At 45.1% G+C, this 72,089-nt stretch overlaps 2 protein-coding genes across 2 annotated transcripts; one reads left to right on the top strand and one right to left on the bottom strand.

Annotated features, from left to right (window-relative positions):
* The first annotated feature begins 40,322 nt into the window (after positions 1-40,322).
* On the top strand, positions 40,323-42,455 carry LOC122020685 (cytochrome P450 72A397-like). Its single transcript, XM_042578697.1, has 5 exons — positions 40,323-40,587; positions 40,677-40,804; positions 40,894-41,114; positions 41,192-41,809; positions 41,896-42,455. The coding sequence occupies exons 1-5, from the start codon at positions 40,448-40,450 to the stop codon at positions 42,322-42,324; spliced, it is 1,536 nt and encodes a 511-aa protein (XP_042434631.1). The 5' UTR covers positions 40,323-40,447; the 3' UTR covers positions 42,325-42,455.
* A 15,593-nt stretch (positions 42,456-58,048) lies between these two features.
* Positions 58,049-60,102, bottom strand: LOC122020527 (cytochrome P450 72A397-like). The gene is made up of 5 exons (XM_042578491.1): positions 59,905-60,102; positions 59,707-59,834; positions 59,389-59,609; positions 58,691-59,311; positions 58,049-58,604 (listed from the first exon to the last, which is right to left on the bottom strand). The coding sequence occupies exons 1-5, from the start codon at positions 60,045-60,047 to the stop codon at positions 58,176-58,178; spliced, it is 1,542 nt and encodes a 513-aa protein (XP_042434425.1). The 5' UTR covers positions 60,048-60,102; the 3' UTR covers positions 58,049-58,175.
* Between the last annotated feature and the right edge of the window lie 11,987 nt (positions 60,103-72,089).

Below are 72,089 nucleotides of genomic sequence, written 5' to 3'. Positions count from 1 at the left end.
ATTAATGAATTAAAATTAATTCAATCTAATTAATCTAATTCAACTCTACCTTAACTAATCAAATTCATTTAGTTAAACTAACTTAATCAAATTAAGACAAATTTAATCAATTAACTCTAAACTGATTAATTAAACTAATCAACTTATTTTCAAACTTATTTAAAGCTTTTAATTCTTAACAAATTAATTAATCTAATAAAAACCGTTAATCAAACTTTAACTTAATTCTTAACTGTAGGATTAAGAAACAACGTTAGAGGGGGTGAATAATACTCGTGACTTTTCAAGATTTTAAAAGATACATAGCGGAATTAAAGATAGAAAATAAATCAGTGCTAATAGTTTTCCTTTTTTTATTTGGTTCGAAGCCTGTGACGACTCCTACTCTAAGACTAGCCATCATTGATCATTTTCGTTGGACAATTCACTATCAATTTGATAAGTACAAAAAATTTTGATTACAAAAAATTGAAGGTCCCAATGCAACCAACAAAAAGGGGTGAATTTCCTTGAGATTTAAACTTTCTTTTACTTCTCGATGTTAGTAAAGACAACACAAGTCAGTTGAACAAAAATTAATTAACATAAAAGAAATGAAAAGGCAGGATTTAATTGGTTTGCAACTACGGATGTTGCTACTCTAAAGCAGTGAAAGGTCCACTCAACATATCTCCATTTAATGATTGCGGAGTAGCTTCTTATAAAGTTGACAGCACAGAACCAAAAAGACAGAATTACAATTGAAAGCACAGAGTTCATAAAGTTAGTGTTCTACTGAACTCTTAAGACCAAGACTCTATTTATAGTCCACTGGTCAAAATAGTCATTTTGATAATGTGGCATTTTTGGATGTCTGGACCCGATTTAGGTGCCCCAGTGGTGCAAGTATATCAGATTTGCAATGGCTTGGAGATTAAACTTTATCCTTGCCAGGGCGCTTGGACTAGTCTAGATGCCTGGAGTGTTGCTAACATGGACCCAAGACCTATCCACGTTGTAACAGCTTAAAAAGGCGCCCTGCCCTAACCCAGGGTAGTCCAGACACTTGGAATCCGAGCACCTGGACCAAGTCCAGGCACTTGGACAAGTCAACTTCATGTTGACTTGTCCGACTATTGCTTCAGTCATTTGGGTGATTCTCCAGCCATCTAAAGTTGAGTTTCCTCAAATCTAACTCCGGCCTTCTCCTCAAGCAGTCTTCTGCTTCAATTTCTCATCCCTCGGAAGCAACGCACTCGTTCTTCTTGTTCGCCGATGTATCCTTCCGCGACACCTCGTCCCTTGGATGCATCGAGCTCGTCGACTCGCTTCTCATGACATCCTTCTTGCTGGCTACGTCTTTCGCTTAATTTCTTATATTCTAAGTTCCTGCACACTTACACACAAGGATTAAATACAGTAGGGTGTAACTTAACATAGTTGATCACATCAAAACTCACCCGTGGTACTTACAATCTCTTCTTTTTTTTCCTTTTTGATATGCATCAACCTAGTTACAGTTAGGGTAAACCAAAACATAAAATATTATTAGAAATTAAGTACTAGTAAAATATTACAATTAAGTACAAGTAAAATATTACAATTAATTCTCTCTTTGAACGCATAAAAAAAAGGGAGTAAATAGAGAAAAAATCTTTAAAAAAATTCTAAGGGTGATTGAAACAGTGGGCAGGGTAAAAAAAAATTACAAGAATTAGTTTTAAAAAATTTAAATTTCTAAAATTTAAAAACATGATTTGTCAAAAATAATAAAAAAATATGTTTGATCTTCGAAAAATTTTGGAATTTTTTTTATCAATGCTAACTAGAAACATTTAGATTAGAATAAAAATTTTAACAAAAAACATAAATTTATTTTAATAAAAATAATTTATTTTATATAGAAACATATATTTTTCTAGAATAAATGTTAAAATAGATTTTGATCTCAAAAAATCTTGCTAAATGTATATCTAAAGAAAAATTAAAAATTTTAAAATTCAATTTTCAAGAATTTTTAAAATTAATTTTCATTAAAAAAAATTCATTAACACTCAAAAAATTTTATTCTAACAAAATACCTATTGTCTGATCATAATAAAAATTTTGAATAGAAAACTCTAACAGTAAGTTTGCATGAAAAAAATACTTTTTAAAGTAAAAAAATTCTAACCTAGTAAATCAATTAAATTAGAGAAAATTTAATTTAGACAATTTTGAAACCCAATATAGGTTCCTACCTACTAGATTAACAAAATATTTTTTGGAAATATATTTTTGTGACACTTTTGTAATTTAACCTTTGTGATATCTAAAATACCAATTATGCTTTTGAAAATTTTTAAAATTTTGAACATCAATGATTCTTTTTCAATTTTTCTATTTAATTCTTCAACTTTTCATTTTCAACCTTCAATTTATCAAAATCTTCTAATATGTATGATTTTGCTAAGGTAACTCTAAATTCTAAAATTCTCCTTTCTTGTTTCTAGTTTATATGAACTTCTAGAAAGTATTTTGATAAATTTATACAATTTATCAAAAGGTAGAGAACATACCTCACTTACTAAGTTGGTCTCATTATTTGATGCTCCCCATTCATCGTTGTTTTCTTCTAAAGTGTTTCCTCCTTCGTCGATGCTTATCTCTGAGGTACTTTCATCATCTTTCTGGTGATCTAATATTAGTTCTAGTTTAACATACACTTTCTATCACGCCCTGAGGGTATACCTGTCTGCCAAATTGAATGGTATCCCCTAGTGACAATATATGAAATATGATATTGAACCAATTCAAGCCAACATAACACACCAATATATTATAATAACACCAAGTCACAAATAGTAATGCGTGTATGTATGCATGAACACGTGATCATATTAAACTAACCAAAATAGTTATACCATTTTAATAAAACTCCATCTATTCTACAAAGTAGAAAAACATAAATAGTGGTAGCGGAATAGATGAATAAAACAATTCAAATAACTAAAACAGAAATCCAACTCGAGTAGGGCTGGCGGCCAAAACCTCTAAGCGACACAACACCTCCCCTATCTACTAATCTAAAAGTCAAAGGAAAAGCAAGAGGGTAGTGAGTATAACAACTCAGTGAATAGAAGAAAATAACGTATGAATAATATACTATTAGGAGATCAAAGGATGCAGTCTTAAGTAAAATACTTACTAACCAACGTAAGTGTCTCAACATAATCACTAGCTAATCAAAAGTATAACCAATAACATAACACTTCACTAACCCTCTCAACCAAATATAACCAACAAATCGGGAGTACCTACAGTACATCCAAATCTGTACAAACAAATACATAATCGACGTATAACAAGTATATAACAAGCACTAACTGTAGGAGAAAGCTCTACCATGGATGATCCCGTAGGCAGTCAAGGTAAACAAATAGGCTTCCCCCACGACAACTCTTCCACATGATGGCTTCATTGAATATGGTATTCTCGAGCTATCTCCTCCACCTCCGCCTCCCCCTCCTACGACTGTTCCTTCACCTCCAGAGATTACGGGCAATCCTATTCGTCGGTTTACATATTCTCGTAAGTCTACTAAACTACCTGATTTTGCTTATTCTTGTTATTCTACTTCCTTTGCCTATTTTGGTGCCTCTATTCATCATCTTTCTGGGCATTTGTCCTATAGAGAAGATGTTGGTAATCCTCTTTGGCAGATTGCTATGGACAAGGAATTAACTGCTCTGCATTGTACTCATACTTGGGATTTGGTACCTCTGCCACTAGGAAAACGTGCCATTAGTCCTCGTTGGGTCTGTAAGATCAAAACTAAATCTGATGGTTCTATCGAACGGTACAAAGCTCATCTTGTTGCTAAAGGTTACTCTCAGGAGTATAACATGGATTATGAGGAAACTTTTGCCCCTGTTGCTAAAATGACCAGTGTTCGTATGTTAATTGTTGTTGCCTCTATTTGTCAATGGAAGATATCTCAGATGGATGTCAAAAATGCTTTCTTGAATGACGATCTTCAAGAAGAAGTGTATATGGTGCCTCCTCCTGGAGTTGCTCACCGATCTGGTGAGGTTTACAAGATTTGCAAAGCTCTCTATGGACTCAAACAAGCACCATGTGCTTGGTTTGACAGGTTCTCCACGGTGGTTATCTCGCTTGGTTTTCATCCTAGTAATCATGATTCAGCTTTATTTATCAAGTGCACACGTGCAGGTGTATGCTTTTATCTTTATATGTGGATGATATGATAATTACTGGTGATGATTTTGATGGAATTGAATCTTTGAAGTTTGAATTAGCTCATTATTTCGCTATGAAAGACTTGGGTTTACTGCGTTATTTTTTGGGGATTGAGTTCGTCTCTACACATAAAGGTTATCTCTTGTCTCAGTTAAAGTACATAGCTGATCTATTTGAGCGTGCACATCTCACTGACAACAGGGTAGTTGATACTCCGCTTGAGACTAATGCTAGGTACTCTCTATCAGATGGTTCTCCTTTGCCAGATCCTAACCTCTACCGTACAGTTGTGGGAAGCTTGGTTTATCTTACTGTGACTCGTCCTGATTTTGCGTATGCTATACATGTGGTTAGTCAGTTTGTCACTGCACCCACCACAGTTCATTGGGATGATGTTCTTCGCATTCTTCGGTATCTTCGAGGAACTCAGTTTCAGAGTTTCTTATTCCTTTCTACTTCCTCATTAGAACTCTATGCATACTCTGATGCTGATTGGGCGGGTGATCTTACAGATCATAAGTCGACCACTGGCTTCTGTATTTTTCTTGGAGATTCTCTAATCTCTTGGAAAAGTAAGAAGCAAGATGTTATTTCGAGATTTTCCACAGAAGCTGAGTATCGTGCCATGGCGACCATTACTTGTGAGATTGTTTGGCTATGTTGGTTGCTTGCAGATATGAGAATTTTTCTTCAGAAATCTACTGCTCTTCATTGTGATAATTAGAGTGCCATTCAGATTGTGCGTAATACAGTTTTTCATGAGAGAACGAAGCATATTGAGATAGATTGTCATTTCACTCATCATCATCTATAGATTGGCACTATCATATTGCTTTTGGTTCCTTCCTCACTGTAGATAGCTGATATGTTTACTAAGGTTCATTCCGTTTCGTGCTTCCGATTTTTATCTAACAAACTCTCAATACTTCTGGCTATAGCATCGTGAGTTTGAGGGGGGATGTTAGATTATATAATTAGAATTATTTGTTTATAGCCTTGAGGGCAATTTAGTCTTTTACCTTTTAATTTAGGGTTTAGGTTTTCTGATAATTCTCTATATAAGACTTTGTACTCTTTATTTTCTATCAACCATTTTTTCGGATTCATCAATAAAGACGGCTACTTTTCTTTGGCATCAATTTCTACAAACATGTGCATACCATTCAAATAAATCTAAAGGTATATTTGCACAGATCTCTTGGCTTATCATTTTAGGCATTTCAATATAACAGATCTACGTGTATACTGCCTACATGCACAGATCTATATTTGTGATCTTGGCTTATCATGATAACAAATCATGCAAGCAAAAAGATCTATCATGCATTCTTAGAACTAAGGCAACGCTTTGATACCATTGTTGATAGTATATATATATATATATTGATCCTGTCCGAATGTTGAACCAACGGATGCTGGGCACGTGACGCTCCTCAGTTGCTGGTGTGGATCTTCGACTGGTTGCACGAAGCTCCGGCGAACCTGCACAGAAGTCGGGCCGAGAAGAGGTTCCCGGCGGCGACCCTCCGACGCTCAAGTCAGGCAAGCAAGCAGTGGCAAGTGGCTCTCGAAAAATCAGAATGCGTACCTCCGGTGAAGGATGGGGGCCTTTATATAGGGCAGCGGAGAAGCAAGTGCACACACACCGAGGTGTACACGTGTCCGTAGCCCATATCCCAGTAAGGGCTTGTCAATGAGCTTACCTGACCCATACTGCTACAGTCCCATCATGTCCTCGATGAGACAGCGGAACCCCCTGTCGCGTGATTTGGAGTATAACCATATCACGAAGCATGCCAGTTGTCAGAAGATGTCCTTTGTCTGTTTCCCCAAACTCCTGCCGGGAACCCGACCGGCCCACGTCCGACTTCCGTCCGACCGGCCAAATATGATGGTCCACTTGGGAAGTTTTTGGTAATGTGTTTTGTGGCGACCGTTAGCAGTATGTTTCATGCCTTCGACCGAGCGTGCCGTCCGCTCGACCTACGATCTTGTTCAATGAGCGCCGGAACCCCGACTTCCATAGGGGTGCCTTTTGCCCTCGGCTAAACACCGGGCGGCCGCCCGGTCGGTCAGCCCCCTTTCTCCGGTCGGCCTAGCTGGTCCGACCTTCTCCGATGGGTCGTCCGACTCTTTGACTTCCACGTGGCGTTGACCCCTTACAACGAGGGTCCCCTGTTCTTATCGCCGGATCACTTGCCTCCCCTTTAAGTCTAGTCGAAGGAGGCGAAAGTCCGACTGACTGGACTGCGAGTCTGGCCGGGCGGCTCCTTCGTGCTAGTATCCTCCGATCGGCCTACCGCAGAGAGGGCCTTGAGTGAATCAACAGTGGCCTTCATCGGATCTCCTCGTAATCTGCGCCAATCTTCGACATTAAGGCTGAGCATGCGTTCATTAAATGCTTCGAATGGTCGAACGCCACATGGCGCAATGCCATCATCATACGGCGGCGGTGGCATGGTGTTTTGATGTGATCGAAGAGATTTGAAATGGACGGCCCGATGCACGCTTTGATTCCCGTGACCTAGATCCGACGGTGGAGACCGCCCGGCCTCCACCCTATAAATCCTTCGTTTCCTTCTCTCTCGCATCTTCCTTTGCGATTTCGACCCTTGCCCCCAGCGCTTTGGAGCTCCGGCGATTCCGCTTCTGCTTTCCGACGACCTCCGGCGCCTTCTTTCCGCTCCTTCTCATCGTAAGGCTATCTTTCCTTGTTTCCGGTGCTTTCCTTACATTCCTTGTCCATATTTTCATCCTCGGGATATCTTTTCGTTCGCTGTCTTCCTCCTTTTGCCTTTTTTCCTTTTCGATTCCTTCCGATCGGACCATGGCTAGTTCTTCTCATCCGGAAGACCAGTCCCTTGGGCCATGGTACACCACCATGCAGTCACGCTTCGACCGGCGTGACTTCGATATCCTGACTGATAATTTTGATATTCCCGACGATTTTGAACTTCTTTTAGCCGGTCCTTCCGCTCGGCCGCACAAGCCGCCGCGCGGAGCCTTCTGTGTCTTCCGCGACCAATTTACCGCCGGTCTGCGGTTCCCTGTACATCCCTTCATCGTAGATGTTTGTAATTTTTTCGGTGTGCCGCTCGGCAGTCTAGTACCCAACACCTTTCGTCTCCTCTGCGGTGTTGTTGTTTTGTTCAAGATTCACAACATCCCCCTCCGACCGGAGGTCTTCTTTTATTTCTACTACCCTAAGCAAGCCGAGTCGGGCACCTTCATGTTCCAAGCTCGACCCGGCTTAGTCTTCTTCAACAAGCTACCTACTTCCAATAAACATTGGAAGGATTATTTTTTCTACATCCGTATGCCCGATCGGGCCAACTTCCCGACCCAGTGGCAGGTCAGCCTACCCCCTACTCCCGAGTTGAAAAAGTTCAAGACCCGACCGGACTATCTCCACGCTGCAAATATACTAGCCGGTCTGCGACTTGACATCAACAAGCTTCTGCACGAAGGAGTGATGTACATCTTCGGCCTGAGTCCCATACGGACTCCTCTTCCGACCGGCTTCGGTAAGAACTTTGCTTGGGCATTTGCTTTAATTGCTAACTAATTTCTTTTCTTTCCCTTGCAGCGGATATCGTCATGGATTCGGTGATGGCCGGCGTTTTGAAGAGAAAGGCGGTAGCTCTGGAAGCCGCGGCGGCCAGAGAAATGGAAGCGTTGGGTATCCAGCCGGTCGGATCCCACGAAGGAGAGAGCGGTGTTGGAGCAATCTAGTGACCCTAGGTTTTGATGTTTGGGCAAAGGTTTAAGTTAGTTTTATTGTTGTATTTGATATGCATTGTGAGTGTGCAGGATACAGGTACAACAAGGAAGTCCAAGTGTGATCTTGGCAAAGGAGGAAAGTCCAAGGATGAGTCTTGGCAACGTAAGTCCAAGTGTAACTTGGCAATGGATGAAGTCCCGGAGGCGCGACCTCTTGGCAAAGGAAGACCCGACAACAATGACAAGGCCGATGGAAGCTCCAGAAGGCAAGACGTGAAGGATGGGGAGGCATCCGAGGGACGCAAGGCTGATGGAGGAGGCTAGAAGGCTAGGTCTAGGTTGGTCGGGCAAGGACGAGTGTTGAGAGATTGTACTCGGAGTAAAATATAAGAATTAGGGTTTACTGTAGCAGTACTGTAACGTACTGTAGCAGTACTGTAGAGTTACTGTAGCAGCACTGTAGCGCTACTGTAGCAGTACTGTAGCAGTCGATCGGCGAACAGAATGTGTGAAATCGAGCCGTTGGGGTGTAACGGTCGAATTTCCACAGAGGGCAGTCGACTGCATGTTTTAGCAGTCGACTGGTAGGCGGGGTTTTCAACCCGCGAGCTATAAAACCAAAGCTTGGGAGCTTGGTTTGAGTTGACGAAATTAGACTTGGTTAAGGTCTAATTAGTAGTCTACAAGTGCTCAAGAGTTTTCCTTGTGTCCAAGAGGTCTTGGTGAGTTTGTGGTGAGGTTTCTCCACCCACAAGGAGTTTGAGCTAGCCGGAGGTCTTCCGGGGAGTAATCCACCGACGGATAGGGATCGTCCACCTTACGGACACGCCGTGGAGTAGGAGCTTTATCTCCGAACCACGTAAATGATCGTGTAGCTTGGTTTGCATTCTTTCTTGTCTTATATTTTGTTTAGCTTGTTTATTTTTATATTATTCCGCTGCGCAAGCTAACAACGTAGGAAGCGAACGATTTGGGTGAGCCGCTATTCACCCCCCTCTAGCGGACGTCAAGGTCCCAACAATTGGTATCTGATCCGGCGGTAAGAATGGGGGGCCCACCTTCTGAAGGGTCCCAGCCTAAGGACGGATGGAGGGCTGGCCCAGCGGATAATGGTCCGAGCGGAGCTATAGATAACCCATCCATGGGCTTGGGTTTCTGACGCCAAGGCAGGAGGATCTAAGGGCCGAGCAGGAGTCCGCTCGACTGCGACCTGAGGGCCGAGCGGGTGGTCCACTCGGCCAAGATAAGGGCGAGGGTACAAAGGTAGCCGAGCAGCCTATGTCATAGAGGGCATGTCTGATGATAAGGCCGTACACAAGATTGCACGATGGAAGATCCCGCCGTCACATCAGGGAGAGGTGGATACAGAGCAGTATGGCCTCATATATGCTCTTCCGACAGGCCCATACTTGGGTATGGCCTAAAGCAGATGATCGCTTCGATCGACGTGCCCGGGCTCTTTCGATAGTTCTATATAAGGCCTCCATTTCTTCACCGGAGGTACGCGCGTCTGGATCTCCGAAGCCACTTCTTTGCTATTTCCTCGCTGACTTGAGCGTCGGAGGGCCGTCGCCGGGACCCCCGGCTCGGTTTTGTTGCAAGTTCGCCGGAGCACTCAAGGATCCAGCAGGAGGCGCCACGTCCCCGTCAGGTTGACTCCTAGTTCGAGACAGGGATCAAATTGGCGCCGTCGTGGAACGCACTTGCATCGGCAGACAATGGACGAGGTGGAAGGATACACAATGTGGCACTCTCACAAGAAGAGTTGGACGCCTGGTCGAGATGAGGGCCGCCAAACTTGTGGAGAAGAAACAGAAGAGCGGGCGGAGCAACAAGCAACATCTGCGTCGGGTGGCCGAGCGGAAGCACCTCAAGCCACCGTGGCGTTCCATCAGGCCTTATTCCGCACCCCCACCAGCTCGGAAGATAGAGGATCTTCTTCCGACGAAATGCCCAGGCGAGGAAAAGGGAAAGCTCCCGAGCGGATTCATCTCCCGAGCGGATCAATCGCCAATTCTCGGAGGCCATTCTACGAGACCCTTTGCCCAAGCATTACGTGCCTCCGACGATCGGAGAGTACAACGGAACAACGGACCCGGATGATCATCCGGGTAAGTTTGATAATACAGACACACTCCATCGATATACAGATGGAGTAAAGTGCCGCGTCTTCCTTACAACTCTCTCGGGATCGGCTCAGCGGTGGTTTCGGAGGCTCGGACGGATCTATCACTAGCTTCAAGGACTTCGAACGGCCTTCCTCCACCACTTCGCTAGCAATGGCGTTATCGAGAAGACAAGTGTCACTTGTTCGCCATCAAGAAGAGCCGAGAGAATCGCCGTGCTTATATCCAGTGATTCAACCAAGTGGCGATGGATATTCCAACCACATCGAGACCATGATGAATGCCTTCACACAAGGCCTAGTGGATGGCGACTTCTTCCGATCGCTCATCCGCAAGCCGCCCCGAGATTATGATCACATGCTACATCGGGCCAACGAGTACATTAACGTGGAAGAAGCGCAAGCCGCCCGGAAAAAGGAAACTCCGACAGAGCGGGCACCTGTTCATGCCGAGCGGAAACAGCACGCCGCTCAGCAGCCACCTAGAGGACCGAGGGCAGAAGCAATCCGATCCCCTCGTGTAAGGTCCCAGGTACAAGAAGTAGCTGCCGCTCGAAGCAAGCCAAAGAAGAAATGGACCCCGATGTTCTGCTCCTTCCACCAGACGGATACGCACAACACCAGGGATTGTCGAAGTCTTCCCTTCGTGGCTCATCCTGTGCCGCGGAATGCCGGACGGCGATCTCCCTCAGCCGATCGGCGACAAAGAATTCGGGAAGCCGATCGGACTCGAGTTGATAGGCCACGGCAACAGACTCCCGATCGGCATCGCTCACCCAGGCAAGAGAATCGCCGAGCGTCCAGAGAACGATCCCGACCATCCGCTCGCGAAGAAGAAAATAAAAGCAACACTTCCCGAGGCGAGATCAATGTCATCGCTGGCGGGCCGACCGGAGGAGACTCCAACCGAGCCAGAAAGGCGGGTGTCCGGCAGCTGCAGATCCACGCGGTCGGCTGCAGCCAAGAGCGGGCAAGTGGACCGGAAATCACTTTCGGACCCAGGGACTTAGAAGGAGTAGAAGTGCCCCATGACGACGCACTGCTCATTAAAGCGGTAATAGCAAATTACACCATTCACCGCATATTTGTTGACACAGGGAGCTCGGTCAACATCATATTCAAGAAGGCGTTCGATCAACTGCAAATTGATCGAGCCGAGCTGCTGCCCATGACGACCCCGCTCTACGGGTTTACGGGCAACGAAGTTCAGCCGGTCGGACAAATCCGGCTGGCTACCTCGCTGGGAGAAGAGCCGCTCAGGAGGACCAGGACAATAAACTTCGTGGTGGTCGACTCTCCCTCATCCTACAACGTCATTTTGGGACGACCGGCGCTCGGCGAATTCCGAGCGGTTGTCTCAACCTTCCACCAGAAGATAAAGTTCCCCGTGGAGGACAAAGTAGGAGAAGTGCGGGGAGATCAGCTAGCAGCTCGGCGGTGCTATATAGAGATGATCCGAGCAGAAGCTTGTTCCGCTCGGAAGGCGCCCCGAATTGAGGTACACGCCATAACCGAGAAACCTCCTGCTTTAATTTATGATGAAAAGGAGGAAGTCCAGATCCATCCGACCCGATCGGAGGCCACGACTTTTATCGCCTCTGATCTGGGGGAAGAACAGAAGGAGAAGCTGATTCAATGCCTCCAACGAAATCATGATGTCTTCGTCTGGTCGACACATGAGTTACCTGGAATTTCGCCAAGCCTAGCGCGGCATGAGTTGCATGTCCGACCGGACGCGCTCGATGAAGCAGGAGAAAGGGACTTTGGCACGAGCGTAATGCCACTATCCCAAGGAGGTGGAAAACTTCAAGGCTGCCACATACGCGGTGCGGTTCCCAGGGGTCGCAACGTAGTCTTGGTCTCCAAGCCGGGCGGCAAGTGGAGGGTCCGCATCGACTTTCGAGATTTAAACAAGGCATGCCCCAAGGATTTTTATCCTCCGCCTTGGATAGATCACCGTGGACTCTACGACACGGTGCAATTAATTGCATGCTTGACGCCTACCAAGGATATCATCAAGTGCCAGCCGCCCGGGAAGATCAAGAAAAGGTAAGCTAACGGCCGACGGCACATATTGTTACAATGTGATGCCGTTCGGTTGAAGAATGCTGGTGCCACCTATCAACGCTTGATGAACAAGGTGTTCAAGGAGCGATCGGGCGGAATCTGGAAGTTTATGGGGCGACATTCTTATCAAATCCGTCAGCGGCCGATCTTTTCAAGGATATGGAAGAAACCTTCCGAACGCTGCGCCAATATGGAGTCAAGCTAAATCCCCAAAAGTGCCTGTTCGGAGCCAAAGGAGGGCGTTTCTTGGGGTACATAGTGACCGAGCGGGGAATCGAAGCAAATCCCAGCAAGGTTAAAGCATGCCCCCAAGAAATACAAGAGAAGTGCAAAGGTTGACCGGTCGGATAACTGCTTTATCCAGATTCATCTCCAGAACCGCCGACCGGAGCCTGCCATTCTTCAAGATCTTGCGCAAGGCCACTAAGTTCCAGTGGGATGAAGAATGTGACCGAGCATTTGAGGAGTTGAAGACATATCTGAATTCTCTGCCAGTGTTAGCCAAGCCGGTCGGGGGTGAGTCACTTTATATGTATCTGTCGACAACTGAGCATGCTGTAGGCTCAGCACTTGTGAGGGCGAGCGGCGAAGAACAGCCGGTGTATTTTCTAAGCCACATTTTAAAAGATGCTGAATCTCGTTACACTGGGCTCGAGAAGTTGGCCTTTGCTTTGGTTCTAGCCGCTCGGCGCCTTCGACCATTATTGTCCGGACGAACAGTCCACTCGGAAGAGTGCTGTTGAATCCAGAAGCGTCCGGACGGCTCATCAAGTGGACGACAGAATTAAGTGAATTTGACATCCAATATCAGCCCCGCTCGGCGATTAAAGCCCAATCCTTGGCTGATTTTGTGACCGAAGTGCAAAGGCCAGAGCCGGAAGCTATGTGGAGAATATATGTGGATGGATCCTCCACTCGGCTCGGAAGTGGGATCGGAATATTACTACTCTCACCTCAGGAAGAAAAGATGCACCTATCCGTCCGGCTAGATTACAAAGCTACTAACAATGAAGCAGAGTATGAGGCCCTCATAGCCGGACTGCAGGCAGCACGGCATGTGGGAGCGGGCCGGGTGACACTCTATTCTGATTCACAGTTGGCCGCTCAGCAACTTTCCGGCACCTTTGAAATCAACTGTGTTCGGCTCAAACTCTACGCTGAGGCCTTTGAAAAACTCCAAGCTACTTTCCGAGAGGTGCTTATTCAGAAGATCCCACGAACGGAGAACCAGGCGGCCGACGAGTTAGCCAAACTCGCGAGCTCAATAATGCCGGTCGCCATTCAGCAACCAATTGAAAAAATGCTGCTGGTGGCGCATGTCGACCGGATGCAAGGCCTCGCGTTTCCAAGTGATTGGAGGATGCCTATTATAGAATTCCTCCGTTCGGGTACCACACCATCCGATGAATATGCAGCCCGGCTCCTCAGAAGAAGAGCCGGTCGGTTTACACTCATCGGAGATCAGCTTTACAAGAAAGCTTTCTCGCGCCCTTTGCTGAAATGTGTAAGCTCGGAGGACTCAGCTTACATCCTCCAGGAAGTACATCGAGGATCATGCGGGGGTCATCCGGGCGGACGCTCATTGACCAAGAAGATCCTCTTGGCCGGATACTTTTGGCCAACTTTACAAACAGATGCTGCTCGGACAGTATCTACATGCCTTTCATGCCAGAAGTATCACAACTTCTCCCACCGACCGGCAGAGGAGATGAAGGCATCAACCATCTCATGTCTGTTCGATCAATGGGGAATGGATATTGTGGGTCCATTTCCGATGGCGGCGCAGAGGAAATTTTACTAGTGGCGGTAGACTATTTCTCCAAGTGGGTGGAGGCCTGGCAAAGATCACCGAACAAATGGTTAAAAATTCATCGGCAACACATCATTTGTCGGTTCGCATCCCTCGCCGACTAGTGTCCGACAACAGGCGGCAGTTCCACGGGGAAGATGTTAGAGGATTGGTGCAAAAGCTACGCATTGAGCAACATTTCACGTCCGTGGCCTATCCTCGAGCAACGGTCAAGTCGCCAACCGAAAATTCTTCAGATTCTCGGCTACCGACCATTTGGGAGGAGTTGGCGGATGAAGTGTCGAGCGTCTTGTGGGCCATCCGAACGACGCCAAAAGAAGGGACAGAGTCACACCGTTCCATTTGGTATATGGCGGTGAGGCTGTCATACCGGTTGAGTCAGCCGGATCCAGAGCTATGATGATGACAACGCCGAACGAAGAAACATGGAGCTGGACTTGGTAGAAGAGGAGAGGGCAAAGGCGTCCGTTCGGCATACCGTCAGTGGATGAAGCAAAACTACAACCGGCAGGTAATTCCCAGATCGTTCCAAGTCGGCGATCTTGTCTCGAAGAAAGTCAGCGGTCGGAGATGTCGGCAAGCTTGAAGCTCCATGGGCGGGCCCTTTCAAAATCATCGAAAAGCTCGGCTCGGGCGCGTATTATTTGGAGGACGAGGACGGACGGCAGGCTAGATAGGCGTGGGCGCGAACCACCTCCACCTTTACAAGGCGGGGTGAAAGGTGTATCATCAGAATCACCGTATTTCATTTTCACCAAATACTTGAAATGCAGAGATGAAAAGTCAAAAGAGCGAATATAAGGCATTATCATCGAATTGAAGACCCGGTCAGTTGCGGTAGGCGTATAGAATATAGCGGTTCGTTATTACCGAGCGAAGGCCCCGAGCCGGCCGCCAGTACATTTTAGCCGAGGCTACCTCGGGAGGATTATTCGAGCGCTCGATGTGGAGGCCCGAGGCCGGTCGGTAGGGTATATGGTTTTCGAGCCAAGCGCGACAACGGCCCGAGCCGCCTCGGTGGTATACGGATCAAATTGGCGACAAGCGCTCTAAAAACGGAGGCCCCGTACCATTCGGAAGGGGGTATATTATCCGAGCCAAGATACTTGACGAAGTGGACCCTGAGCCGTTCGGCCAGGGGGTAATTATCCAAGCTAGACTTGAAATGAAGGCCAAGGTCGCTTGACCTGGTAAGGAGTTAGCCTTGAAGACCGACGAGCACCGTCGTTAAAAATCGAGAGCCGCGCCGACCGGCTATAAATATCCGCGCCGTCGAGCACCGACGTTAAAAATCGAGAGACGAGCCGGCGTCTATAAATCCCCGAGCGGAAGACCGACGAGCACCGTCGTTAAAAATCGAGAGCCGCGCCGACCGGTTATAAATATCCGCACCACGAGCACCGACGTTAAAATCGAGACGAGCCGGCGTCTATAAATCCTCGAGCGGAAGACCGACGAGCACCGTCGTTAAACATCGAGAGCCGCGCCGACCGGCTATAAATATCCGCGCCGTCGAGCACCGACGTTAAAAATCGAGACGAGCCGGCGTCTATAAATCCCCGAGCGGAAGACCGACGAGCACCGCCGTTAAACATCGAGAGCCGCGCCGACCGGCTATAAATATCGCGCCGACGAGCATCGTCGTTAAAGATCGAGAGCCGCGCCGATCATGATCGTTCGCAAGTACTAGACTGATTAAGGCCGATCGAGCCGTCGGTTTGCAATATCCGCATTCACCGAAGGCAATTAGTATAGCCAAGCGCTAAACGATTCGAGGAAACAAGTCAGGTTAACCCGACGGCCGTTAATAAATCGAGGACCAACCGATGCTATAAATACGCAGAAACACGCTAAAATCGAGACAATGAAAGACCGACGAGCACCGTCGTTAAAAATCGAGAGCCGCGCCGACCGGCTATAAATATCCGCGCCGTCGAGCACCGACGTTAAAAATCGAGAGACGAGCCGGCGTCTATAAATCCCCGAGCGGAAGACCGACGAGCACCGTCGTTAAAAATCGAGAGCCGCGCCGACCGGCTATAAATATCCGCGCGGAAGACCGTCGAGCACCGACGTTAAAAATCGAGAGACGAGCCGGCGTCTATAAATCCCCGAGCGGAAAACCGTCGAGCACCGACGTTAAAAATCGAGAGCCGCGCCGACCGGCTATAAATATCCGCGCCGTCGAGCACCGACGTTAAAAATCGAGAGACGAGCCGGCGTCTATAAATCCCCGAGCGGAAGACCGACGAGCACCGTCGTTAAAAATCGAGAGCCGCGCCGACCGGCTATAAATATCCGCGCCGTCGAGCACCGACGTTAAAAATCGAGAGACGAGCCGGCGTCTATAAATCCCCGAGCGGAAGACCGACGAGCACCGTCGTTAAAGATCGAGAGCCGCTCCGACCGGCTATAAATATCCGCGCGGAAGACCGTCGAGCACCGACGTTAAAAATCGAGAGACGAGCCGGCGTCTATAAATCCCCGAGCGGAAGACCGACGAGCACCGTCGTTAAAGATCGAGACGAGCCGGCGTCTATAAATCCCCGAGCGGAAGACCGACGAGCACCGTCGTTAAAGATCGAGAGCCGCGCCGATCGGCTATAAATAATCGCGCCGACGAGCACCGGCGTTAGAATCGAGAGCCCCACCGATCATGATTGTTCGCAAGCACCAGATTGATTGACCCGATCGGCCGTCGGTTTGCCAACACTTCGCATTCACTGAAGGCAATTATTATAGCCAAGCGCTAAACGATTCTGAGGAAATAAGTCAATTGGTTAACCCGATCGGCCGTTTAGTAGGAAGCTAGGGGAGTCCAACTGATGCTACGAATACGCAGCAACACGCTAAAACGAGACAATGAAGGGCAAACAAAAAAATGCAAGCAAAGAAACATAAGAAGGCCGAACGGCACGTACATAAATTTTTGCATCCGCTGAGCGGATGAAATACAAAAAGCACTTGAAACAACTCGCCTCACTCTGGGTCTTCAAAATTAAAGAAGGCGTCCGGGATATCATCAATCATGGCCGCCAGGTCGGAGGCTGGAATGTGCATTTCCTCGGGAAGGTGGCCACCCTTCTTCAAGTACGCCATGGTGACCTTGACCGCCTCGAGGAAAGTTGAGGAGACGTTGCCACCGAATTTTGCGCCGAACCGCTTCGAGCGGAGGTATTCTTGGCGAGCTGCTGCTAGGCGACTCGACTCTCCCTCCTTATATTGTCTGAGCGCCGCTCGGGCGGCAATCAGCGAATCTTGAAGAACTTTCAGGTCCACCTCCGCTTTGGTGCGTTCACCGAGCGCCCCTCGGCAGCTAGTTGGGCTTCCAGGTTCTTAGGCTGCCGATCTAGGGCTCGGACTTCAACTTTCATTTTGTCCAGATCAGCAATCGCCCGCCTCTTCCGGCCGCTGGCGCGCTTCACGTCTGCGTCGCGTGTCTTGACCAGGCCTTCAAGTCGAGCCACCTCTGCCGCCAAGTCGGCGGACTTCTTCTGCTCGGCCTCGAGGGTTTGTTTCTCCCGCTCGACCGATGGACCCCCCGACACTTGGAGTTTCTCCAAGAGATCCTCCAGCTCGGCTAGCCGATGGCTAGTGGCGATTTGCTCAGCCCAGCGCTGTAAGGGAAATAATAAAATGAGGAACCGGACGGTAGCATAGCACAGAAAGAAAAATGAATTTACCTGAGTGGCCTGTTGCATGTTGTTATCGCCGAGCTGCTTAGGCGTCATGAGGGCCACTTGAATCTGGGCGTCCTCGAACAGCTTGGCGAGCGGGCCCGTCAGGGTTATTTCGTGGACGGGGCTTGATGGCCGATCAGAAGACAGTAAATATTCCTCCGACGGGAATCGGAGGGTAGTTTTGATGGTCGGATGGCCGGACGGCGCTTCTTCAGTCGCGGCCGCCTGATGCGAGGACTCCCCCATGGTGGAAGTTTCGCCCAACCGACGTAAGCGGCGACGAGTTTGGGGAGGAGAGCCTGAGGGCCGTGCGGTAGGCGAAGACACAGGGGTCCCGATCTGCGTCGGTGTGCGGTCCGGCGAATCTACCCCGATCGGCACTTGTGGTTCGCTTTGAGTCGGAAGGCTGGGGTCTCTTCGACGTTTCCGCCGAACTTCCAGTGGGGGATCCCCGGCCTGGGGGACTCCCAGCTCTGCTGGAGCAGAGGAAACAGGATCCGCTTCAACCTCCGTTGAAGCGGCTGAGGTGACTTCTGTTTCAGGAGCCGACTGTGTCCCCCCCTCTCCTGTAGCTGCCGGGCGGCTGGGGATAAGACCCCGCTCGGCGAGTTCTCTTTTAGTCGCCGCTTCGATTTCCACGGACTTCAACTTCAGATGATCGGTGGCCTTGGAGCGCCACATGACTTCAGCTGCAGTAAAAGAAATTAAAATCAATTAGACAAAAAAGACTAAGAGTAAAGAATCCTTACTCATGCGGATGGGGAGGTTTGCCCGAACGGGAGACAATCCGAAAATATACAACACCCCCTTGAGAAGCAACTGGTCGATCTTGTATCGCTGACCGGATAACCAGTTCGCCGCATGAAGATAGGATGGGTTGCTTCTGAACTTGCCGAGCTCCGGCTGAGTCGGCACAGCGGTCTGCCATTTGGTGCGGAAGGCTGGCCGCTCGGGAAGTCGGATGTAGAAGAAAAACTCCTTCCAGTGTTTGTTGGAGGTCGGCATATTATCAAAAAATCTAAAGCCTATTCTACTTTGGAAGATAAAGGTGCCCGGCTCAGATTGTTTAGGGTAGAAAAAGAAGTGGAATATTTTGGGGTCAAGAGGGATACTGTGCACTACCCCGCTCAGCAGCCTAAAGGAATTCGGCACAAGTTGGCCGAGCGGGATGCGAAAATAATTACAAACCTCCAAAATAAAGGGATGGGTAGGAAACCTAAGGCCGCCCTGGAATTGGTCCAGAAAGAAACAAATGGTGCCGATCGGCGGGTCATGGGGCCAGTCAGACGGGTCGGCTACAACTATTTCATAGTCATCGGGAATCACATACGTCCGAACAAGGCGCCGAGCGCCTTCCTCATCAAATCGGCTTTCCATAGTCAGGTACCAAGGGCCCTGAACTCCAACAGCGGGTTCAGAGGAGCTTGCCATCTCGAAGGAGCAAAAAGACAGCGAGAAATCGAAGGAATGGGAGCAAAGAAGGTAGAACAAGTTGGGAGGGCCTTATGAGGGGAGGGGAGAAGCTTACTGAGGGAAGGTAGACAGAAAGGATCACCAAAGAGCCGAAGACCACCGAGAGGCGAAAGCTGGGACGGCCGGAATGATGCAGCAGCAGCGGACACCTTCGACTGAAAATTCGCGATGAAACAGAGAATGCGGCGTAAAAAGGCGAAGACGAGGGCTTTATACGAACGAGGCTGGTCGGCCTCGTCCGTTGGATGCAGGTCACGGAAGATGAAGTAATCATCTAGCCGTCCGTTTCGAAATAACCAGCGTCCCATCGTACGGATCATCACCGCCACGCAAGAGGAGCCACGTGGCGCTCTGTCGCCAGGCACAATTAATGCGCCCATACCGCGCATGCTTCGACTTAATGAAAAGGATTTGCGTGATTTTCGAGAAGATCTAGACAAGCAAACATCCATGTTGAGCGACAAGACAACCGGAATGAAGAGCCGAACGGCTGAATTTGGAGGAAGGGCCGAACGGCCCCACGGGTACTATAAGCGACGGAAAGGACACACGCTTATTCATCCCCTCTAATCATGTCATCAGGATCCAACTATGAAGGCAAGGCAAGTGATCCGACGGTAAGAATGGGGGGCCCACCTTCTGAAGGGTCCCAGCCTAAGGACGGATGGAGGGCTGGCCCAGCGGATAATGGTCCGAGCGGAGCTATAGATAACCCATCCATGGGCTTGGGTTTCTGACGCCAAGGCAGGAGGATCTAAGGGCCGAGCAGGAGTCCGCTCGGCTGCGACCTGAGGGCCGAGCGGGTGGTCCGCTCGGCCAAGATAAGGGCGAGGGTACAAAGGTAGCCGAGCAGCCTATGCGCTTGTCTCGAGATATGGGATGTCAGAGAAGGCACGTCTGATGATAAGGCCGTACACGAGATTGCACGATGGAAGATCCCGCCGTCACATCAGGGAGAGGTGGATACAGTAGCAGTATGGCCTCATATATGCTCTTCTGACAGGCCCATACTTGGGTATGGCCTAAAGCAGATGACTGCTTCGATCGACGTGCCTGGGCTCTTTCGATAGTTCTATATAAGGCCTCCATTTCTTCACCGGAGGTACGCGCGTCTCGATCTCTGAAGCCACTTCTTTGCTATTTCCTCGCCTGACTTGAGCGTCGGAGGGCCGTCGCCGGGACACCCCCCCGGCTCGGTTTTGTTGCAGGTTCGCCGGAGCACTCAAGGATCCAGCAGGGAGCGCCACGTCCCCAGCGTCCGTTGACTCCTAGTTCAGACAGGATCAGTATCAGAGCGAGGGCGCTCTTCTACGGACTAACCGCCAAGAGAGCAAGAAGCTAGAGGAAGAAGAAGATGGAGTCCGAAGGACCACTCGGATGGGATATCCGAATTTCACCTCCGTATGACAAAGAAGACTTCAATTATTGGAGGAAGCGGTTGGAGACATGGTTCCAAATGGATTGGAACCAATGGGTTGTCTTGAGTGACCCATTTGAAGCTCCTACGGACAAGAAGGGTAAACGCCTCCGACCTCGGGATTGGACCGAAGAGCAACGAGAGCAATCGGAGGCAGACAAGGAGGTAACGAGAATTTTGAATAATTTACTACCTTCTAATATTTTGTTGAGTGTAGGTGAAATCACAAATGCAAGTGATTTTTGGAAAAAGATCATTGCCTATCATGAAGACCCTATAAAAATCCAAGAAGTGGAAGAGCCCAAGGAAAATGGCTCATTGGTCCAAGAAGAGAAGGACCAATCCGATGTTGACAAGAGGTCAACATTCGAGGAGGAAAAGGAAGAGGAGGAAGAGAAAGAGAAGGAAGAGGTGGAAGAGGAGAGATCTTCCACATCCTCAAGAGATGAAGAAGTGGAAGAGTCCACATCTTCAAGTGAAGAGGAAGAAGAGAAATCCGAGGAAGAGGAGATCTTGGAAGTTCAACCCTCTAGTTCAACTACCAAGAAGAGCACAAAGGACCACATCAAATGTTTTGAGTGTGGTAAGATGGGGCACTACAAGAGTAGGTGTCCTTCGCTCAAGAAGGTAAAAGGTAAACCCTAAACTCACTAAAGTTAATTTAGAAACTAATGTGAGTTGTAGGAAGAAGAAGAACATTAGGTGCTTTACATGTGGTGAGTGGGGTCACTACCACACAAAGTGCCCAAGGAGAGGAGAGCTCAAGAAATTGGCGCACTTGAAGAAGTGGGAGAAGAAGGGAGCTTCCAAGGTAAAAACCAAGGTATCATTTAATGAATCCATTCCGTTGACATATGATAAAAAGCATGCTAGAAATAACTCTTATCATCTTAATGCTATTTATCATGAGAATAGGAGGCATGATAACCTTACGGATAAATATATTCCTCCTTATGCTAGATTTACCACACCTAAGGTTAGGAAGGTAAATAACAACTTAGGCAATAACACCAAGGATTTTAGATATATGCCTAAAAATAGAAATGCTCAAGGATTCAATGAAAAACCAAAATCTAGAGATTTATGGGGAGAAAATCAAGTCTTGAGGACAAGACTTGATAATTTAGAAAGGACCTTAACAAGAATGGAAAATATTCTTAGGGGTCAAAATGAGCATAACCTAAGAAAAGCTAGACAAGAGCCATCCAATGGCTATAGAGGTTTGGGATACAAACCTAAAGCCAAGAAGGATGTGACTTCCTTTCATAGGGTTCCATATAGTTATGGGACCAACCCTAGGTTTAGAGGTCAAGTTAAAGATACTAGGGAAGGAATCCCTAAGAGTATTTTTGGCAAGACCAATGTGACTAAGGCTCAAAAAAGGCCTAATAAAGTCACAAATAAGGTTACAAAGGGAGGTAACCCTAGAAGTGACCTAGTGGAAGTGACCAAGGCTTCTAAGAAGCCAAGAAAGGTCGTTAGGAAGGTATCTAGGGAAGTCATCCCTAGTGAGTACCTAGAGCATCCAATGAGCACCAATAGGTATTGGGTTCCTAGGAACATATTCTCTACACCCTAGATGGGTTTAGAGAGTGTCAACTCCAATTGGAAAGGTAGTTAACCCAATCTTGGGAAAGTTGACACTTGAGAGCATTTTCAAAGTGATTGTTAACCTTTGAAAATGAAAAGGATGATAAGTGTTACTCTTTGAAAGAGTAAAATGTGTCAAAATTTGAGGAGTTAAATCTAATTTAAATTGACACACTAGAGAGAAGCAAAAGTGATGCCAAATTTAGAATTCGACATTTTCTTATGGAATTAAGGGAAATGTAAACCTTAATCCAAATTGTCACTCTTGGAAAAGAGTAACATGTGGCAAATCTTAAGAAATTATGTTTGAATTAAATTGGCGCAATGTGGAAAAACATAAGAAATACCAAATTGGGATTTTGGTATCTTCTTAGAGTAATTAAAGAAAAATCTAGGTCATAATGTAAGATGTTCACTCTTTGGAAGAGTGAAATGTGTCAAACTTTGAGGCTTTGAACTTAATTTAAATTGACACATTTAGAAAAGGATAAGAAATGCCAAGTTGGGGTTTTGATATTTTCTTAAAAGGTAAAAGGCAAATCTAAGTTTTAATTTGATTTCATTTACTCTTGGAAAGAGTAAAATGTACCATACTTTGAGAAATTTGTTTAAGTTAAAATGACACAAATTTAGAAAGGAAAAATAAATGTCAAAATTGGGTTTTGACATTTTCATGGAAAATCATGGGCAATTTAGGGTTAAATTTTAAGTTAGCTAGGGTTAAGAATACTTAGATAGGTAATCTAGGTAAATTTTATTTATGCTAACTTGCCATGTTTTGTTTGCCTATCATATGTCATGACATCATATTTATATTTAGCATTCATATTTTATTATGAAAAATATAAAAATACCATGTCATGTCATACATACATCATGTAGCTATAGCTTGCTTTTCATTTTGAAAATTGCTTATTTTGATGTATGCCATGTAACATCATGCATTACTTTAATTCCCTTGTTATTTAAGGACAAATGGCATCTATTATAAATGGTAAATATCCCAACAAGAGGGATTATATCAAGTGGCATCCTAGATGGATGATCATGATTTTTACAATGCCTAGATAGAGATGCATGATCCCTTAGTTTAGGGCAAGACCAAATATACATCTCACAAAGAACTATAAGGTGACTTGTATGTGTTTTAATACACGTTAGATACAAGTGAGATGTTAAGATGGTGAACTAAACTCAAGATGTTGATCTAGTGCATCTTGTTGAGTTTTAGGTTCATCAAAACACATAGTTATGTGTCTTCCAATCATTGGGAAAGCTAATGTACAAGTCATGTGCATTGAGCTCAAAGAACGTGGTTGGATATTGGTTTTAAAAATGATTTCAAAATACTTTTGAAAAACCTTGGTGAAGACTATCTTTTGATAGTAATCATCATTGGAAAGTTAGACACAAACTAGGAGAAAACATTGAAATTTTCAAGAGTTTTCAAATTTGTGTCAATCTTTGAAAATAGGAAGTAATTTCATAGAAAACTATTTCCTTGATAAAGTATACTCTAAATAATGTCTACATGAGTTTTCATGATGAAAACAAGTATGGTTTGGTTAAGAAAAACCAAAATGAAGTTTCGGTTGAGGTTAGTTTCATTATTGAATTTTTAACCTCAAAACTTCAAGTTTTGGCTTTCCTAATTATTTAGGAACCCCAAGTCATTGTTGGTGCAATGATAGAAGTTTAACCATGTTTTTAGGGGGAGTTACTCCTTTAAAACATAAAAATCTTTTCCAAGACCAAAAGGACGTCAAATGTTAAGGTAGCAAATGACATTGGTATGGGAGATGTTGCCAAGGACAAGGGAGAGTCATCCAAGGCCAATAAGAAGGAATATGCTAGGGTAGCATATAATTATAGCAAGGATGGAGTGTCCAAGATTAAGGAAAAGAAGAAATTAATCAAAGACAAGGTGTCTAAGGTTAAGAAGGTGAGTTTAGTAGGCCAAGTGTCACCCGAGGTGCATCGAAGTGACCTAGCTATAGTGGATGAGTCACCAAGGGAGGTGACTAAGGTTAAGATTCCTAAGGTTAGGAAGAGCCTTTGGGACCCATGGTAGATGGGTTATCAAATGTGCCAAGTGGTTAGGAGACGGACTTAAGTCTCTAACATAGTGGGTTGGCACAATTGAGTTGAGTTTCATGCATAGAAATATGAATTGGGTTCATATTGCATGAAAATTAGTTTTTGATATATAGATGCCATATAAACTAATGCTAGTGATGCATTATGGTTTAGTATGGGCAAATACATCAAGAGGAAGCCAAAACTAGGACTTTAAGTCAAGGTTCAATTGAACTTTTTAGCTAGTTTTGTGTTTTGTGTCAATCTTGGGATTGGTGATAGATATATTTTTATATATATTTTTCCCAAGTAGATATTGATATAATAGACCTCTCCACAAAACTTGGGGATTTTTGGAGGTCTGTGGAATTTCTGGCGCATTTCTGAAGTTGGCCAGAAAAGGCTGATTTTTTCATGAATAGTGTACCAGTCGACTGGTAACACTGTTCACGAGCACAGAATGTCTCTGTAAGCTCGTTTTCATGGGGCAGTCGACTGGTACTTCTTGCAGTCGACTGATACGGTCTAAAAATGTTTTTCAGCACTAGAAAATGACTAAAAGAGAGGTGAACATGTATGTAATCTTATGGGAAATTAATACATGATGTCTATGGTCATTAGAGGTCAAAGAGTCCGATAATTGGGATATTGTTGGAGCTTTTTTTGATGTATGGCAAAGGGGGAGAAATTTAGGTTTAAGTGGGAAACCTACATACCTTTGCAAGAAATCCTAACTCAAGGTGGAGCTTAGGTGAAGGGGGAGCGATTGCTCATTTATTAGCAAAGGGGGAGAAGTTTACCTCTGCAATAAATCCTAACTCAAGGGGGAGCTTAGGTGAAGGGGGAGCCTAGGATTAGGTTCCATGATTTATGCATGTGTAGATTGCATGTTTATTTGCATTATTATTGATATATTATTTCCCTAACTTAAACTGTTTACCAAACATCAAAAAGGGGGAGATTGTTGGAGCAATCTAGTGACCCTAGGTTTTGATGTTTGGGCAAAGGTTTAAGTTAGTTTTATTGTTGTATTTGATATGCATTGTGAGTGTGCAGGATACAGGTACAACAAGGAAGTCCAAGTGTGATCTTGGCAAAGGAGGAAAGTCCAAGGATGAGTCTTGGCAACGTAAGTCCAAGTGTAACTTGGCAATGGATGAAGTCCCGGAGGCGCGACCTCTTGGCAAAGGAAGACCCGACAACAATGACAAGGCCGATGGAAGCTCCAGAAGGCAAGACGTGAAGGATGGGGAGGCATCCGAGGGACGCAAGGCTGATGGAGGAGGCTAGAAGGCTAGGTCTAGGTTGGTCGGGCGAGAACGAGTGCTGGATAGTAAAGATTAGGAGTTTTCCCGTAATCGTTGGTGTTGCTTTGCTGTGACTTCTTGTGGCGTTCTTGTGGCGCTGCCTTGAGATGTTTTCGTGCCTTTGTGAGCGATCGTTGGGAGGCTGAGAGTCAAGTACAGAAGTTGATTGCCACGTAGGAATGTTTGAAAGTCGAAAATTGCACCTAGTAATTTCAACCCATGGCTATAAAACAAAGCTTGAGCTTGGTTTGAGTTGACGAAATTAGACTTGGTTAAGGTCTAATTAGTAGTCTACAAGTGCTCAAGAGTTTTCCTTGTGTCCAAGAGGTCTTGGTGAGTTTGTGGTGAGGTTTCTCCACCCACAAGGAGTTTGAGCTAGCCGGAGGTCTTCCGGGGAGTAATCCACCGACGGATAGGGATCGTCCACCTTACGGACACGCCGTGGAGTAGGAGCTTTATCTCCGAACCACGTAAATGATCGTGTAGCTTGGTTTGCATTCTTTCTTGTCTTATATTTTGTTTAGCTTGTTTATTTTTATATTATTCCGCTGCGCAAGCTAACAACGTAGGAAGCGAACGATTTGGGTGAGCCGCTATTCACCCCCCTCTAGCGGACGTCAAGGTCCCAACAAGCGGGACTCAAGCTGAGTCGGCCACTCCTGCTTCTCAGCAAAACGTGGCCAGCGGAGCCACCCCTCCTGGAGAACTAACTGCCCCCGAGGAAGGTTCCGCTCGGGAGGAGCAGTCTCTACAAAAGAGGCGCCGAGTGGAGACTCCCCTGCGGTCGGCAACCTCCGCGGTCCAACCATCCGAGCGGGTCACTGCAACTGCTCGGGGCAAGGCGCCAGAGACCGAAACCATTTCGTCCGACCGGACGCCTTCTGACTGGGACGAGCCAGCTGCTCCAGTGGAGGCTACTCCAATCAGCACCCTTCCGCCCGCTCGCCACTCAGTCCAGCGTTCGACCATTCATTCCCAGTTTTCTGCGCCGGCTTCTGATCCCCTTCCGACCGCCGGTCGGACGACCCCCAGTTATGACCGCACGATTCGGGTCACTCTTCATCTCCCGACTGAAGAGCTGCTTCCAGAGGCCGACCGCCCAACCGCGCCCGAGCACACCATCACCTTGAAAGGGCCCCTAGCTGAGATGTGGGCCGATGCTCGGGCACGCACTACGCTGATCCCCCTCCGAAACTTGGCCAATAGCCACATGCGGGAGGCCACGGGGGTACGTTCGCTCTCTACGAAGTTTTGTATGCATTCTTTCCGATCGGCATCTAACAATTATAATTTTATTTTGCCAGAGATGGGTGGAGGAAATTGCGGTTTCCAACCGCTTGGCCTTGGTGGATGAAGAGCTGCGACAACTGAAAGCAACAGTTGGTCCGTCCGGCCCTCAGGGCCCTTCATATTCTGAGCTGCAAAAGGAGCTGAAGAAAACTCAAAATCTGCTAGCGGCCGAGCAGAAGAAGACAGCCGATCAGGCCCACGCCTTGGCCGAGTCCGAGCGACAAGTCAAGTCGCTCGACATAAAAATAACCCTGGCCACCACTCGAAAAAAATACAGCTATCTTCGATCTGGAGAAAAAGAACGTGGAGGCTCGGGGCCTGGAGCTGAAGATAAAGGAGTTGACAGAGCAGCTCGACAGGGAGAAGGCGGCCCGCTCGGCCGACGCGGACAAGCTCCAGACTCTGAATGAGGCCCTTACTAGCTCCCAGGTGACCTTCAAAGAATATCAAGATGCCGAGCCGAGTCGAATTGCTGCCTTAAGACAGAGCTACATCCGCTCGCCTGAATTCTCGGAGAAAATATGCGAGCGGATGTACACAACTTTCGACTTGGCTATGACCGCCACCACTACTTATTTGAAGTCTAAGGGTCTTCTTCCGGAGTCTACTACTATTCCGGCCGGCGATCAAGTGGAGCTTCTGAATAATATTCCCAAGGACCTCTATGATTATATTGAGTAGTTTTATGTAATTCGGCCACTCGCCTGGATATCATCCTTTTTGTAATTGGGCCGCTCGGCTTAAAGCTTTACCTTTAATGCAATGTTTTCCTTGTATTTGCTGTCTCCTTTCATAACCAAGATGTGTGTTTATCCGCTCGCCCATTATTATTTCTCGTGCTCCCCCATAAGGGATTTTAACAAAGTAATCGTCGTGATCTCCCCGCTCGGCGAAATATACCGTGTTCTCTGATGGTAGAGCCCGTTTACCCAATGCCAAGTACTTTTGGATACTAGGCCAATCGGAGCGTAGAGACGATCGAACGGTATCGAAGTCGCGTGTCTCGGGACATTAGATGCTTTAATCCGCTCGGATTATTTAGAGACACCGGCTCGTCTCTCGATATTTAACGTCGGAGCTCGACGGTCTTCCGCTCGGACGTTTATAGACGCCGGCTCGTCTCTCGATATTTAACGTCGGAGCTCGACGGTCTTCCGCTCGGACGTTTATAGACGCCGGCTCGTCTCTCGATATTTAACGTCGGAGCTCAACGATCTTCCGCTCGGACGTTTATAGACGCCGGCTCGTCTCTCGATATTTAACGTCGGAGCTCGACGGTCTTCCGCTCGGACGTTTATAGACGCCGGCTCGTCTCTCGATTTTTAACGTCGGAGCTTGACGGTCTTCCGCTCGGTGAGTTTATAGACGCCGGCTCGTCTCTCGATATTTAACGTCGGAGCTCGACGGTCTTCCGCTCGGACGTTTATAGACGCCGGCTCGTCTCTATTTTTAACGTCGGAGTTCGGCGGTCTTCCGCCGGACGTTTATAGACGCCGCTCGTCTCGATTTTAAAGTCGAGCTCGGCGGTCTTCCGCCGGTGGGTTTATAGACGCGGCTCGTCTCTCGATATTTAACGCCGAGCTCGGCGGTCTTCCGCTCGGAGCGTTTATAGACGCCGGCTCGATTTTTTACGTCGGAGCTCGACGGTCTTCCGCTCGGAGGGTTTATAGACGTGGCTCGTCTCTCGATATTTAACGTCGGAGCTCGACGGTCTTCCGCTCGGACGTTTATAGACGCCGGCTCGTCTCTCGATTTTTAACGTCGGAGCTCGACGGTCTTCCGCTCGGACGTTTATAGATGCCGGCTCGTCTCTCGATATTTAACGTCGGAGCTCGACGGTCTTCCGCTCGGATAATTTATAGACGTCGGCTCGTCTCTCGATATTTAACGTCGGAGCTCGACGGTCTTCCGCTCGGACGTTTATAGACGCTGGCTCGTCTCTCGATATTTAACGTCGGAGCTCGACGGTCTTCCGCTCGGATAATTTATAGACGCTGGCTCGTCTCTCGATATTTAACGTCGGAGCTCGACGATCTTCCGCTCGGATAATTTATAGACGCCGGCTCGTCTCTCGATATTTAACGTCGGAGCTCGACGGTCTTCCGCTCAGATAATTTATAGACGCCGGCTCGTCTCTCGATATTTAACGTCGGAGCTCGACGGCCTATTTGAGGCTAACTTTAATACTGCTGCTCGGCAAACCCATTGGCCATCCTTTGAATTAATTTTGCTGCCTGCATTACAAGAACATGGGCGACTAGAATATAAACAAAAGTGAGTTACATCAGTGCACCTTTCACCCAGCTCTATAAGGCTGGAGAAGATTTGCACTCCATGGCCGATCCAGCTGCTGTCCGTCTTCATCCTCCAAATAGTAAGCGCCCGAGCGGAGCTTTTCGATGATTTTGAAAGGACCCGCCCACGGAGCTTCTAGCTTGCCGACGTCGCTGACCGGCTTGACTTTCTTCCAGACAAGGTCGCCGACTTGGAATGATCTGGGGATTACGCGCCTATTGTAGTTTTGCTTCATCCGTTGACGGTACGCCATCAGCCGGACGGACGCCTTGGCTCGCTCTTCATCGATCAAATCCAGCTCCATGTTCCTCCGCTCGGAGTTGCCCTCATCGTAATTCTGGGTCCGGACGGATTCGACACCGACTTCGACGGGAATCACCGCTTCGCCGCCGTACACCAGATGAAAAGGCGTGACGCCCGTTCCTTCCTTTGGAGTCGTTTGGATGGCCCATAGGACACCCGGTACTTCATCCACCCAACTTCCTCCCAAATGGTCGAGCCGAGCGCGCAGAATGCGAAGAATTTCCCGATTGGCTACTTCGGCTTGACCGTTGCTTTGGGGATATGCTACAGATGTGAAGTGTTGCTCGATGCCATAGCTTTTGCACCAATCTTCAAGCAATTTTCCGGTGAACTGCCGTCCGTTGTCGGAAATCAGTCGACGAGGGATGCCGAACCGACAGATGATGTTCTGCCAAATAAATTTCTTGACCATCTGCTCGGTGATCTTGGCGAGTGACTCGACCTCCACCCACTTGGAAAAATAATCGACCGCCACTAGCAGAAATTTTCGCTGCCCGGTCGCCATAGGAAATGAACCCACGATATCCATTCCCCACTGATCGAACGGACATGAGACTGTTGATGCCTTCATTTCCTCTACCGGCCGGTGGTAGAAGTTATGGTACTTCTGGCACGAAAGGCACGTCGATACGGTCCGAGCGGCGTCTGCTTGTAATGTTGGCCAGAAATACCCTGCCAACAGGATCTTCTTAGCCAGCGATCATCCGCCCGGATGTCCTCCGCATGATCCTTGATGTACTTCTTGGAGGATGTAAGCCGAGTCCTCCGAGCTCACGCATTTCAACAGCGGGCGTGAGAAAGCCTTCTTATAAAGCTGGTCCCCGATGAGTGTGAACCGACCGGCTCTCCTCCTTAACAGCTGGGCTTCATTCAGATTGGACGGTGTGGCTCCTGAGCGCAAAAACTCCGTGATGGGTGTCCTCCAGTCGCTCGGAAACGTAAGGCCCTCCATCCGGTCGACGTGCGCCACCAAAAATACTTGTTCAATTGGCTGCTGGATGGCGATCGGTGTTATTGAGCTTGCAAGTTTGGCTAACTCGTCAGCCGCTTGGTTCTCCGCTCGGGGTATCTTCTGGATAATAACTTCTCTAAAGTCGGCCTTGAGTTTCTCGAAGGCTTGAGCGTAAAGCTTGAGCCGAGCGTTGTTGATTTCAAAAGTACCTGTGAGCTGCTGAGCGGCCAACTGGGAATCCGAGTGAAGCGTTACCTGACCGGCGCCCACATGCCGTGCTGCCTGCAAGCCGGCTATGAGGGCCTCATACTCTGCTTCGTTGTTCGTAGCTTTATAATCCATCCGGACGGATAAGTGCATCTTTTCTTCTTGTGGGGAGAGCAACAGTATTCCAATCCCACTTCCGAGCCGAGTGGAGGATCCGTCCACAAATATTTTCCACATGGCTTCTGGCTCTGAATTCTGCACCTCAGTCACAAAATCTGCCAAGGACTGCGCTTTGATTGCCAAGCGGGGCTGGTACTGGATGTCAAATTCGCTTAACTCCGTCGTCCATTTGATGAGCCGCCCGGACGCTTCTGGATTCAATAATACACGCCCGAGCGGGCTATTGGTTTTGACAATGATGGTATGCGCCATAGAGCAAAAGCCAGCTTTTCGAGTCCAGTGTAGCGAGATTCAGCATCTTTTAAAATATGACTAAGGAAATACACAGACTCTTCTCCGCTCGCCCTCACTAGTGCCGAGCTGATTGCCTGCTCGGTCGAAGATAGGTAGATACAAAGTGGCTCACCCGCAGCCGGCTTGGCTAATACCGGGAGGGAATTCAGATATGCCTTCAAATCCTCGAACGCCCGGTCGCATTCTTCGTCCCAATGAAATTTAGTGGCCTTGCGCAAGATTTTGAAGAAAGGAAGGCTCCGGTCGGCAGTTTTGGAGATGAACCTGGACAGAGCAGTTATCCGACCGGTCAAACGCTGCACTTCCCTTGTATTTCTTGGAGGCGGCATGTCTTGTAGAGCTTTCACCTTGCTGGGATTTGCTTCAATGCCCCGCTCGGTCACTATGTACCCCAGAAAACGCCCTCCTTTTGCTCCGAACAGGCACTTCTGGGGATTTAGCTTGACTCCATACTTGCGTAGCGTTCGGAAGGTTTCCTCCATGTCCTTGAAGAGATCGGCCGCTCGGCCGGACTTGATGAGAATGTCGTCCACATAAACTTCCAGATTCCGCCCGATCTGCTCTCTAAATACTTTGTTCATCAAGCGCTGATATGTGGCTCCCGCATTCTTCAATCCCAACGGCATCACATTATAGCAATAGGTGCCGTCGGCCGTCACGAAGCTGACTTTTTCTTGATCTTCACGGGCGAGTGCCACTTGATGATAGCCTTGGTAAGCGTCGAGCATACATATTAATTCGCAGCCGGCCGTAGAGTCCACTAGCTGATCTATCCGAGGCAGAGGATAGAAGTCTTTTGGGCAAGCTTTGTTGAGATCCCGAAAATCTATGCATACTCTCCACTTGTTGCCCGGCTTGGAGACTAATACTACGTTCGCCAGCCAGCTCGGGAACTGCACCTCGCGGATATGGCCGGCCTCCAAGAGTTTTTCCACCTCCGCTCGGATGATGGAATTCTGCTCGGCGCTGAAATCTCTCTTTCTCTGCTTTACTGGCCGTGTGTCCGGTCGGACGTGTAGTTCATGCTGCGCTATACTTGGTGAAATTCCGGGCAGCTCATGTGTCGACCAGATGAAGACATCATGATTTCTCCTGAGGCATTGGATCACCTCCTCTTTCTGGTTGGCCTCCAGATCAGACGCGATGAATGTTGTAGCCTCCGATCGGGTGGGGTGTATCTGTACTTCCTCCTTTTCTTCGTAGACTAAAGAGGGAGGCTTTTCAGTTATAGCATTCACCTCGATCCGTGGTGATTTCCGAGCGGAACTTGCTTCTGCTCGGACCATATCAATGTAGCATCGCCGAGCTGCCAGTTGGTCTCCCCGTACCTCTCCTACTTTGTCTTCGACGGGGAACTTGATCTTCTGGTGGAAGGTTGAGACGGCCGCCCGGAACTCGCTGAGCGCCGGTCGTCCCAAAATGACATTGTAGGATGAGGGAGAGTCCACCACCACGAAGTTCGCTGTCCTCGTCCTCCTGAGCGGCTCTTCTCCCAGTGAGATGGCTAGCCGGATTTGCCCGACCGGCAGGACTTCGTTGCCCGTGAACCCGTAGAGTGGGGTTGTCATGGGCAGTAGCTCGGCTCGGTCAATTTTTAGTTGATCGAACGCCTTCTTAAATATGATGTTGACCGAGCTTCCTGTGTCAATAAATACGCGGTGAATAGTGTAGTTGGCTATTACCGCTTTAATGAGCAGAGTGTCGTCGTGGGGCACTTCAATTCCTTCCAAGTCCCCAGGCCCAAAACTGATTTCGGGTCAACTCGCCTGCTCTAGGCTGCAGCCGACTGCATGGATCTGGAGTTGCCGGACGCTCGCCTTTCTTGCTCGATTGGAGTCTCCTCCGGTCGGCCCGCCAGCGATAATGTTGATCTCGCCCCGGGAAGCATTACTTCTATTTTCTTCCTCCCGAGCGGATGGTCGAGACCGTTCTCTGGACGTTTGGCGATTCTCTTGCCTTGGGGAGCGATGCCGATCGGGCGTCCATTGCTGTCGCCTATCAGCTCGCGTCTGATCGGCTTCATGAGTTCTTTGTCGCTTGTCGACTGAGGGAGACCGTCGTCCGCCATTCCGAGGCACGGGGTGAGCCACGAAGGGAAGACTTCGACAATCCCTTGTGTTGTGCGTATCCGTCCGGTGGAAGGAGCAGAACATCGGGGTCCATTTCTTCTTTGGCTTGGCCCGGGCGGCCGCTACCTCTTGCACGTGGGAACTCACATGAGGGGAGCGGATTGCTTCGGCCCTCGGTCCTCTTGGCGGTTGATGCGCGGTGGGAGGCTTCCGCTCGGCAGGTGGAGCCCGATCAGTCGGAGCTTCCTTTCTTCGAGCCGCTTGGGCCTACTCCACGTTGATGTACTCGTTGGCTCGGTGTAGCATATGGTCATAGTCTCGAGGTGGCTTCCGAACGAGCGAGCGGAAGAAGTCCCCGTCCACGAGGCCTTGTGTAAATGCGTTCATCATTGTCTCTGAGGTGGCCGTTGGAATATCCATGGCTACTTGATTAAACCGCTGGATATAAGCTCTGAGCGGCTCTCTCGGCTCCTGTTTGATGGCAAACAGACTAACACTGGTTTTCTGATAGCGCCGACTGCTTGCGAAGTGGTGGAGGAAGGCCGTCCGGAAATCCTTGAAGCTTGTGATGGATCCGTCCGGTAGCCTCCGAAACCACCGTTGAGCCGATCCCGCGAGAGTGGTAAGAAAAACTCGGCATTTTACTCCATCTGTGTATTGATGGAGCGTAGCTGTGTTATCAAACTTACCCAGATGATCATCTGGGTCGGTTGTCCCATTATACTCGCCGATCGTCGGAGGCACGTAGTGCTTCGGCAGAGGATCTCGTAGAATAGCCTCTGAAAATTGGCAATTAATCCTCTCGGGCGATGCGTCCGCTCGGGGGGCTTTCCCTTTTCTGTCATCTCGTCTAGGCATTTCGTCCGAAGAGGCCACCAGACGCTGACGTTGCTTGCTGCTCCGGCCGCTCGGCTGTGGCTTTCTGTTTTTGCTCCACAAGCTTGGCGGCCCTTATCTCGATCAGGGCGTCGAGTTCTTCCGTCGAAAGCGTCACCGTGTGTTGTCGTCCAACCTCGTCCATTGTTTCCGTTCGGATGCAGGAGCGTTCCCACAGATGGCGCCAAATTGATCCTGTCCGAATGTTGAACCAACGGACCGGCACGCGCCTCGGTTGTTGGTGTGGATCTTGTTGGTTGCACGAACACCGAAGTGAGAAGGGGTTCCTGGCGGCGACCCTCCGACGCTCAAGTCAGGCAAGCAAGCAGTGGCAAGTGGCTCTCGAAAAATCAAAATGCGTACCTCCGGTGAAGGATGGGGGCCTTTATATAGGGCAGCGGAGAAGCAAGTGCACACACACCGAGGTCTACACGTGTCCGTAGCCCATACCCCAGTAAGGGCTTGTCAGTGAGCTTACCTGACCCATACTGCTACAGTCCCAGCATGTCCTCGATGGGACAGCGGAACCCCCTGTCGCGTGATTTGGAGTATAACCATATCACGAAGCATGCCAGTTGTCAGAAGATGTCCTTTGTCTGTTTCGCCGAACTCGTGCCGGGAACCCGACCGGCCCACGTCCGACTTCCGTCCGACCGGCCAAATATGATGGTCCACTTGGGAAGTTTTTGGTAATGCGTTTTGTGGCGACCGTTAGCAGTATGTTTCATGCCTTTTGCCCTCGGCTAAACACCGGGCGGCCGCCTGGTCGGTCAGCCCCCTTTCTCCGGTCGGCCTAGCTGGTTCGACCTTCTCCGATGGGCCGTCCGGCTCTTTGACTTCCACGTGGCGTTGACCCCTTACAACGAGGGTCCCCTGTTCTTATCGCCGGATCATATATATATATATATATATATATATATATATATATATATATATATATATATATATATATATATATATAAAGCTATACAATTTACAGTGATCTCCCCTAGTAGATCTTGATCTTCACTTTTCTTACAAAATGGAAAACAACTCTCCGTGATGCTCGGAGAAGAAGATCAGAGAAGATATCAAAGAATTACTTGTCGTCGGAAGCACGATCATGAACAAATCGGAAAGTTCTTAGATTCCACGATCTAAATCCCTCTCTAATGGATGTTCTCCTCTTACAATCTTGTGCACACAGACGAACATGACTTTGCACAAACCTTACACACAGCAAGCTCTAGCAAGCCTCCCTTTTCTTCTTTGGCTTGGATGCATATATAAGAGGAAGATGAATCTTCCTCTCCCTCTATTAATGGAGGAATTGAATGAGCTAGAAGATGAAAGGGAAGGGGTGTCATTTCATCTTCTTAACTCCAACAGATTAGGCATGAAGTCTTGGTTGAGAGAATTGAGCACGAAATCCTAGTTAAGGAATTGGGGACCAAGTCCTGGTCAAGTAGACTGGAAAGAAGACTTGGCAAATTGAGGACATAGGGTAGGAGCCTTGGTGGTTGCGAACACCAGACGGAAGTCTAGGCGGGTTAAGGATTGGACGTCTAGCAGAAGTCTCGAAGGTCAAGGACAGATGCTGAGCAAAAGTCCAAACAGGTGTTTAGGAAAATGGAATTTCTCCTGAGAGAAGTAGGTGAGGATGTGTTCCTCGTTGAGGGAATAGTAGACGTCGGTCCAACCTAAGATTTTACAGAAAATCTAAAAGTTAGAACCAAATAGTCCGAGATTATCAATTTGCATTTATGTAATTATATGCATTTTCTATGCTAACTCTGTTTTGTATAATTAATTATGCCGGGAAATGTTGATCCAAGTGCCTGGATGGATCTAGGCACCTCAAGCCTATACAGGAGCCTGAAAGAGATTCAGGCATCTCTATCACCTCAATAGACGGAGCAGGACTAGATGGCGACTTTTGGTTGGTCGACGCATGTCAGATCCAGACGCCTCAAAGGAACTGAGGCGCCTGAGACTAGATAGAAGCGACCGAGAAGAGTTGCACTCAGTGTTCGCCATGTAGTAGCCGAGGCACCTCTAAGGGATAGAAGCGCCTGGACTTAGATAAGCTGCGATGAACTCGGATCAGATCAGCTTTGGTCGAGGCGCCTCAATGGCATAGAGGCGCCTAGATCGTCCTTTATAAGCAGGGTTCGAGCAAAGCCTAACACACAATTCTTCAAGCAACTGAACGCTCAAAAGCTCGCCGTGATACTTCGATTTCCAACGCTATTAGGCTGCGAAGTTACTACGACAACTGTGCTCTACACTGGATTTTTATATTCTCGGCATAATTTACTTTACGCAAAATTGTAATAATCTCTTTGCACTTATCAAATTATTAGTGGATTGTCCAACGAATGCAATCGTTGATTGTGGACCTTGGAGTAGGAGTCTTTACAGGCTCTAAACCAAATAAAATCAATAGTGTTGAAATTATCTTTTTATTATTCCGTTGCTTTTATTACTTCGAGTTTTTTTACGAAAAAATGAAAAAGCCATGAACGTTATTCATCGTTCTCCTCTAAAGCTGTTTCTCGATCCTACAGTTACAGTTTGCCAATCATAGAAAGAATGGTCTTTTAGCGAAATTGAAAACTAAAATCTGATCTTTCAAGCAAGCAAAGAAGAGGATAATACTGGTCAAAAGAATCATAATTCAAGATGTCTTGTTTGTGCCAATTGAATAAGACAAAAAGCCTAAATGGACAATGGTAAATTAAATTTTTAAGAACTTGCCATGATGAAGGATCAGAGAGGTTGGAGAGGTCGCAATAGGTTTGGGAGAGGAGGATGTGGGGAACCCTATCAAAGTGTTCGCCCTTCAACAAGAGCCTTCCAAACTTGCCGTGGTGAAGAGAGAAGAGATAAAACAAATATATTAAAAATGAAAAGATTTATACAGGGGATATATTTTTGTTGGTTGATTTCGAGAATCATTGGAGCGATGCAAAATGAAAAATTTTCATTGAGATTTCAATTTAGTGATTCAGGAAAATAAGTGGAGAGATTGCTCAACGCCTTTCGCTCATGTTTTTTCCGACAATGTCATTTTGTTCCAGTTTGAAAATCTCATCACGATAGTGTGGCGACAGAAATCCATCCCGGTATAAAAAGCAATGACATTGAAACCTTCTCCTCTTAGATTTCTTCCTATAGCGTGGCAATTTCTATGGAGAGTAACAAATATCAAAGAGCTTGCTGGGAGTTTTCCAGCAAAACCACTTTGATACCTAAGTCAACTTGGTGTTTCGATAATAGAGGAAAAAGGTAATTGCAAATGGTTGAGTTCAAAAGAGTGTATATACTTAACCTTTATAAGTGTGAGACCTCTGTAGAAATCATGAGGAAGGGAGAGATAATGGGAGAGTGGAGAGAGATCATGGGTGAGTAGGAATCATGGTCCCGGTGTTGACCAAATCTTATGACATGCCACTTAGGATCTGTGTTAATTGGTCTTGCCATGTGGGCTTGTCATCTCCCCTAGCTCATGTTGGTATAGGTTGTACTAATAATTTAGTTTTGATGTATGACAAATAGGTCAAAGTTAGATGTGGTGTGTGGCTAACCCTTCTATCAAGTGTGCAAAAGTTGACTGGTCTGAAGGATCTGACATTAGGCCGAAATCCAGTTAAGTTCACGGGACTCGATAGTTGGTGGGAAGTCCAGATAGGTCCGCGGGGCCCGATATTTGGCAGGAAGTCAGGTTGGGTCCGTGGAACTTGACAACCGATCAAAGTCCAGTTGGGTCTGTGGACCTAACAACTGGCGAGAAGACTTGGTGGGTCAAAGGCAAGTCAAACGGCTGCAGTTAGTAAGTGGAGGTAAGCAACTGGAGGAGAGATCAGTGATGACGTATTTCCCGTTGAGGGAACTGTAGGCGTCGGTCCAGCTTATGTCCATTTGGAAAATCTAAGCTGAGATCTTGACTAGATCCTGGTCTCGGGGAGATAAGATCTAATTACTACTACTATTTTATTGTGTTGTGCTAACTCTGTTTTGTAGGGTAAATATATTTTCTATTGCATGAACTAATCTTTTTCTAGGAAAAAAGCTACTGAAGAAAAGGGAAGTCCGAACGTCCAAAAGGGATCTGTGCGCTCAGACTTCGGGCGCCCAGAGCTGGTCCAGACACCAGGAGTTGGTCCGAGCGCCCAGACTAGAAAACTTATCTAGGAGCTGAGTTGGTGCGCGTCGACTAATCGAGTTACGTCAACATGATCCAGGCACTCGGAGGGGTTCCATGCATGACCCTATATAAGGGCCTTCAACCAGCAGCTTCAAATCATCAACTGCTACGACTTTCATTCTTGCGCAGTGGTTCGAAAAAGCTCCTATGAGGCTATGAAGCTCCTCCGACAACTGGTGATCAAACTTTTCTTATTTACACTATTGTCGGTAACATTGTTTTTAGTTCTTGTACTTAACTTTTGTAATCGTTCGAGTTATTAGTGGATTGCCCAAAGAAAGTACTCGACGAGTGCGAGCCTTGGAGTAGAAGTCGTCGAAGGCTCCGAACCAAGTAAAACTACTTATGTTAGAGTGTAATTATCTTGCTTCTTCTAACTTTTCTCTTTTATTCTTCCGCTGTGTACTTTGATTTAATTGACTCTCGATTTTTGAAAAACGTTATTCATCCCCCTCTAGCATATTTATGGTCCTACAGCTCAAACATCTTCCATAATCACCTTTTAAAATTAGTTATAGAAAACTTTTGGATCTTTGATCACCATTTTCAAAATATCATTTTAAGATTATTGTTTTCTCATAACCTCATCGATATTTCATTTGCTCGGTGACTATAGTGGAAGCTATTGAATCTGTTTGATCATGTATGATATTTCCAACGAATGACTCACTGGTGAGTTAGCGTGGATGTTGACTTTGTCGTCAATAACCTCGACATAACAAGGACTAGTTGAGAGATCCGCTAGAGCATGGAGAGAGGACACTAGAAAGAGAGGGTTGGAATGATGACTGGAGAGTTCTCAGCGTAGCCACTCCGACGCTTAAGTAATTCTTCTGTAGGGGAGAATGGAGAAAAGGAACAATTAGAGTTTCTAGAAATCTGAATGTGTATGCGCGTACCTAGGCTTGTAGGAGCAAATGACCTTTTATAGAGTAGCAGCTATACTCTCATGTTCTCCATGTATTCCTAGATCTATGCTTATGTTACTCATATTTCCTGAAATAGATAACTATGTTTCCCCCCTCTTCCGGACTAAACGGTCATGTTTTCCACTTTTTTTTTAGAGAATAATGAATACTGTCCGTATCTTCAGCAAGCCACAACTTATCACTCGAAATTAGGGACGATATGGAATCGTGAGCATAGCGAAGTCGAGGTGGTAGGGAGTCGGGGGAACAACTTCTGTTGACTTGCAGCATGTGGTAGCATGGAACTAAGAGCATCATCAAGTTGAGGATAGCATGGAGCCGATTGTGGCATGGAATCGGGAGTGTTGCGAAGTCGGAGTGGTAGAGAGTCCGGAGTGACACTGCGTCAATGACGGCTTGGAGCCAAGAGCACCACCGAGTGTGACCTTCTGTTGACTTTGACCACCGCAACAGAACTATTAACTTCTCTCTAACCACATGATATCCTCTGATTACTTTCCATATTATCATTGATTAATACATAAATATCAAAAATAACCTTATAAGACCTATTGATTCAATAGAAGAATACTAAGAAATAAAAAAGTCACACTCAGATGTTAAAAAAAAAAAAAAAAAAAAAAAAAAAAAAAAAAAAAAAATAGCGGAAATATACCAAATCTCAACTTGTAAAAATAGAAATACTTTAAGTTTTAAAATTAAAAATTACTAAATTAATAATAATAATATTCAAAACATTCTAAGATTATAAATGATATTTTTTTAAGTCAAGACCAATTGTATTAATAGGATTTGTTGATCCTCATCTATTAAATAGATGAGGATCATCAAATTCCATCAATCAGGATAGGCAATGCAGAGGATCCGCCTCCAAACTGATCCGTTGCCTGTTCTGCTGATAGTAAATACATCTTCCCGCGTCACTCTCAGCCTTCTCAGATGCGTGGAATGGGTCAACCCCGATCACATTGGACTTGTCCTCTGTTTTCCTTGGCGAGCAATCATCTTCAGCAAGAAAGCTAAGTCAACAAGAAACCTTGTCGTCCATTTATTTATTTACCAACAAGCAAACAAACAGGCCGATGCAACTCGATAAGACGCCTATTGAATTATGAGTCCCCAAGGCAAGAAAACATAATTTATAAATTCTAATATACCTAAATATTTTAAAGACCCTTCTCTAAATATGGTATGTATAGATAAATACTAGTCCGAGTTTGATTGACCACTCAAGTAGCGTTCGTCCATCCATCCCTTGTTCTTTTGACTATTGTGATATATCTCTCTCTCGTAATAATCTTAGGTTGGGTTCGGCGGAGTACTTTTTAGCTTCCCTGTGCGAATTTGGAAGCTGAGGACTGGAAAGCTCGTACAGCAGCAGAGATGGTTTATCTTCCTCTTTCTGCGTGGTCGCTGCTACTGGTGCTCTTTTGCAGCGCAAAAGCGATATACACTCTCTGGTGGAAGCCCAAGTCATTGGAGAGGCAGCTGAGACATCAAGGCATCAAGGGCAACCCTTATAGGTAGAGGATTTCTCCTTTATCTTCCAAAATCTTTTGTTCTTGGTCGAAGTTAACTGAATGATTGTTTGTTTCCTGGAGCTGGTAAACAGGGTCCTTTATGGAGACATGGCGGATGATAAAAAGGCAAGGGCCATGGCCTTGTCCAAGCCAATCGATTTAACGCACAGGATCGTGCATCGAGCTTCTCCTTTCCTTCACCAACTGCTTCAGAAATATGGTATGGTAATTCTGCTCGGGCAAGTAGCTTCCCCCAGTTCGGTTATGTCTGGTTGTTGTTTGATTGAGTGCGTGAATGCCGGAGCACAGGGAAAAGGTCAATGGTTTGGGTGGGAACGACGCCAAGGGTGATTATTTACGACTCAGAGATGATGGCTGAAGTGCTGATTGACAGGACGCACCAATTTCAGAAGCCTACTTTTAACCCCCTCGTGAAGCTTCTGGCCATGGGGGTCTCCACCCTGGAGGGAGAGGAGTGGGCCAACCGGAGGAAGATCATCAACCCAGCTTTCCACCTCGAGAAACTAAAGGTTGCATGTTTGGATACATGTGATTGCATACTTAATCAAAATATTCTCAATCTGAAATGGTGTCTCTGCCGCTGCAGTCCATGGTGCCTGCCTTCCAGAAGAGTTGCATCGACATGGTGGAGAGGTGGCAGAACATGATCAGCGATCGAGGATCTTGTGAAGTAGATGTTTGGGATGAGCTCCAGAATCTTACTGGGGACGTCATTTCGCGCACTGCCTTCGGAAGCAACTACAAGGAAGGCAAGAAAATCTTCGAACTGCAGAAGGAGCAAGTTCTTCTAGTCATGGAAGCCGCACGGATTCCTTACATTCCAGGCTTCAGATTCGTACCTACTTCAAGTAACAAGAGGAGAATGCTCATTGACAATGAGATCAGGAGCCTGTTAAAGGACATGATCAACAAAAAGACAGATGCCATTTCCAAGGGAGAAGCTACTGGTGACGATTTGCTTGGCTTGCTAGTTCAATACAGCAACGATAAGGCTCGCGGCGATCACAGCATAACAATCGACGACGTGATTGAGGAGTGCAAGCTCTTTTACTTTGCTGGCCAAGAGACAACCTCGGTCTTGTTGACATGGACACTGATCCTTCTATCCATCCACCCAGAGTGGCAACAGAGAGCCCGAGAGGAAGTTCTCAGTGTCTGTGGCAAAGAGTTGCCTGATTTCGAATCGATAAGCCACTTAAAGCTTGTGAGTAGAAGAAGATCTTGAAATCTTCATCTTGCAATTCAGTAAATTAAAAACTTATAGAAACTCTGGCTGTTCATCTCTTTCAGGTCACTATGATTTTGTATGAGGTTCTGAGGTTGTATCCACCTGTGATTGCCTTAGTTAGACGAACAATCAAGACTGCGAAGATAGGAGATCACTTATCATTGCCTGCTGGAGTTGAAGTTTTTCTACCAATAATATTCATTCATCATGATAGAGAAATATGGGGGGAGGATGTTGAGGAATTCAAGCCTGAGAGGTTCTCAGAAGGCGTTGCAAAGGCATCTAAAGTTTCGAATGCTTTCTTTCCTTTTGGATGGGGTCCCAGGATCTGCTTGGGCCAGAACTTTGCGATGATAGAAGCGAAGATAGCTTTGGCTAGAATTCTTCAGCAATTCTGTGTTGAACTATCACCTTCTTATGCTCATGCTCCTCGTACTATAATAACTCTGCAGCCACAGTTTGGAGCTCAACTCATCCTGCATCAACTCTGAGTAACAACTATGTTCTGAATCTTCTCTTGAATCTATTTAAAATAAAGTTTTAAATAAAAGTTATTGTTAGAAATGGACGATCTTCTCTTGAATCTATTTGAATAAAGTTTTCTAGCAAAATAGTACCTTTATTTGGTGCTTTCTTTGTCAATTTTAGAGCAACAATAGAGTGTTAAGTGTTTGATTGGTGAAGGTTTTATCTAAAACAAGAGCATCGCTACTCAAACTAATTAAATCAAAGGCAAAATAGCATTTTACCAAATGACGTATGTGGAAATTAAAATTTATCAAAAGACGTATCATGGTTTTGTATTTATGAAAGACGCATCATGATTTTGTATTTATGAAAGGGTACAGTAAAATATATGAAATTCTTCTTCTACCCCTCTCGCTAACCTCCCTTTTTCATCCCATGTTCCAAGGAATCCGAATCACATTAAAATCATTTTGATTTGAAAATTTTATTGATGGTTTGGATGCTGATGTCGTCAACATTTTTTTCCCTCAACGCGTGAAAGCCTCACCGCTTTTATTAACTCTCGAATTGCAAAAATCTTTCGCTCTATTTTAGTTGCAAGATCATTCCCCACTGAAAGCATACATAAGTGTCTTTATGTATCTCTCAGGCGACATCAAAGGTTTTTGACGAAAATCCACACTAATCTCTTCTCTACACTGAAGGTTTAGGGTTTCTATCAATACTTTCCTTTCATAATGAAAGTAGGTTGGGTATTTCATCCTCTATTATTCAATTATCCGCAAAGATATCACCTTCGAAAGTATCAGATTTGCAAAGGCTCAACCAGTTTGGACAGCAACTGCATTGCAACAATATGTTAGTTGACTTTAACAGTTTTTTTGAAGCATCTACAAAGAAAGGAAGATATCATGAATCTATTTTTTTACATGATTGACACATAGTAATGATCAAACAGTCTTCCTTTAGTATTTTCTTGAATATACAAGATATGCAGCATATCCATAGTATATTGGTCAATATATTTCAAAATTAGGATTCAACTTCTCAAACCTTTAGATTCTCAGGTACAACATATAATTGTGAATTTTAAGTATGAAGTAGTAGTATAGTAAAATACAATAGTTTGAAAATCTTAATATTTATTCATTTTGGCAATTAGAGTATTGGGATATCATGGCAGACGAGGGTCTGAAATGATTCCATATTAGGCTCAACGTGGGTTTGATATATTGGGCCTAATATTATCTTATATTAGCCATCTTGATGAGCCATTTGGAAAGAAGATCCTTGCAAGAAAAAAAAAAATCAAAAGCGAAATGTACCAAGACTTTCTTAAAAGAAATATATTTTTTTCTTGAAAAAAAGTTCAAAAAAAACAACGAAATGCTCTTATGGTGGTTACACCAATTCAAAGCACCCCCACTCTGATACCAAGAAATAGCGCTAGATGGGGATGAATAGTACTTGTGACTTTTTCATTTTTTTTTAAAAAAAACTCAAAGTATAAAAGTAGCAGAACAATAAAAAGATAATTTTGACACTGTCGGTTTAACTTGGTTTGGAGCCTGTGACGACTCCTACTCCAAGGTCTTCGATTGATAATTACTTTTGCTGGACAATCCAATAACAATTTGATAAGTACAAATAGATTATTACAATTTTGCATATAGTAAATTATACTGACAATATAAAATTCTGGTGTAGAGTATAGTTTTCGGAGTAGCGTCGAAAATCAGAGTATCGCGGTGAGCTGATGAGCGTTCAGTTGCTTGAAGAATTGTGTGTTAGGCTTTGCTCGAACCCTGCTTATAAAGGATGAACTAGGCACCTATATGCCATTGAGGAACCTAGACCAGAGCTGATATGCTATGAGTTTGTCGTAGCTTATCCAAGTCTAGGCGCCTCTATCCCTTAGAGGCACCTCGGCTGCTGACAAGGTGAATGCTGAGTACAGCTCTTCTCGGTCGCCTCCCAGGCGCCTCAATCCCTTTGAGGCATCTGTATTTGACGTGCACCAACCAACTAGAAGCCGCCACCTCACCCTGTTGATGTACGTAGATTATATACACTTTTATACATACTTTAACGCGCATCTACTTATATTTCATTAGCATAATCTATGTTTATTGTGTTGGATCGAGAAGTGCTAAGGGGGGTGAATAGCGCTCGTGGCTATTTCGTTCAATTCGTAATCGTAAATCATACGAAGAGTTAACAGAGTAATAAATGCAGCGAAAATTAAAAGCACACAGAAAGACGCAAGGTGTTTACTTTGTTCGGAGTCTAGTTCGACTCCTACTCGAAGGCCCGAGATCAATAGGAGTGAGCCCAAAAACGTATAACAAGCTCTCTATAGTCAGTTCGGGCAAACTGAACTTCAGACCTGTCAGTCGCTCCAAGGCCTTGCATAAGGCTGGGTCCATGTAGGTATTGCAAGATCTGGGATGGGGGGAAGGTGCTACTGCCATGTCGTTAGGCAAGACAAAGAAGTAGGGAGTCGAATGAAGAAGTACTTTCTTCTCCACTCACCCTAAGGTGGAATTCTATCAAACAAGGTCACCTTAGGATGAGTGCGGAAATGGAATAAGTCACCTGTCACTTGTTGAAGGTAAAAGTAATGATGGAATAAATAAGGAGACAAAAGCATGCCAAGTAGATGAAAAACAACAACGGCACCTCTTAGGATGCAATTGGCATTTGGAATAAGCTAATTAAGTAGAATATGAAAGTATTAGCTAACAGCGATAAAGAAAGGGTGGATAAGGAAGAGAAGCCCACTACAACTTGGTCCCTAAAGACAGCGATGCTTTCATAGGGTGGTAGGTGGGGACGATCTTAGCCATGGGGTATGACCATATAGGTGGGGAGCCGGTAGTTAAAACGGAGTTTGTCGACATCCATAACATTAAGATCTGAGCAACAAAGTGCATACCACGCGTTATCCTCAACCATTGTGAGAAAGAAGATGAAGAATCAGAGGACAAAAATGGCAAGAACTATAGAGAAGGAGATGAAGAGAGTGAAAAAGGGGAAAACAATGAGAAGTGAATGCTCTAAGTTTTTCGAAATTCTCTTATAAAGTTCCTAGCAAAGTTACTTTTTAAGTCATTTTGAGCAGAGCAGTTGGATCATAACAATAAAGAGGTAGGCTAAATGTTGGACCGTCGGATGCTAAGATGAAACAATGGGGATGTGAAAAGGTATACACTAATCATAATGTGAGTACACACGTGTTACCAATAGGAAGCGTATGTTAGTAACTAATGCGACAGATATTTAGCCCGAAGTACTGACGGATTTATCGAGGTGGACTTTGATTTTTGTTCAAGCCCGTAGGGAAGTCAGACCGGTACTAAACTCAATGGAGTTTTTATGACTTGTTCAAAGGGACAATAATCAAATAGCCGGCCGAATTCATTTTGAGCCAATTTTAATCCTGGGCGGAGATAAACCCAAAGGGGTTTAAGCCTGAACGGTTTTAAATTTTGTCTCATTAAATTAAAGAGCATCATTTATTATATCCCATCCTGCCTTAATGTTTGGACGAATGCGATGCTAAATGGTTTCCCTAAGTTATCCTCATTTCGCTATATCTCGCCCGGATGTTAGTCTAGAGGGATTTTCATGGTTAACGCACACACTTAGAGAAAATAAAAGGTTATTAGACAACCAAACATGGGAGTAGAGATAGATTCAATAGAAACTTAACTATATATACAGTGGACATGAACATTGAGTTCTATTTCATTAATTGAAAGAAGAAAGGACAATAAAGCAAATCATAATAAGTTTGGAAACAAGCGGGTCGGGCGGTTCTGAATGAAGTTCTTGTGGTCAAGAAAGTAAGCAAGAGGCTCGAAGGCTAGATATTTGTGAGACTCTCGGTGGGCGACTAGAGGGAGGTGAATAGCCCTGCAAAACAAAGTGAACTTTCCTAGATCTTTATAGCTTTATCAAAATTAACACTTGCATAAAAATAATTAAGAGACTAAAATTAAAAAGAAGAGACACAAAGAAATTACTTGGTTACAACCGGGGAGGTTGTTAATCTAAGGAAATTTAAAGCGCACTAAACACTTCTTCAGAAAGAGAAGTCTCTTACAACAGTTGGAGTACTTAAAATACGAAGCTAGACAAAAAAAAAATCATTTGTAAGTGTTCTCAAGTGTTCTATCTAGGTTTTTGGGACCAGGGTTGTATTTATAGCCCTGGTTGGGGCGCCTGGAAGGGTTCCAGACACTTGGAGGGGGACAAAAGAAATCGTTTACAAGTATCCTCAAGTGTTCTATCTAGGCTTCTAGAACCAAGGTTGTATTTATAGCCTTGGTCCGGCGCCTGGAAGGTTCCAGGTGCCTAAAGAGGGATAAAACTTTATCCCCATCGTAACGGATCACGTTTGATGCGATCTGGATAAGTTTCATGGTCCAGATGCCTAGACCCAAGTTAATAGCTTGTTAACTTGTTTGGTCCAGTTTCTTGCTCCGGCTCCACTCACTTAGGTCCGGGTCTTCCACTCCGGCTCCGACTCCACTTGGGTGATCTCGGCTTTCCGGAATAGGGCTCACCCGAACCCAACTTCTGGCCTTCGAGCAATCTTTCGCTTCGGCTTCTCGTCCCTCGAAAACGTCACGCGCCTCCTTCCCGTCCGCCCGCGTACTCTTCCACAGCACCTCATCCCTCAAACGAATCATGTCTGTTGGCTCTCTCTCGTGTCGTCCTTCTCGCTAGCTGCATCTTTCACTCGACTTCTTATGCTGCTAACTTCTTACACACTTAGACACATGGGTTAAAAATCAACAAGACCTAACTTGACTTGGTTGATCACATCAAAAATACCTTGGGATACTAACAATATCCTCCCTCCCTTAATTGCTCTAATGCACCGTCAGCTCCAAAAGGAAGGGCTTTGTTGATGGAGCTGGCGATGAGTGCATGAAATTCACGTTTTTGAAGGAGGATCTTCTTTTTTGTTTCAAAGCGCCATCTTCTCCCGCTTAGTAGGCCATTAGCTCCACCCATGCAGCTGTTAATGTCACAAAGAGATCCACTGGTTCAGATTTTTTATCAGATAAGGTGGTCTGGGCGGTCTTTAAGTTTGAGCTCAATGATTCCCGCTTAGCATCTTTGGCAGCTAGCTCGGTGTCATATGTAACCTTTAATTCCTATAGCTGAGTGGAAAGGTATTCAACCTCTACTATTTTCCCGTCCAGCTTCGCCTACACTTTCACCCAAAGAGTTGTGTCCAATTGGAGTTGGGCTTCAGAAGTTTTTAATGTTAGGATCGATGTACTCGGCTAGAGAGGGGGGGTGTGAATAGCCGCACCAAATCGTTCGTTTCTTTCTACAAATCAAGGTTAGCGCAGCGGAAATAAACAATAGAAACGACAACGGAGAATAGCAAACCTCAAACTCGTCGATGTAACGAGGTTCGGAGATAAACTCCTACTCCTCGGCGTGTCCGTAAGGTGGACGAGCCCTATCAATCTGTCTGTGGATGAGTCCCTGGAGAACCGGCTAATAAATACTCCTTGTGGGTGGAGAAACCTCGCCACAATCTCTTTGCAACAACAATAAGGAGTACAATAGTAGAGAAAGCAAACAAGAACAATCGAAATGTAAAACCCTTTTCTTGCCTTCTCGTTGTCGATTGGAATCCTGATGAAGCACCAACTTCTCGGATTCAAGCTCAGCTAGAAAACCAGCAGGAAGCTCACCCGAAGCTTCGGCAGCGAGAGCTCAGCAGAACTCAGCAGGAAGAAGAAGAAGTAAGAAGCGTAAAAGAGCTAGTTCCACTGTAGAAACCCTCAGCCTCTTATATACCTGCATCCACCTGCGAAGAAGAAGAAGACACAGAGATCTAGCCGTTGTTACTCACAACGGCTAGTCCTGATCGGTCCTCAAGGTCTCTAATCGGTCATGGGACCGATCAGTTTATGCCGATCGGTCCCCGATCGATCAGAACGCCTGCAGAGTTGCCCAACTCTCATTCCTGATCGGTCCGGACCCATCGAGCTCCTCTCGATCGGTCCAGGGTCCGATCAGCACCCTTTCTCCCGAACTTCTTCCCTTCTGATCGTTGTTTCCTGATCGGTCTGGAGACCGATCAGATAACACTCAGTAGGCTACTGTTTGGTTACTGATCGGTCACCAGACCGATCAGATAACCCAGTGTATCACTGGATCGATCCAGTTCTTGGTTTTTGCCCAAACCAAGTCTCATGCCTTCCAAACCAATATCCGGTCAACCTTGACCTATTGGTATCTCATGCTTAGCATCTGGTCACTCTCTTGACCTGCTGAGACTCTCTACCAAGTGTCCGGTCAATCCCTTTGACCCACTTGGACTTTTCTCTCCGTGTCAAGTATCCGGTCACTCCCTTGACCTTCTTGACCTTCTCAACACCAGATGTCCGACCACCCTCGATCCATCTGGATTTTTCCTTGCCCGGCTTCACTCACCAGGACTTCCCAACTGCCTGGCTTCACTCACCAGGACTTTTCCAACTGCCTGCCTTCATTCACCAGGACTTTTCCAACTGCCTGGGTTCACTCACCAGGACTTTTCCAACTGTCTGGGTTCACTCACCAGGACTTTCCCACTGTCTGGCTTCACTTACCAGGACTTTTCCAATTGCCTGGCTTCACTCACCAGGACTTTCACTTTCACCTAGCTTCACTCACTAGGATTTTCACCTGGCTTCACTCACCAGGATTTCCCGTCTGCCTGGCTTCACTCACCAGGACTTTCCGAACTGCCTAACATCCCAGTTAGGACTTCCCAGTCAAGTATCCGGTCAACCTTGACCTACTTGACTCTTCTTCATCCAACCTGATCAGACCCTGATCAGTATCTCTCCGCATGGACAACTGCACATGCATTGTCCATGTCTACATGTCTTTCTGTATTGTCAAACATCGAAACCATGACCAAGGTTTACGCTTGGTCAACTAGGTTAACCTTGACCTAGTGGAAATTGCACCAATAATCTCCCCCTTTTTGATGTTTGACAATACCTTTAAGTTAGGCTAATCCAATAGCCTCAACTTTCCTCATGCCACTAGGTAATGAAACATAAGTTACAACCTTACATTTTCCTTCTAAGAAGGCAACCTCCTTCTTAGATAATGAAGGCCTAACTTAAACCTTCATTCTCCCCCTATTGGCACACATCAACAAACTCTTCCCCTGAAGAGTAAGTTATCATTGTTCACCACTTCACTCATCGTGATCAACAAACTCTCCCACTAACTCCAATGTTCTTCCTTGAACATTCTCTAGACATTCTTCCCCTTTTTGACACACATCAAAAGGAGTGAATCAAGGTTAAGAGTTTCTTCCTAATGAAAGTCTCATACCTTTCATTGAAACCCTTAATTTCTCCCTTGAAAATCCCACATCACTCAAGTCTTTAGGAGTAAAAACTCCCCCTAAAAGTCAACTCCTCCTTGACTAATAGGTAAAACTCCCCCTAAAGGTCAACTCCCCCTTGACCATTGCACCAACAATGTCTTGGAGAGTTTCAAGCCTTTAGAAATCCAAAACACCAACTCCCAGCTGAAATTTCAGACAAAACAGTAGAAAATTAGCAAGTTGGCACGTCCTGATCGGTCACCGAACCGATCAGGCTTCCTCTGGATCGGTCCAGTGACCGATCCACATAGACCTGGACCGATCAGGGAACCTCCTGATCGGTCCACGACCTCTGAATTCTGATTTCTGAATTTTTCTTCTCCCGAAATTCAGAAACCTCTAGAAAATCACAGAAAATTCGAAAAATTGTGAAATTTTGAGGATACATTCCTCATAACATATACTATCATGGAAAAATAGTTTTCTATGAAAATAACTTCCATTTTTCAATCTTGATACAAAGTTCAAAAGTCTTTGAATTAGCTCAAAGTTAACTTATCTTTGTATCAACTTGTTCAATGATGAATGCTATCACTAGAAAAGCTTCATCAAGGTTTTTCAAATCAATTTTGAAATGATTTTAAACCATTCAATTTAGGATCACAATCTTAGGGCTAAGTGTAAATGACTTGTACACAAGCTTTCCCTATGATCCCCCAATTTCGAATTAGGCTTATCTAGGTACAAGAACTATGCACCTTGATCCTAACTCATAATCCTAATATCTCACACACATCTAAGGTGTATCAAACACATCCAAGTCAATTTTGATGTGAGATATGGGTTTAGGTTATCTTAGGCTAAGTTCTCATGCATTTTCTAAACAACAATTTGATCTCCATATCAAATTGTGTTTTTGTCCTTAAATCAATTTAATTGATCATACATGCAAGAGATGATGACATGGCATAAAATAATATCATAAATGAAACATGTGCCAATGTCATGATGTCATGGCATAAAGTGTGAAACTTAAATAAAGCATTACATTTAAACTAACCTAAGCATTATCATGAAATTTTAAATGATCATAAAATAAATATGATGTCATGACATGGCATATGACAAACAATATATGGCAAATATCACATAAAGGTATAGAAAATACCTAATTCTAGCCTTAGTTGTCATTTTTGATAGTTTTGATCATTTTGCCATAGGTTCTATATTCCTAAGTGTAATAGACCTAAAATCACATACCAAGGATGTTTAGATCACTATGTGCCAATTAAATTGACCTAAGAGAACTCCTCAAATGTGATTGGCACATTCTAATCACCTTAGGAATAATTTTTCATTTCATTCTTAAGGCTTGATCACACCTTGAAAAATCCTAAAGTGCCACCTTTGCCATGATTAGGTTAACTACCTATTCAAGTAAGGTTGGCACACTCTAACTCAATCTAGCGTGATGGAATCACGCTCATAGGAACCCAATACCTATTTGAGCTCATTGGGTTCATCAAGTATTCACTAGGGATGACTTCCCTAGCAACCCTCCTAATGACCCTCCTAGGCTTTAAAGCCTTGGTCATTTGAGACTCATCAAGATCCACTCTAGGGGTGACTCCCCTTGTGACCTTGGTGATGGTCTTCCTAGCCCTACATTTTGTTCCATAATCGAATGGAACATTATGATAAGTGGGCTTGACCACTTGGGACTTAGGTTTGTAACTCAAACCTTTCTTGTCCTTGGACTTGGGTTTTTGTCCCCTAGACCTTAGAGTCAAATCCTCAAGAGCCTTTTCTAGAGAGTCAAGTCTTGACCTCAAGACTTGATTTTCTTTCTCTAATACCTCAAGCTTTAATTTATCATTTTTCTTTGAGGTATTCCTAGGCATATGTCTAGAAGTTTTGGGATTTCTACCTAGGTTCTCCTTAGCCTTAGATGAGTTAATTCTAGGGTTAGCATTTCTAGAATTGTCCTTATCTAGGTTAACATGTTTGGCTCCTAAGCTCATGTATTGATTTCTAAGGTTAACATGTTTATCATTATTGGCAATTGCAATAAGGCTACTAGCATGTGTCTTATTATAATTGCAAAAATGAGCCTTCGAGGGTACCTTAGGGTTTGCCTTAGCTCCCCCTATTGATGTGCTCAATCTCTTGTCCTTGTGAGATTGCCTCCCCCTCGGACATTGGCTCCTATAGTGTCCCTTTCGCTTACATTGGAAGCACACCACGTGCTCCTTGCCCTTGCGTATCGGGACTTCGGCTTCCTTGACCTTTGGCGCCGGTGGAGTCTTCCTAATCCTCCTTGGACACTTACTCTTGTAGTGCCCAAATTCCCTACACTCAAAGCACATTATGTGTAATTTGCTAGAAATTAAAATGCTTGAGTTACCTAGGTTTGAGGATGGATGAACGCTCTCTTCTTCATCCCTTCCGGAGGTAGAAGCTTCTTCTTCTTGCTCCGAACTTGAAGAAGAACTCTCCTCCACTTCATCCTTAGATGTTGAGTGGCCCTCAACTTCTAATTCGACACTTCCATGATATGAGCTACTTGGCTCACTTGACTCCTCTTCATGGCTTGAATTGGAGCTCTCCTCATGGAACTTCGCCAAGTTGTTCCACAACTCCTTAACATTGTTGTAACCACCTATCTTACACAAGATATCGTTAGGTAATGAGAATTCAAAAATTTTCAATACCTCATCGTTGACTAGGGATTGGTGGACTTGTTCCTTGGTCCACTCCTTCTTCTCTAGGGTTTCTCCTTTCTTGTCCATTGGAGGCTTGAAACCTAATTAAACACAACTCCAATTTTCAAGGTTAGTCATAAGAAAGTACTTCATTCTTACCTTCCAAAACGCGAAGTCGTCGCGATCGTAGAAGGGTGGAATCGTGACATCTTCTCCAAATAGATCCATTCTCTAGCTCTTGTGCTCCCACGGGTGTTGATCCGACGAAGAGCGACCTCGCTCTGATACCACTTGTTAGGATCGATGTACTCGGCTAGAGAGGGGGGGGGTGTGAATAGCCGCCCCAAATCGTTCGTTTCTTTCTACAAATCAAGGTTAGCGCAGCGGAAATAAACAATAGAAATGACAACGGAGAATAGCAAACCTCAAACTCGTCGATGTAACGAGGTTCGGAGATAAACTCCTACTCCTCGGCGTGTCCGTAAGGTGGACGAGCCCTATCAATCCGTCGGTGGATGAGTCCCCGGAGAACCGGCTAATAAATACTCCTTGTGGGTGGAGAAACCTCGCCACAATCTCTTTGCAACAGCAATAAGGAGTACAACAGTAGAGAAAGCAAACAAGAACAATCGAAATGTAAAACCCTTTGCTTGCCTTCTCGTTGTCGATTGGAATCCTGATGAAGCACCAACTTCTCGGATTCAAGCTCAGCTAGAAAACCAGCAGGAAGCTCACCCGAAGCTTCGGCAGCGAGAGCTCAGCAAAACTCAGCAGGAAGAAGAAGAAGTAAGAAGCGTAGAAGAGCTAGTCCCACTGTAGAAACCCTCAGCCTCTTATATACCTGCATCCACCTGCGAAGAAGAAGAAGACACAGAGATCTAGCCGTTGTTACTCACAACGGCTAGTCCTGGACCGATCAGGCTCCACCCTGATCGGTCCGATCGGCTTGTCATGGGGACCGATCAGGCTCTATCTTGATCGGTCCCAGACGATCGAACGCTACGAGAGTTGCCCAACTCTGCGCACTCTGATCGATCCCGGGACCGATCAAGCTCCTCTCGATCGGTCCAGGTCCGATCGGCACCCTTTCTCCGAACTTCTTCCCTTCGATCGTTGTTTCTGATCGGTTCGGTTACTGATCGGTCACCAGACCGATCAGATACCCAATGTATCACTGGATCGATCCAGATCGATCCTTCTTGGTTTTTGCCCAAACAAGTCCCACGCCTTCCAAACCAATATCCGGTCAACCTTGACCTATTGGTATCTCATGCTTAGCATCTGGTCACTCCCTTGACCTGCTAAGACTCCCCACCAAGTGTCCGGTCAATCCCTTTGACCCACTTGGACTTTTCTCTTCGTGTCAAGTATCCGGTCACTCCCTTGACCTTCTTGACCTTCTCAACACCAGATGTCCGACCACCCTTGATCCATCTGGATTTTTCCTGCCCGCTTCACTCACGACTTCCAACCGCTGCTTCACTCACTGGACTTTTCCAACCGCCTTCATTCACGTGACTTTCCAATCGCTCGCTTCACTTACCAGGACTTTTCCAACTGCCTGGGTTCACTCACCAGGACTTTCCCACTGCCTGGCTTCACTTACCAGGACTTTTCCAACTGCCTGGCTTCACTCACCAGGACTTTCCGAACTGCCTAACATCCCAGTTAGGACTTCCCAGTCAAGTATCCGGTCAACCTTGACCTACTTGACTCTTCTTCATCCAACCTGATCAGACCCTGATCAGTATCTCTCCGCATGGACAACTGCACATGCATTGTCCATGTCTACATGTCTTTCTGTATTGTCAAACATCGAAACCATGACCAAGGTTTACGCTTGGTCAACTAGGTCAACCTTGACCTAGTGGAAATTGCACCAACATTTAAGGCAGTCTTTAATTTGGCCGCTTTCTCAAGCTCAGTTTTTGCCAACTGTTGAGCTTCTTGAAGTTGAGTTTCTAACCCGCTCAACCAATCACAGGAGGGTACGAAAGCAGCCTAAAAAAAGTTCTACTTCAGGGATTCATTTTCCTGAGCTAGGATAGACAATTATTGCACAAGGCTCATCCCAATTGCCCAATGCTAGAAGACAAACAACATAGAAACATCCAATATGAGAAATAATAAATAAAATTATATTACCTTGGTCATTTCATATGAGTTTTCATCAGTCAACTCCATAGGAGTAAGCTTGCTAAGCTAGTTTCATGCATCCTCCCAGGCATCTGTTAAATGACCCTTCAATAGTACTTGGCTAGTAGGTGAAGGGGTAGTTGATGGAGAGACTATGGCTTGGGTCGACGATAAAGTGAAGATGGTCAAAAATTGGAAAGGCCTCCTCAGTTCCACAAGAGTGGGGGTCGAAAGGGTCCTCACACGAGGAGCCACGCAAGGGGCAGGCGTTGGAGAGCCACTCAAAGGAGAAATAGCCTCCTGTGCTTGGGAAATTTCCAGTGTTGGATCGGTGGAAGGAAGGGCGGACAAGATCCGCTTAGAAGACTACTCTTGCGTCTCCTCTTGGGTTGGATCTTCCCAGATAGGAGACAAACCCAGGGAGGGTTCTTCAGTAGAGGGCACTCATCCCTCAAGGACTTGGGCGTGGACGAGCTTGCACCTCTTGCATCCCTTTTTTGGGACGTCCTCAGCTTCTGTAGGAGGATCTTCAAGCACTGTAGGAGGATCAGGAGATAACTCCCCAGAAGCAGTGACCTCGCTAGATTCTACCGTCTGGCTGTCGGATGCTCCACTGGAAGGGACGGTCGACTAGGCAGCTCACTCAATTAAAAATACTTGCTCCTTAGTAAGGAGCTCCTCTTCCTCTAGGGTGATCTTGTCACCGACCAATGATTCATAAATGATGTCTACTGCATAAAATAAAAAATACCTTAGTTAATGATAATGCAATAGTTGAGTTATCAAAACTTACCAAAAGAACAGGGAAGTTTCTTTCAAAGAGGGCTCATGCCAAACAAGCACAAAAGGCCTTTGCATAGCCATTTGTGAATTTTAAAGCATTGGCCGCTCAGCTTAGTGGAGTATTATGAGATGAAAGCTAGGTTGTACTTATGATTTCTAAGGTTAGGAAGAGAAGGAAGGGAAAAGTGTCATTCAGTAGACCAAGGGGCAGGTTCAGGCATCTCAAGGAAGAAAAAAATGAGATTTCCAGCCCTTATTTGAAGAGAGGATATCCTCAAAGAAAATAAACTTTGGGCGCGATTGAAAAAAGAAGACCCCTGATTCTGATTTTTTGGGGTAAGAAAATAGAAAAAGATGGCATGGTGTAGGAGAAATGCTATATAGGCGAAACAACATGAATATCCCACACATGTAGCGAAAGACGTTCGAGGTAAATTGTTGTAAAGGGATATTGAAATACTGACTTACCTCCAACAAGAATGGTGGAATAGGAAAATATAGACCAACTGCTAACTGGTCCTTAAAGAAAGTAAGGTGGTTGTTAGGAGGATGATGAGGACGAGCATCAGGGGTAAGAATGACAATATGATAACTCCTAAGGATTTCATACCAAGAGTGTATGTAAGCTCTATCAGAATTATCAAAATTAGAGCCGGTGAAGGTATACCAAGGGCAAAGGATTCTTGAGCTATGAGAGAAGGCAAAGCAAATGAGGAACGAGTAACTTACTGGGTCACTTAGAGTACAAAAGAGAAGAAGGTTGTAGAAGAGAGGTCACCAAAGAGAAAATCGGGGAAGACAAAAGGCAAAGTGCTAAGAGTATGTCTGTTAGGCTTTTATAAAGTATAATTTAACTGCAGCCGTTCGATCAAAACGATAGACGCACCAAGGAGCATTGATTTGTAGGGGAGATGTGCCATAAGCTATACAAAGAAGCGTGTGTCAAAAGTCATTTTAGAAGACAAGGAGTGATGTCATGTGACATCCACCCATAAATAGACATTTATGATGGAGATGATAGCCAAATTATTCCGCTGCCAAAGCGCTTCTCCGTGCATCTTCGATACTCTCTTCTAAACAAAGCGTCTTTGATAGGCAGTTTTTGAAAAAAAATTACTACGTGTCCAAGGCGCGAAGGAAAACATGGATTTCCGGACGGCCTTAGCAAAAAGGGTGAACGGACGAGAGTTAGACTTGGGTTCAGTCAGTCAGCTACACCACCTTCGACTAGACTTGAAGGGGAGGCTAGTGATATGGGTTGTAATGAGCAGACCTAGAAGATGATGTGGCGGTCAAAGTCAAGGTGATGTGGTAGACAAGGTCAAGGTGACGTGGCAGTCAAAGTCAAGGGAAGGGAGCATTGCCCACTTGGCTTTGTTGCTCGCCTAGTGCTAAGGCTCTCAGGTCTAACTCGACTAGATTATAAGCCGTTCGGGAGAAGGCCGACCGACCCTTAAGTCGGTCAAACACAAGGTGTTTAGTGCATTACTCTTGAACTAAAAAGATAACATGTCCGGTCATTCAATAGTCGAATGGGTTTTAAGAAGGTCGGACGGACTGAAGGCACTTAGCTTCATATTGGCTCCCAAAGGAATTTCTTGCACACAATTTATCATATGGCTTTTGGAATGAATGCTCAGCACACAATTTATCATATGCCTTCAATACATAACAAAGCATCTTAATGTGAGGACATGCATAAAGACGATTGACCTTTGAGGCCACCTGGGATATAGTTAACCGACAACATGAGCAAAGAAATTCTAACAACCTGTCAGATTCAATACATAACAAAGCAGCTTAATACGAGAATATGCATAAAGACGATCGACCCTATAGGCCGGTCGGGATATACTCAGCCGGCAACATGAGCAGAGAATTCTAACAACTTGTCAGAATAACAACTATGTGTCAGAGAGTATTCTTCTGGAACCTTCTTCATTGGTTATTGTGTCTTAAATCAACCGACCACTTATGACAGTATATTTCTTCAACGACTTCGACAATGGCATAAGCTATAAACGACAAAAGAGGTATATACATGGGTAAATGGAAAATTTTTAAGACAATTATTGCACATTGCCTAGGTTGTACTCTTTCCATTATCCAACAACTTCTGACATCGTTAGCCACCTCATAATTACAGAGGTTATGTGAGGTGGTATATAAAGGGGGTCATCTTCATTGGCAAGATATGTTCTCTAAACATTTGAAGTTTACTCTTGTGTGCACATTCTTACTGTTCATCATTCATCCGACCGGAATTATATTGACCTGAGTCTTGGAGGGCCTTCGCCAGGGACTCCCTCCTGGGTTTTGAGCACTGACGTTTTGTTAGCTCATATCCGTGTGCGTAGGATCGAAAGGAAGCCTCTTCGTGGAGTGAAAAGTCCTCTCTCAGTCAACAACCAATCCACTATGCCCAGCATATTATCTCTCAAATTTTTAGACAGGATCAACAATGTTGTTGCGATGCTCCACCGTAATTCGTAGAGATATATACCACACCCTATGATAATCCAAGCATGTCGTTATTGTTTCCCCTAATAAGATCTGTTAAGCATGTTCTTTTCTCTTCCTTCGTCATCATCCCTTTTATGGACGAAGATCGTCGACCCAAATGCCTTTTCAGCCATAATCAATAGTTTGCCTTTGATTTAGTTAGTTTGAGTAGCAATGCTCTTGTTTTAGATAAATTAAAACCTTCACCAATCAACACTTCAACACTCAATTGTTACTCTATAATTGACAAAGAGAGCACCAAATACGGGTACTATTTTGCTAGAAAACTTTATTCAAGTAAAAAAAAAATGATCGTCAATCTCTTACAATAACCTTTATTTAAAACTTTATTTTAAATTAAATAGATTCAAGAGAAGATTCAGGACATAGTTGCTACTCAGAGTTGATGCAGGATGAGTTGAGCTCCAAACTGTGGCTGCAGAGTTATTACAGTATGAGGAGCATGAGCATAAGAAGGTGATAGTTCAACACAGAATTGCTGAAGAATTCTAGCCAAAACTATCTTCGCCTCAATCATCGCAAAGTTCTGGCCCAAGCAGATCCTGGGACCCCATCCGAAAGGAAGGAAAGCATTCGGAACTTTCGACGCCTTTGCAATGCCTTCTGAGAACCTCTCAGGCTTGAATTCTTCGACATCCTCCCCCCATATTTCTCTATCATGATGAATGAATATTGTTGGTAGAAAAACTTCAACTCCAGCAGGCAATGATAAGTGATCTCCTATCTTCGCAGTCTTGATTGTTCGTCTAACTAAGCCAGTCACAGGTGGATACAGCCTTAGAACCTCATACACTATCATAGTGACCTGAAAGAGATGAACAGCCAGAGTTTCAATACACAAGTTTTATACTGAATTGCAAGATGAAGATTTCAAGATCTTCTTCTACTCACAAGTTTTAAGTGGCTTATCGACTCGAAATCAGGCAACTCTTTGCCACAGACACTGAGAACTTCCTCTCGGGCTCTCTGTTGCCACTCTGGGTGGATGGATAGAAGGATCAGTGTCCATGTCAACAAGACTGAGGTTGTCTCTTGGCCAGCAAAGTAGAAGAGCTTGCACTCCTCGATCACGTCGTCGATTGTTATGCTGTGATCGCCGCGAGACTCATCGTTGCTGTATTGGACTAGCAAGCCAAGCAAATCGTCACCGGTACTAGCTTCTCCCTTGGAAATGGCATCTGTCTTTTTGTTGATCATGTCCTTTAACAGGCTCCTGATCTCATTGTCAATGAGCATTCTCCTCTTGTTACTTGAAGTAGGTACGAATCTGAAGCCTGGAATGTAAGGAATCCGTGCGGCTTCCATGACTAGAAGAATTTGCTCCTTCTGCAGCTCGAAGATTTTCTTGCCTTCCTTGTAGTTGCTTCCGAATGCAGTCCGCGAAATGACGTCCCCAGTAAGATTCTGGAGCTGATCCCAAACATCTACTTCGCAAGATCCTTGCTCGCTGGTCATGTTCCGCCACCTCTCCACCATGTCGATGCAACTCTTCTGGAAGGCAGGCACCATGGACTGCAGCGGCAGAGACACCATTTCAGATTGAGAATATTTTGATTAAGTATGCAATCACATGTATCCAAACATGCAACCTTTAGTTTCTCGATGTGGAAAGCTGGGTTGATGATCTTCCTCCGGTTGGCCCACTCCTCTCCCTCCAGGGCGGAGACCCCCATGGCCAGAAGTTTCTCATGGGGGTTAAGAGAAGGCTTCTGAAACTGGTGCGCCCTGTCAATCAGCACTTCAGCCACCATCTTTGTGTCGTAAATAGTCACCGCCGGCGTCGTTCCGAACCAAGACATTGACCTTTTCCCTGTTGCTCCGCCATTCACGCATTCAATCAAACAAGAATAAGACAACAGAACCGAACTGCGGGAAGCTACTGACTTCCCTGAGAAGAATTACCATACCGTATTTCTGAAGCAGTTGGTGAAAGAAAGGAGAAGCTCGATAAACGATCCGGTGCGTTAAATCGATTGGCTTGGACAAGGCCACGGCCCTTGCCTTTTGATCATCCCCCATGTCTCCATAAAGGAACCTGTTAACAATCAATCATGATCAGTTAACTTCAACCAAGAACAAACTACAAGGTGGAAGAAATCCTCTACCTATAAGGGTTGCCATTGATGCCTTGACGTCTCAGCTGCCTCTCCAACGACTTGGGCTTCCACCAGAGAGAGTGCATCGCCTTTGCGCTGCTGAAGAAGAGAACCAGTAACAGCGACCACGCAGAAAGAAGAAGATAAACCATCTCTGCTAGCTGCTGTACGAGCTATCCAGTAATCAGCTGGCACGAAATGGGTAGATTTATAAGCTTTCCAAATCGAGAAAAACAAAATCTGATGCACGCGTGCTTTTTTTTTATTAAATATTCATCGCTATTAATTAGAATACAAATTTGACTCGCTTATTTAGTTGTTCTATTTATTTTATTATTAAATCTGGTTTGCTTGTTGCTAAATGTAGAACGGTCCGTTGGTCCGCCATCAAAAACTGCATGCGGCTCTAACAAATTGAAAAATCTCCGATTCTGAAAAAAAATATATTAAGAGTAATATTAAATTTGGGACGACTAATTTCACTCCATAAAATTTTTTATCAAAATAAATCAGAAAATATTTATGATAGACAATTTAAAAATCTAACATTATGATTATACACGAAGAAAATTTTTTATAAATATATCTTAATTCAAATCGATAGTCTAGCGACAAAATCTATAATTTTAAGTTACGGATAGATAGACCTATTTAATTTTTCACAGTGTTTTGTTTGACAAGAGGGTTCCTTGTCGACTTAGCTTTCATGCTCTAGATGATTGCTCACGAAGGAAATGAGAAGACAAGTCTTAACGTTGATTGGGGTTGAACTATTCAGCGCATTTGAACAGAAGAAGCAAATGAAATCTCAATTGATTCGGAGAAAACAACAATCTTAAAAATGATATTTTGCAAATGATGATCAAAGATCCAAAAGTTTTCCATGACTAATTTTAAAAGGTGATCATAAACATAGTAGGATTTTGTTAAAGAATCCGCCTACGATGACATTCAAGGCAGGTGTAAAAATGATTTCCTAGGCAAAAAATTATATTCTTAAATGTAAGTTGATCAAACTAATGGACATTTGAATAGAAAATGTTCAAATCCACGTGTAGTTCGACCAATTGACCCAACAATCTAACCATTGAATCAATGACCCAAAGTCAGTAGATTCATTTTTCGATCAACAAAACAATCATTTCTTTGGTCTCAGGGCACAAATATTCTCAAGTCTCTAAGGCCTTAGCTTGTATACTTACCGCACGATTTAGGGATCAAGTTGACAGCTGCCGTAGTTATGCACCAAATAGAGTTGGAAATGGTCATCGCTAGAGCGACAACCATTCAGGCTAATTTGGAAGTCAAACGGAAGAAATAGGGCTCTTGAAAGTGGAGTTAGGAGTTACTCGAAAAGAGGCTGAATTGACTAAAGCATTGGTGGAGGCCTGACAATACGAATTGGAGGCCTCCCATGTTGCAGTAGAGGATGCTCAAGCTAAGGCACGAGCCCAGGAGACCTAAGTGGTCGAACTACGGATGACACTTGGAGCTTAGAGGGACCAGATGGAAACTAAGATGTCTGAGCTCTAAGAGTATCAGGTAGGAGATGTCGAGCACTGGGTTAGAAAAAAGAAAGAATTCTTACGTTGCGATGAATTCTATGACATAGTCAGTACCCATCTTATTCTAATAGCGCGGCATGGAATCGATGACATCTTCAAACAGCTGGTAGAGATTAGGACTCTTCTTGCCAACTCTCCTCTTCCAACCATCAACTTGCTAAAATCAACGATGGCATTCCCGATGAAGATGTAGCAGACTTTTTAATTTAATATTATCCATTGTAATAATCCTTTTTGAATATAATGAGACTGTCTGGGAGAATTGCACTATTTTCTATTGACATTAGCGATAAGGTATCCTTTCAGCCCTTGCGTGAAGAGAAAGTTGTTACCATAGCCTAGAAGATCTTGACATCAATTATGTCTGAGTCGGGGGAGTTTGAAGATAAGGTGATATGGTAAGAACTCGACTCTTGTACAAAGGAGAGGTTGCTACTGCAACATGGAGGATCTCGACTCTGACTATGTCCGAATTAGGGGAGTTTGGGCCCCAAAAATGATAAAACAATACAATATGCACTGGACCCTTGTGCAAAGGGGAGGTTGTTACCATAGTCTGGAGGATCTCAACCCCGACTATATTTGATTGGGGAGTTTAGGCCAAAAAAGTATAAGGTGATATGATACGCGCTCAACCCTTGTATAAAGGGGAGATTATTACCATAACCTGGAGGATCTCGACCCCGACTATATCCGAGTTGGGGGAGTTTGAGCCTTGAAAGGGACAATATGATACGGTATACACTCAACCCTTGTACGAATAAGAGGTTGCTACCATATCTTGAAAGATCTTGACCCCAACTTTGTCTGAGTCAGGGGAATTTGAGCTATGAAAATAACAAGGCGATATGGTACTCACTCGACCTTTGTACGAAGGAGAGGTTACTACTGTAGTTTAGAGGATCTCAACCCTGGCTATGTACGAGTCAGAAGAGTTTAGACCCTAAAAATGACAAGATGATATAGTATGTGCTCAACCCTTGTACGAATGGGAGGTTGCTATCACAGCCTAGAGGATTTCAACCCTGAATATGTCCAAGTCAGGAGAGTTTGAGCTCTGAAAAGGACAAGACGATATAGTACGTGCTCGACCCTTGTACGAAGAGGAGGTCGCTACCATAGCTTGGAGGATCTCAACCGCGACTATGTCTGAGTCGAAAAATTTTGGACCATAAAAAGAATAAAGTGATACGGTACACGCTTGACCCTTATACAAAAGAGAAGTTACTACTGCATCCTGGATGATTTCGACTTCGACTATATCTGAGTTGGTGGAGTTTGGGTCCTGAAAAGGCCAATGTGATATGGTATGCGTTCAACCTTATACGAAGGGGAAGTTATTACCACAGCCTAGAGTATTTTGGCCTTGACTATATCTAAATTAGGGGAGTTTAAACCTTGAAAAGGATAAGACGATACAGTACATGTTTAACCCTTATACAAAGGAGAGGTTACTATCATAGTTTAGAGGATCTCGACCCCGACTATGTCCGAGTCTGGAAAATTTATGCCCTGAAAAGGACAAGGTGATACGGTACGCGCTTGACCCTTATATGAAAGGGAGGTTGCTACAACAACTTGGAGAATCTTAACTGTTAGGACCGAAAGGTAGCTAGAGGGGGGGGTGAATAGCTCTTCGCGTGCTCGTTGCTCGGCGTTGCTTGTTTCTTCAAGGATGCGCAGCGGAAATACAAAGAAACAAATACAAACACGCTAACACTTAGATTTTACTTGGTATCCACCTCCAAGGGAGGTGACTAATCCAAGGATCCACACAACGCACGCACCCTCCACTAATGAAACTCTCCTTTATGGTAACTACCAAGGGCGGAGAAGCCCTACAAGACTCAATACAAGAAGAAGAAAGGGTAGTAAAGAAATACAAGCTTACAATGAGTGCACAAACCCTAACCCTAGTTTCTTCTTCTTGCTTTGATCCGCCTCTTGACTTGGAAGAGCCTCCAAGAACCTTCAAGAACTGGCGATCTTGAGCTTGAGAAGAGTTGTGGAGGAGCTGGTGAAAATCTGAAATGAATCTGTGTAGTAATTGCTGAAGAAATCGCACGCCAACAGCTATAAACGACGCCAACGGTCGAATCTCAATCGATTGGATTGCTCCCAATCGATCGGGGAGACTTTGGATCGATCCACGGATCGATCCAGAGCACCTCTGTGCTCTGGAAAAATGCCTGGATCGATCCACGGATCGATCCAGCGCTTATCGCGCGAAGCAGTAGCGTCCCAATCGATCCACTGATCGATTGGGACCTCTGGATCGATCCACGGATCGATCCAGAGGGGTTCTGTTCGCAGGGACTCACCGGATCGATCGGCGGATCGATCCAGATCTGCTGGATCGATCCACGGATCAATCCAAACCTGCTGGATCAATCCACGGATCAATCCAAACCTGCTGGATCAATCGGCTGATCAATTCAGATCTTGGTTTTTGCCCAAAACCAAGTCTAAAGCCCCCTAAACCAACATCTAGTCAACCATGACTTGTTGGTACATAAGACCTAGCATCCGGTCACCCTTGACCAGCTAGGACTCTCTCACCAAGTGTCTGGTCAATCCCTTTGACCCACTTGGACTTTTCTCTTCTTGCCAAGTATCCGGTCAGTCCCTCTGACCTACTTGGACTTTTCTTTCTCGTGCCAAGTATCCGGTCAATCCCTTTGACCTACTTGGACTCTCACCAGATGTCTGGTCTGTTGGTGCGGGTAGCACTAACAGTCTAACCCAGGTTTTGATAAATGACAAATAGGTTAAGTTAGTTGTGTTGTTGTCTGACACTTTGATCAAGTGTGCAGGAAAAGTCCAGCTAGGTCGACGGGCTGACCGAATAGCTGGCGAGAAGTCTAAGCGGGTCGACGGGCTGACCGGACGCTTGGCGAGAAGTCCAGCTAGGTCGACGGGCTGACCGGACGCTTGGCAAGAAGTCCAGACGGGTCGACGGGCTGACCGGACGTCTGGCAGGTAAGTAAGGTAAGTCACTGGAGGGGAGTGACTGCGAGGACGCGTTCCCGGGAAGGGAACATTAGGCGTCGATCCGGCTTAGATCCATTTCGGATATCTAAGTCGAGATCGTGACTAGATTCCGGTCTCGGAAAGACGGAATCTAAGTCATACTCTTGATGCTAATTTTTATTACTTAGCGTATCTGTAAAAATGTGCTAACAAACGTGCTGCAGGTTTATTTGCCTCGGACTAACACCGCTTTTGCGGTAGGGAATGAGTCAGGCGCCGAATGGCCCGGCGCTGGAGTCCGGCGCTGGAAGGATCCAGCGCCGAGGCAAATTTATCCTGTGACGACGCTGACACTTGGAGCATGCTGGTTGGGAGTGTTACGTCACACTCCAGGCGGAAGGATCCGGAGCAGCATATAAAAGAAGCCCCAGGCAGGAGCTTCAACAAGTCAGTCTTCTGAGAACTCTGAGTCCAATCACTCTGCTGCTCTGCGCTCCAACAACGTTCACAAAGCTCCGACGACGCACTCCGGCTCTCCTTTTAATTCATTGTTTGTCGGTTAGCTTTGTTTTCTTTCTTTTCATTAGCAATATTTGTACGTAAATTGTAATTATCCGAATTGCTAGTGAATTGCCCAACGAAGGTACTCAAGGAGTACGGGCCTTCGAGTAGGAGTCGTCACAGGCTCCGAACGAAGTAAAAATCAACCGTGTTCATTTCTTTACTTCCTTACTTTTCCGCTGCGTTTTAACTCGAGATTTTCGAATCGATATTCACCCCCCCCCTCTATCGAATCTAACGGTCTTACATGGTCAACCTTGACCCATCTGGATTTCTCTTGCCTGGCTTCACTCACCAGGACTTTCCCAATTGCCTAGCTTCACTCACTACGTCTTTCACCTGGCTTCACTCACCAGGATTTTCCTCCTGCCTAGCTTCACTCACTAGGACTTCCCAATTGCCTAGCTTCACTCACTAGGTCTTTCACCTGGCTTCACTCACCAGGATTTTCCTCCTGCCTAGCTTCACTCACTAAGACTTCCCAGTCAAGTATCCGGTCATCCTTGACCTACTTGACTCTTCTTCAATCAACCTTGCATTGTCAAACATCGAAACCCAAACCAAGACTCAAGCTTGGTCAACCAGGTCAACCTTGACCTGAGGGATGTTGCACCAACAATCTCCCCCTTTTTGATGTTTGACAATACCAACACTATCACTTACAATACCACATGTAAGTTAGGCTAATCCCATAGCCTAAACCTTCTTCATGCCACTAGGTAATGAATACATAAGTTAAGCCCTTCATTCTCCCCCTAAGAGGGCAAACTCCCTCTAGGTAATGAAAGCCTAACTTACTCCCTTTCATTCTCCCCCTATTGGCACACATCAAACCATGCCCCATTTTTGGGCACATATCAACAAATTCACTTGTTGAAAACCCTCCCCCTGAAGAGTTGCTCATCGTTGTTCACAACTTCACTCATTGTGATCAACACGATAATGAAGGACTCACACCCTTCATTAACCTTAACCCTACATTCTCCCCCAATGTAGGCAAATGCCCATCCTTGAGCATTATCCACTTGAATCCACTTGAACCATGAGAATATCCACTCCCCATTAAAGTTCAAACGCTCAACCTTGAGCATGTTCTTAACGGAAGGTTGACCACCTTCCAAGGTTCATGAAAAACAATAATTTTCATGTCTTTAAAGAGTCCCTCCCCCTAAAGACATGGTGGTAACTTCTGTCATTGCACCAACAATGACTTGGAATCCCTAAAACTTTAGGAAACCCAATTTTAGAAGTTTTGAGGTTCAAATATTCAAAATTTGAAACAAACCTCAACCTAAACTTCAACTTAGCCTTCCTTAACCAATCCATCCTTGTTTTCCACACGAAAACACCCTTTTTATGTATACAAATGTATTTTCAGGGGTTTGGAATGGTTACCTAGACTAAAATAGGTTCAAAATGCTGAAAATAAGCTTTCCCAGCCAAAATCAGCATCTTCAATCGATTGGAGTTGGGTTCCAATCGATTGAACCCTGCTGAATCGATCCACTGATCGATTCAGTCTTCTTGGATCGATCGGCTGATCGATCCAGCGAGCTTCTGCTCGCGAGAAATGCCTTCTCAATCGATCGACTGATCGATTGAGGCACTCCAATCGATCCACTGATCGATTGGAGGCCTGAAATTGCTGAAATTCAATTTCAGCCAATTTCAGAAACCCCTAGAAAATTCTACAAAATTTCAAAAATCGTAAACATTTGTGTAGACATTATTTAGGGTATAATTTATCATGGAAAAATAGTTTTCTATGAAAATACATCATATTTTCAAAGATTGACACAAACTTGAGAACTTGCAAAAATTTTAGTGTTTTCTTCAAGTTTGTGTCTAACTATTCAATGGTGATTACTATCAAAAGATAGCATTTACCAAGGTTTTCCAAAATTATTTTTTAAAAATATTTTCAAAACCAATATCCCACCATGTTCCTTGGGCTTAATGCACATGACTTGTACATTAGCTTTCCCAATGATGGGAAAACACATAACTATGTGTTTTGATGAACCTAAAACTCAGAAGAATGCACTAAATCAACATCTTGAGTTTTGTTCATCTTCCTAACATCTCACTTGTATCTAATGTGCACTTAAACACATACAAGTCACCTTATAGTCCTTGTGAGATGTGAGATTTTGGTTTTACCCTATTCTAGGGATCATGCATATCTATCTAGGCATTTTAAAGATATTAAACATCCACCTAGGATGTCACTTGTTAATAAGTGATGTTAAATGCCATTTGTCCTTAATTTCAAGGAATTTAAACTTAATGCATGATTATGTTATGGCATACATCAAGATGAAATAATTTTCAAAAGAAAATATCCTATAACTACTTGATGTATGAATGTCATGACATGGTATTTTTGGATTTTTCATAATAAAACATAAATGTAAAAATAGACATGATGTCATGACATATGATGGGCAAATAATCATGGCAAGGTTTAGCATAAATAAAATATACCTAGATTACCTATCTAAGTATCCTTAACCACTTAGCTAACCCAAAATATATCACTTGTTTTAACTTAAAATGTTAAACCTAGATTGCCCTAAATGCTTCAAAGAAATGCCAAAACCTAAATTGACATTTCTATTTCTCTTGATTTGTTTATGCCACTTAAAATTAAGCATATCCTCAAATGTTGGCATATTCCATTTTTCCTCAAGAATAATCACATAAATCAAGGCCCGGATTGCCTTAAATTTCTAAGAGAATACCAAAATCCCAACTTGGTATTTCTCTAGGTTTTCCCAATTTATGCCATTTTAAGATAAAATCAATTTTTCACCATTAGGCACATTTTACTCTTTCAAGGAGTAAATAATAATTCAATTTCATTTTCAAAGGTTAACAAAAACCTTGAAAATGCTCCTTGAGTGTCAATTTCTTCATGATTGGGTTAACTACCCTTTCACTTAGAGTTGACACTCTCTAACCCATTTATGGGGTAGAGAAAATGCTCCTAGGAACCCAACACCTATTGGTGCTCCTTGGATGCTCTAGATATTCAGTAGGGATAACTTCCCTAGATACCTTCCTAGTGACCTTGTTGGGCTTCTTAGAAGCCTTGGTCACATTTTCTAGGTCAACTCTAGGGATAGCCTCCCTTGTGACCTTGTTAGTGACTTTCTTAGACTTCTTAGAAGTCTTAGTCACTTTGGTTACAAAGATACTTCTAGGGATATCTTCCCTTGTATCCTTGACTTGACCTCTAGACTTAGGGTTGGTTCCATAACTATATGGAACCCTATGGTAAGAGATTACATCCTTCTTAGCCTTTGGTTTGTATCCCAAACCCCTATGGCCATTAGATGACCTTTGTGCTCCTAGACCTAGACTAAACTCATTTTGCCCTTTTAGGATATTTTTCATCATTTTTAGGGTCTTTTCCATTTTATCAAGCCTTGACCTCAAGACTTGATTTTCTATCACTAAGTCCTTAGTTTTTGGTTTTCCATTAAATTTATGAGCATTTTTATTTCTAGACTTGTAGCTAAGGTCCTTAGTGTGATTGCCTAGATTTTTATCTACCTTCCTAATCCTAGGTGTGGTAGTTTTAGCATGGTAAGCTACATTATTTTCCTTAATTTTACCATGCTCTCTATTCTTATGGTAAATAGCATTAAAATGATAAAAATTTGAACTATCATGCTTTTCACCATAACGTAAAGGGGTAGGCTCAATAAATGTTACCTTCTTCTTTACCTTGGAGGCTCCCCCTTGACTAGTGCCTCCTTGAGCCTTGACCATCTTCTTCCCCTTAGGGCATTGACTTCGGTAATGCCCTTTTTGTTGACACAAGAAGCACACAATGTGCTCCTTGCTCTTCTTTGTCCCGGGGGTGGTCTCCTTGGGCTTCTCCTTGCCCATTTGTGTCACTTGACCCTTCTTCTTGGCCAAGTTGGGACACTTGCTCTTGTAGTGCCCACTTTCCCTACACTCAAAACATATTATATGATTTTTATTTTTAATTGAAACATTTATACCTTCTTGTGTAGGGATGGCACTAGCTCCGGATGTGGAAGCTTCTCCATTTGATTTGGCTTGACTTGTGGAGTTGAAAGCTTCTTCATCCTCTTCTTCTCTTGACCCGAATGTGGATACTTCTTCTTGCTCCGGGGTCAAAGAAGATCTCTCCCCCTCAATCCTAGAGGTGGAGGCTTCCTCATCTTCATCTTGTTCATGGAACAAGGAGTATACTCCCTCCTTGTTCTCTTCATTGCTTTCCCTTGAAGATGAGGCTTCTTCTTGGACTTCATCTTCAGAGGTTGAGCATCTCTCAACCTCGGAGTCCTCCTCTTGATCTTGCTCCAATGAGTCGCCCTATTTGGATTCTCCTTGATTTGGTACAGTGGAGGGGATCTCATGAATCCTTGCCAATTCACTCCAAAGCTCCTTGGCATCTTCAAACTCCAATTTGCTCCAAGATGTTGCTTGGCAATAAATTGACCAAAAGCTTGGTCACTTTGTCATTGGCCTCACATCTTTGGAGTTGCTCTTGGCTCCACTTGCTCCTCTTGAGAACTTTGCCCTTTGAGTTTGTTGGAGTCTTGAAGCCTTCCATAAGAGCAAACCATTGCTCTATCTCCATCATAAGAAAATTTTCGATTCTTGATTTCCAAGAATCGAAGCTCGTGGAAGTGTATGGTGGAGCCACCCTTGTATCAAATCCAAGTCCATCTTGGAATTGCATCTTGAAGTTGAGCTTCTTGAATTCTTTGACTTTGATGAATTTGCTCCAACTTCTTCACCCTCTAGCTCTTCTTGTTATGCTTGACCCTTCCGGCGATGATTCCGGTGAAGAGCGGCCTTGCTCTGATACCACTTGTTAGGACCGAAAGGTAGCTAGGGGGGTGAATAGCTCTTCGCGTGCTCGTTGCTCGGCGTTGCTTGTTTCTTCAAGGATGGGCAGCGGAAATACAAAGAAACAAATACAAACACGCTAACACTTGGATTTTACTTGGTATCCACCTCCAAGGGAGGTGACTAATCCAAGGATCCACACAACGCACGCACCCTCCACTAATGAAACTCTCCTTTATTGTAACTACCAAGGGCGGAGAAGCCCTACAAGACTCAATACAAGAAGAAGAAAGGGTAGTAAAGAAATACAAGCTTACAATGAGTGCACAAACCCTAACCCTAGTTTCTTCTTCTTGCTTTGATCCGCCTCTTGACTTGGAAGAGCCTCCAAGAACCTTCAAGAACTGGCGATCTTGAGCTTGAGAAGAGTTGTGGAGGAGCTGGTGAAGATCTGAAATGAATCTGTGTAGTAATTGCTGAAGAAATCGCACGCCAACAGCTATAAACCACACCAACGGTCGAATCCCAATCGATTGGATTGCTCCCAATCGATCGGGGAGGCTTTGGATCGATCCACGGATCGATCCAGAGCGCCTCTGTGCTATGGAAAAATGCCTGGATTGATCCACGGATCGATCCAGCGCTTATCGCGCGAAGCAGTAGCGTCCCAATCGATCCACTGATCGATTGGGACCTCTAGATCGATCCACGGATCGATCCAGAGGGGTTCTGTTCGCGGGGACTCACCGGATCGATCGGCGGATCGATCCAGATCTTCTGGATCGATCCAGATCTGCTGGATCGATCCACGGATCAATCTAAACCTGCTGGATCAATCCACGGATCAATCCAAACCTGCTGGATCAATCGGCTGATCAATCCAGATCTTGGTTTTTGCCCAAAACCAAGTCTAAAGCCCCCTAAACCAACATCTAGTCAACCGTGACTTGTTGGTATATAAGACCTAGCATCCGGTCACCCTTGACCAGCTAGGACTCTCTCACCAAGTGTCTGGTCAATCCCTTTGACCCACTTGGACTTTTCTCTTCTTGCCAAGTATCCGGTCAGTCCCTCTGACCTACTTGGACTTTTCTTTCTCGTGCCAAGTATCCGGTCAATCCCTTTGACCTACTTGGACTCTCACCAGATGTCTGGTCAACCTTGACCCATCTGGATTTCTCTTGCCTGGCTTCACTCACCAGGACTTTCCCAATTGCCTAGCTTCACTCACTAGGTCTTTCACCTGGCTTCACTCACCAGGATTTTCCTCCTGCCTAGCTTCACTCACTAGGACTTCTCAATTGCCTATCTTCACTCACTAGGTCTTTCACCTGGCTTCACTCTCCAGGATTTTCCTCCTGCCTAGCTTCACTCACTAGGACTTCCCAATTGCCTAGCTTCACTCACTAGGTCTTTCACCTGGCTTCACTCACCAGGATTTTCCTCCTGCCTAGCTTCACTCACTAGGACTTCCCAGTCAAGTATCCGGTCATCCTTGACCTACTTGACTCTTCTTCAATCAACCTTGCATTGTCAAACATCAAAACCCAAACCAAGACTCAAGCTTGGTCAACCAGGTCAACCTTGACCTGAGGGATGTTGCACCAACATTAACCTCAATTATGTCCGAGTTGAAGGAGTTTGGACCCTAAAAAGAATAAGGCGATATTGTACCCGCTCAACCCTTGTACGAAGGAGAGGTTGCTACCGTAGCTTGGATGATCTTAACCCCGATTGTGTCTGGGTTAGAAGAGTTTAGGCCTTGAAAAGGATAAAGCAATATAATACGAGCTAGAACCTTGTACGAAGGAGAGGTTACTACCGCAACCTAGAGGATGTAGACCATGGTTAGTGCTTACCACATAGCTCTTCAGCCTTTTACCATGAGCCTTTTGGGCTTGAGTAGAATCTCCATCCGTTGGTTCTAGAGCCGTCAATTTGGGTTAGGCCCGTCGGGTTGGCCCACCCCATCAAACCAATTAAGCGGGTTGGGTTGGAATTTTATCAACCCAAGTCTGCCGTGGGCCGACCCGCTTAGGCCCGCGACCCGTGCGGGTCGGCCGCGATGGGCTTGGGTTGGCCCGCGGGTTAAGAAACACATGTAAGCAGTTTTATATCAGTAGTCAATGCTACAACTGCAAGAGAACCAGGGGTTAAATTATAGCATTTCATTATCTTCTTCATTGAGAGGAATACTAATTAGGAAAATCTCATACTTGTGAAGTTGAGTGTGATAGACAAAAGTTACAGAAATATATATGCACACAAAGT

The sequence above is a fragment of the Zingiber officinale genome, chromosome 9A (genome assembly GCF_018446385.1).
Source record: "Zingiber officinale cultivar Zhangliang chromosome 9A, Zo_v1.1, whole genome shotgun sequence".
Lineage (NCBI taxonomy): Eukaryota > Viridiplantae > Streptophyta > Magnoliopsida > Zingiberales > Zingiberaceae > Zingiber > Zingiber officinale.
Note: the sequence above shows the minus strand (reverse complement) of the source record. Positions and strands in the feature narration are given on the sequence as shown.

Bases quoted from the DNA above. Each gene is read 5' to 3' on its own strand.
- LOC122020685 (XM_042578697.1), top strand. From the start codon at position 40,448: ATGGTTTATCTTCCTCTTTCTGCGTGGTCGCTGCTACTGGTGCTCTTT. The intron at 40,588-40,676 runs GTAGAGGATTTC...GCTGGTAAACAG, and splicing joins ATCAAGGGCAACCCTTATAG to GGTCCTTTATGGAGACATGG. The intron at 41,810-41,895 runs GTGAGTAGAAGA...CATCTCTTTCAG, and splicing joins CGATAAGCCACTTAAAGCTT to GTCACTATGATTTTGTATGA.
- LOC122020527 (XM_042578491.1), bottom strand. From the start codon at position 60,047: ATGGTTTATCTTCTTCTTTCTGCGTGGTCGCTGTTACTGGTTCTCTTC. The intron at 59,312-59,388 runs GTTGCATGTTTG...CTGCCGCTGCAG, and splicing joins TCCACATCGAGAAACTAAAG to TCCATGGTGCCTGCCTTCCA. The intron at 58,605-58,690 runs GTGAGTAGAAGA...CATCTCTTTCAG, and splicing joins CGATAAGCCACTTAAAACTT to GTCACTATGATAGTGTATGA.